Consider the following 70,228-nt stretch of genomic DNA (forward strand, 5'->3'; position numbering starts at 1 on the left):
CCTACTGGAAGCCATAGCAATAAGACCAGAAAAAGAAATAAAAGACATATGGATTGGAAAGGAAGAAATAAAGCTGCCTTATTTCTCAGACAATTTGATCATCTGTGTATAAAGTTCTGAAGAATTTATAAAAAATAAATTAGAAGTAATGAATGGGCATAACAAGCCACAGGACATGATGTGAATGTACAGGGAGAGCATATGAGGAAACTATACTGGGAAGCTCAGAAGTCAAAGCAATAGCAGACAATTTAGATAAAAAGAAACCAAGACCATACAGTCATGGCAAGTATCCCACACCCTGGTTTCATGAGAATTGTGTGCACTTGGTTTTGCACGTGGTCTGTTTTCATAGGCTTGCCTTGAAAGGAAAAATTTAAGTTTTTTAAATGAGCAAATATATCCATGAGATAAGCTAGTTTGCAATGTTAGTCTCAATCATGCACATGACCTTAGAGAGTGATGGGTTCCTTCTGGAAGTCCTGAACTTCTTCTTGCAACTTGAATACACAAGAGAGGGCTTCTTCTTGTGAAAGCTACTGAATTTCAGTATGAAATGAATGTTGCTCACGGTCATCACTGATCTGAGAAAAAAAAACAAGAATCCATTATAATGTGATTGACACTTTTAATGGGTTTGTTAAATCTTCATGCCGTTCTCCAGTGGGAAAGACTTGCCTGTGTTAACATCAGTAAGCAAATTTTCCTATTGCTACTATAGATTATATATGAGAAATAAGTCTTCTTATTGATTTTGCAAATAACTGAAAGTTTATGGAACAAAGACTTCAGTATTTTGCTGAAAAGAATACAAGAACTCATTATATGAGAAGCCATATATGTGATCTATGTCATCTCTAACATCAGTAGCTTTATATAACAGAAGATTCAGTTACTGGAATTTAGAAACATCCATATACTTTCCTAAGCATATCCTGTGTTTTATGAGTTCTAAGATAGATTTTCACGGTGCTAATTTAACCCTGTCCTATGGAAAAACCTGTTTTGAAATAGAATTAATTATATTTTCTAATACACATTTAACTAAGACAACTGTTAAAATAAGAACGTCTTCCCACTTGTCACTTAAGATGATCAGACACAGTGGTATGCATACCAACTTGAGAAATACTCTTATGGTGGGAAAAGCACTATAATTGGAGCCAGGATACTTAAATTCAAGTCATGGTTCTGCCCCTTAGCAGTTATTTAACCTCGAGAAATTACTTAATATCTGAGCTTCAGTTTCATTTTCAAAAGGAAGACATAAAAAAAAAGGTATTTTTGGGGATCATCATATCATCGTATAACCAAATACTGCCACATACGTCAAGACCTGCATTTGCATTTGCGTCACGTGGAGTCCAATGCAATTAGAGTGACTAAAACCTTGCTGGTAGTTCAAACAGAGAAAAATGGGGCAAGAACTGAGTCACAGGGCACAGGCATCCTGAACTCAAAATACCTCCACTTTAGGCATCAGCACTCCACTTTGGGAGTTTTACTTCTTTGAAAACATGACTAATGTCTCATGCTGAGAGAAGACTAGATGATATTGCAGCATGAATTATCATCACAGAAAAAAAGTTTAGTCCTTAAATTATTAGAAGAATTCAGGGGTGCCTGGCTGGCTCAACAAGTAGACCAAGCGACTCTTGATCTTGAGGTCATGAGTTTGAGCCCCACATTGGGTACATAGAGATTACTTAAAAAAATACTATTAGAAGAATTTAACATGGGAGCAGCAACGCTCATGGGTCAATTATTGTTCGAACATTAGAACATATCAGACTTTACTGCAATAGTGTTGTCACTTAGAGGATCACTGGGTGACAATACAATCATCAACACAAATGTAGCTGTGAACCCAGTTCTAGAATACCCTTATGTCTGACTTCTAAAATACTTTCAAAATAAAAATACATGATTAAAAAATTAGGATGGAAAGATATAAATATCAGATTTTTCCTTATTATGACATCAGACAATCATAATGTCAGATTTACCCTCATCTCACCTTTACATCTACACCATTTATAGGATGTTTTGATGAGATGTTTATGCATGAGTACATGTGGTTGATAAAGTCACTAGCAGAGGGAAGAAGTGGGCTAATTATGTGACCAAGAAAAAGAAAATTAATGTAGATAATCACAATTAGATATCAAATTTTTCAAGACAGCATTCATTAAAAGTAGATAATCTTCTTTATTTTGGTAGGGGTTTGCTGATTCACTCTTGGCCCTTGAAAGATAACACATGATTATAGCCCAAGAATGAGAAGCATCTCCCATTCATGCAGCAATGACTAATAAAGCTCTAGGCTTATTTACCTAAGCCTTGTGCAGACCCATTCTGGGAGTTAGCAACAGGAACAGAACATCCTCATGTATTCTGGCTTTAACAAAAAGGACTTGTACTTTGCCCTATAATAAGGGGTTCAGAAGTTGGAAAGTTCTATGTATGAGTCACCAAGCTCCAACTCCTCCTCTCTAGAATCTTCCTGGTAGTAAGATGGCCACAACAGTTCTAAACATGGTACTCAAACACAACATTCACAGATAGAAAAGGGATTGTCTCTCCTGGTGTGTCCTCTATAGGAGAGAGAATAAATTTTCCCAGAAAAATCTTACTAGTGCCCACCACATTCCATTGGCCAGAACTGTGCCACAGGCTCACCCCTAAATAAGTAATTGGCAATGGACATGTGACTAATCTGAGTGGCTTAAACCAACCAAGACTGAATCCTGAGCAGGGAATAGGGTTACCTTCTGACAAGTCACTTGGGTAAGAGATGGATCACTGTGGGAAAAAGGGAAAGAAATGGGTACTAAATGGGCATAAATATGTAAACAAATAAACCATGTCTTCTATTCACCAAAATGCCTGAACTGGACATGAAGAGAATAGTTGGCCAGTTCAGCTCTAGAGATATAACTAGATTGTTTTTCACACCTGGGGAGGTTGTCTACTTTCTAATAATTATTATTTATTGACTATTTTTATAATTCCATTTAATCTCCACTTTGGGTTTATTAGTAAATAATGATATTATTTACTAATACCCAACCCCTGTGCTGGGTTGAATAGTGTCCCCCCGAAATTCATGTTCACTGGAACATCAGAATGTGACCTTACTTGGAGATAAGGTCTTTGCAGCTCGAGTTCAAGTAAGGTCTTACCGGGTAAGGATGGGTCTTAATCCAATGACTGGTGTCCTTGTAAGAAGAGAAAGCAGAGACACACAGACACAGGAGAACACCAAATGAGGCAGGCAGGGACTGAAGTGATATGTCTACAAACCAAGGATGCCATGAGTGCCAGCAACCACCAGAAGCTAGAAAGAGGCAAGAATGGAGTTTGCCCTAAAATTTTCAGTCACTTTGGCCTTGCTGACACCTTGAATTTAGACTTCTAGTCTTTAGAACCGTGAGAGAATAATTTTGGCTGTTTTAAGCCATTTAGTTTGTTATAGTTTGTTATGGTAGCCCTAGCAAACTAAAACATTAGCTATATACCTCTTAATCTTATTTTTAGGGGGTTGTTTTAGAGTTTACAATATTTTTAATTCATCATCCTTTACTTCTGAATATTATACAATCTCAGGTATAACTTAAGAAACAACACTATATTTCAATTTCCCCCCATCCTTTCTGCATCCTTTATGCTATTCTACTTATGTTATAAACCTCAGAATACATTGGTTTTTTAAAAAGTTTTTGCTTTAAACAATTACATTTAAACATATTTTAAATTAGAAAAACTCTCATATATATGTATATATATATCTACATATTTATCATTTCTTGATTTCTTATTTCCTCCTTGTATATCTGCCTTTCCATCTGGTATTATTTTTCTTCAGCCTGAAGAGCTTCCTTCAGCATTTATTTTAATGTAGGTCTGCTGGTGACAACTTTTCCCAGCCTCTGATTCTCTAAAGATATCTTGATTTTGCCTTCATCTTCGAAGAATATTTTTGCCAGATATAGAATTGTAGGTTGATAGGCTCTTCTTTTTAAAATTTCAGCATTTTGAGGCACATCTGGGTGATTCAGTTAGTTAAGCGTTGACTCTTGGTTTCAGCTCTAGTCATGATCTCATGGGTCCTGGGATCAAGCCTTGTAATGGACTCCATGATCAGCAGGAAGCCTGCTTGAGAGTCTCTCTCTCCCTCTCCCTCTGCCCTACTCCCTGCTCTCTCTCTCTCTGTGTCTCTGGAAAAATAAATAAATATTTAAAAATAAATAAATAAATGTCAGCACTTGAAAGAGTGCATTCCATTGTCTCCTGCCTTGCATTGTTTCCGATAAAGAGTCAAGAAATTCTTATTTTTGCATTGCTATATATAATGTGCCTATTTTTTTTTTCTTCTGGTTGTTGCTAAGATTTTCTCCTTCCTATGGGTTTCCAGCAATTTAATTATTACGTTCCTTTGCATGGTTTTTGTGTGTGGTGTGTGCGTATTTTACTTGTGATTCATTTAGTTCCTTAGATAATTAGGTTTGTCATTTTTATCAAAATGGAAATTTTTCAGTTCCTGCATTTTTGCAGTATTTTTCTTCTCTTCCCTATGACTCCAACTACACATACATTATGTCACTTGGAACTGTCCCACAGGTCACTACAGTTACTTGTGTTTTTTCCCAACTTTTCCCCCTCTGAGGTTCAATTTAGATTGTTCCTGTTACTGTCTTCAAGTTTACAGATCTTTTTTCTATAATTTCTATTCAGTGAATGTATTTTTCAGTTCTAGAGAGTCCACTGGATTCTTTGGTCTTTCATTTTTCTTCTTATATTCAGATTTTACATTAAACTTTTTTTAAGATTTTACATTTTTAAATTTTTAGAAAGATTTATTTATTTACTTTTTGACACAGAGAGAGAGATAGAGAGCAAAAGAGGGAACACAAGCAGGGAGAGTGGGAGGGGGAGAAGGCTCCCCGCTGAGCAGGGAGCCTGATGTGGAGCTTGATCCCAGGACCCTGGTATCATGACCCAAGCCGAAGGCAGTGCTTAAGAGCTGAGTCACCCAGGTGCCCCAGGATTTTACTTTTAAATAAACTCTACACCCAAAATGGGACTCACATTCACAACCCCAAGATCAAGAGTCACCTTTACCGACTAAGCCAGCCAGGTGCCCCCATAGTAAACCTTCTTAAGGTTTGCTTCATTTGTTTGTTTGTTGTCTGGGATAATCTATGGGTTTTTTTTTCCCCCAATAAATAGTGAACATGTTTTTTTTTTTTTTAAGATTTCTTTACTTTTAAGTAATCTCTACATCCAATGTGGGGCTCAAACTCATAGCCCCAAAGTCCAGAACTGCTCCATTGACCAAGCCAGCCAGACACCCTTACTTTTTTTTTTTAAAGCAACTTTAATTTTGTGTTCAGACACAGTTATTTCCAGAATACCTTGAATCTTGTGAGAACTGTTTTTAAGCTTTTTTTAGGGTAGGCTTTGTATAGGTTTTACTCAGTGGTATTGAGAGGTTTTTACCTCTGACACCAACCAATTCTGACATAAACTGGATGTCCCATGATACTATTCAATTCTGTCGCTGACTAGCTGGAGATGGTGTCAGACTCCACAGGTTTCAGGGCTCAGTCCCACCAGAATGTCCTTGCTTCAGGTGCCAACTCTAAGTATTGGGTCCTGAGTTTACCCACCCTTCTATTCAACTTGGCTCTAAAGTTAGAGGTCCCCACACTCTCCCCCTTCAGGTTCCATAATTTGCTTGAATGACACAAAACTTGGGAAAGCACCTTACTCACTATTACTGGTTTATTATAAAGATGTAAGTCAGGAACAGCCAAATGGTAGACATGTAGAGAGAAAGGTGCAGGGGCCCATGAGGGAGAGAGGCGTACCACCCTCCCAGCACATTGATAAGTTCACCAACATGGAAGCTCTTCAAACTTCATTGTTTAGGGTTTTTTATGGAAGTTTCATTATGCAGGCACAGTTGATTAAATCATTGGTCATTGGTGACTTAACTTATTACCAGTCCACTTCCCTTTCCCAGAGGTTGGGCAGTGAGACTACAAGTCCTAAACTTCCAATCAAGGCTTGCTCTTTCTGGCAACCAGCCCTCATCCTGAAGCTGTCTAGGGGCCTGTCAATAGTCACCTCATCAGAACAAAAGACGCTCTATTGCCCTTATCACTCAGGAAATTCCAAGGGTTTTAAGAGCTCTGGGCTAGGAACCAGGGACAAAGACCAAGTATCTTCCTACATACCACTGGCATGCTGGCAACTGTTTAACAACTAACGCTCTTGGGGAAAATAAAACCCCGATTTGTAGTGTATGTCATGAATGCGGATTTCCTCGGTGTAAATATCCCATAATGACAGATGTCCGGCCTTCCACACAATGTCCCTGACAGTGCAGTCCGGAAGAGACATGCACCATTGGCTCTCACAAACCAGCGTGAGCCAGCTCCAACACACCCCTGCCTTTACTCTGGTCTCAGGTAGCCCTAAAATGGAAGCATAACAATCTTGGATCTCTACTGAATGCATGAGTGTTGGAAGAGACCTTCCACTCTGAACGGTGAGAAGTTGAACATCTGCCCATCCCATGTGAGCTCTGAGAATTGCTCATCATATCTTTCCAGTCACTGCTCCTTCTCTCAGAATTTTATTTGCGTAGGTTCCATGGAGTTTTATCCTACACATGTACAGCTTCGTGTTCAGCAAGGTTTCAAGAGGGAACCTTAAGATTTCTGAATCTTTCTCTTTTAATCTCCCTTCTCTCCAGTGCTCTGCTTTGCATATCCACATCACCTTCACCCACCGGAACTCTGTCTCCTCAGCTCGGTGAGACTGCGGGCATCTTCTTGGGTTTCCCACCTCTGTACCACATTCTAGAAAGGGCCTCCAGGCAGGAAACTGTGTTAATAATTGTAGAACTCACCTGGTCCAGGCAGGAAATGGTGTTAAAAATTGTAGGGCTCCCCTTGCTTGCTTCCTTTCCCTCAGGGATCACAGTTCTATGCCGCCTAGGGTGCCATGTCCACAGCAGTTGTTTCTTACATTTTGTCCAATTTTCGGGGTTCTGTCCAGGGGGAGTGCAAGTCTCCCTTGCTGCCAGGAGAGGGCGTCAGTCATCCTCCTGTCCCCACTTAAGTAGGGCAGGTTCCTTTCTTACAGGGAGATCCCCCGTTTCAGATTTCGGATTTCGGATTTCATGTTTTCCTTTTACAGAAAAGGAGCTTCCCTGAGTTCTGCTTTGACGGAACCCATCAGTCTGCCACTCCTGCTTTACCAACTGGATTGCCCGCCCACCCTGGAATGAGTCTTAAGAAGCCAGCATCCTGGAAGAGGCACCATTCCTCTGGGTTGTCCTAAAAGAGCACAACTACCTCAGCAGCAGACTAAATTGCTATCCTCAGGCACCCCCGGTTGTTATCGGACATTGTCCATAACGGTGTCAGGGGGAGGGCTTTACCTCAGGAGATTCCGAAACCAGCACGAGGACTAATTCCGAGTAACAGAGCTCACCTTGGCAAATGAGAGGGAAGGACAATTTGTTACAATTAGTTAGGCATAAAAGAATAATTACTCAACATTTTGACTTTCTTTATATTAACGTCAACATTTTCCTTGTAAGAAAAGTGGAAAAATCATTAGGCAAGTATGTCTCAGAGGCTTGCGTCTGTTCTGGAACAATCTCAATTTCCCTTATTTATTCATTTTTAAAAATTTATTTATTTGTTTGTTTATTTTTGAGAGCACGAGAGCATGAGCAGGGGGAGGGGCAGAGAGAGAGGGGGAGAGAGAGAAACTTCAGCGGGGTAAGCTCAGCGCAGAGCCTGACAGGGGGCTTGATTTTAGGACCCTGAGATCAAAACCTGAGCTGAGCTCGAGAATCGGACGCTTAACCGACTGAGTCAGCCGGGTGCTCCCCACGTTCCCTTTTTTAGCGGCACTGTCTAGCTTGGCTGACCCTCTTCTGAGTGTCCCAGGCTGTCCTTGCTGTATGCAAGTCTGAGCCGGACACCTCTCTGTCAGCGCCTTTCCTGTCAGAGGCACAGCTCTCTTTCAGCCTCTGTCTCAAACTGCTCGCTTCTACTTTGCATGTCAGGGTCACTCACAACCAAAACAGCGAGGATATTTTTTTCTTCCAACAGGCTCTGCCAAATGCCCCCCAGTGGTTACCTGTCATCATGCAACAGCCTGTTTTCTTACTGGTGTGGTGTCTTACTGTGCTGTGGCTGGTGTAACAAATCACCCCCAAACTTGGTGGCTTAGCACAACAGGAATTTAGTGCCTCACAGCTCTGGAGACCAGATGTCCGAACTCAGTTTCACGGGACCGCTTCAAGGTGTTGAGAAGGCTGCACTCCCTCCAGGGGCTCTAGGGAAGACTCTGTTCCCTGTCTCCTTCAATTTTCAGCAGATGCTGGCATTCCCTGCCTTGCTCTGATTTTTGAAGCCATCCACTTTCAGTCTCCCTTGGCTCCTTCTTTCACTTCTCTTTCTCCTTTGCGTGTATCAACTCTTCCTCTTGCCTCTCTCCTATAAGGACATTTGAGGCATGTGGGGCCCACCTAGATAATCCAGGATAATCTCCTCGTCTCAAGATCCTTAAAAACATTTCAAAGGCTCTTTTCCCAAATAAGGTAATACTTCCAGGGTTTAAGACATAAAGGGGGAGGGACATCTCCAGCCTACCCCCTGGGGAGTTCATGTCTGTGTATATTCCTTTGTTACTGCTGAATTCTGTGAGCCTAGGCTTCTGGCTGTGGCATTTTGGGGACAACATCTAAAGAAAGAGAATCCTAGAAAAAAATGAACTGAGGAGCAATATGGCTGCCATGGGCCCCTGTGTAATATTATTAAATTAAATACACTTTCTGTCTGCAGCAATTAAAGATTTTCCTTTCATCCACTTTGGATTCACTCTAGTCAAGGTTACCCTATGGCTATAAGAAGTCCAGTGACATACACAGAGAGTGTCCAGGGGGCACTACCATCTCCATTTGTTACATGATCTTCATATATGCTAGAACAGCACAGTCTCTTAGCCTCAAGAGAACCTAGTCTCAGCTTCCCTATGACCCTGCAATTGCACTACTGGGTATTTACCCCAAAGATACAGATGTAGTGAAAAGAAGGGCCATCTGTACCCCGATGTTTATAGCAGCAATGGCCACGGTCGCCAAACTGTGGAAAGAACCAAGATGCCCTTCAACAGACAAATGGATAAGGAAGATGTGGTCCATATACACGATGGAGTATTATGCCTCCATCAGAAAGGATGAATACCCAACTTTTGTAGCAACATGGATGGGACTGGAAGAGATTATGCTGAGTGAAATAAGTCAAGCAGAGAAAGTCAATTATCATATGGTTTCACTTATTTGTGGAGCATAACAAATAGCATGGAGGACAAGGGGAGATAGAGAGGAGAAGGGAGTTGAGGGAAATTGGAAGGGGAGGTGAACCATGAGAGACTATGGACTCTGAAAAACAACCTGAGGGTCTTGAAGGGGCGGGGGGGTGGGAGGTTGGGGGAACCAGGTGGTGAGTATTAGAGAGGGCACGGATTGCATGGAGCACTGGGTGTGGTGCAAAAACAATGAATACTGTTACGCTGAAAAGAAATTTAAAAAAAGAGAACCTAGTCTCACAAGGCAATGCTCACAGCTACCTTTAGTCATCTGAGAGTTAAGTGGGGAGGAAAAGATAGAAAATGCAAAAAAAACCATTCTGGGTCACAGACTGAAAGAGAGGAAAGCATAATAAAGAAGGGAAAATAAAGGGGAAAAAATAGCCTCACTTGAAGAAAGAGTCAACCAACGAATCAGCAAGCATTTAATGAACAACCAAAATACACAAAATGTACAAGCCCTGTTGAAGGAAAGAAAACAAGTATGACATCATCCATGCCAGCAGAGGGTCTCCCACCTCAGAAAACCAAGATGAACTTACAAGCCCTCAAGACACAGTGATGAGAAGGGGCAAGATACATGAAATCAGCACAAATCAGACTGACAGACCTCGGTGGCAGATGGGTTGTGGGAGCAGAGAGAGAAGAAAGCATTGTCGATGACGGATGACTTTGTCAATGATCAATGACCATGATGTTCGCAGCCTGGTCCCAGGGGAGTAGGGGGAGGAGGAGCAGCTGGCTTGGCGATGGAGACCAGAAATTGCTGGGTTTGAAGAGGGACAGCAGACAGCAGGTGTCACTCTACTCCAGGCTGAACAACACAAAGCACTCACTGAGCTACCAAAGGACCATAGAAAACTGTGACCTTTTATAGCCACTTCCTGGCCTGGGATCCTGTCCTGACTTTGTCTCCTGCAGGGCTGGTACAGATCCCAGCAAGCATTAGAGACTCACACTGTGTACAGACATCCGCGCTGCTGGCGGCTCCCGGGAGCTCTCCAATCTGAAATTCTACCACTGAGGATTTTGATCTTGGGAAGGCTAAGGCCTTAAACCAGGGGTCACAGGCTCATATGCCTTGGAGTTAGCAAGGATGGTATCCGGTGGAGAAGTGGGGTCCGTGCAAACCAGATTGTGCGCCTTCCCTAAAGACATTCAAATTCAGAAACTAACAAGCAATCACTGTCTGGCCGAACTGAATACATCTTGGGCAACCACCTTGCAACATGTGACTTAGGCCGTTCTCTCAAGGGATATGTTGACAGATACCTGACTCAGGAGACAAGGGTGGGGGGAGGCGGAGTAGATATTAGAATATGTAGACCAAGTAACGCTTCTGTATTCATAATTTGTTTCTTTTCCGCATTCAAAGGCCTCCAAATGCCCAAGAGTTGGAGACACTGTGCCAGATGTTCAGGAAGGCCACGGTCCTGTTCTGTCCGCATGGAACCGAGGGACATGGGAATATACTAACTGATTCAGGCCCCGCCTTACCTCGGACATTCATGAAGGTGCCCACCTTCCTGTTTTTGCCACATCACTTAGACCGACTTAACCCTTTTCTTTAAATAGATCTTAAATTAATTCACTTTTTAATTTAAACTCTTCCTTTAGACTTTTCCGAAGAAAGGCTGAATGCAGTTTGGTGTTTCAGGGTCCTGACTTTGAATAAATATGCCCCGAGTTCCAATCTAGACTGTGACCTTCCTCTGATCATCTCCACTGTCTGAGTCTCTGTTTTCATCTCTGCCATACAGAGAGCCACACGTGCCTCCCAGCAATGCCTTGAGAATTCGTGACAGTAACATCTAAATCACCGGAGAAGTGGTGTTGCCGTGAACGCTGCCCTCTCTGCTTGGCTTGTCCCCGACCCAGAGGGAGCTGCTGGGAGGTCTAGAGCTGGGACCCGCGGCCCGGGCCAGGAGGCATGCTCGCAGGGACTGACCCACTGCTGCCCAGACCGGCCAGCCTCTCCTGCCAGCAAGCCCTGGGGCAGCCCCGAGTCTCGTCCTTCAAGGGGCATGTGTTGGCTGTGCAACCACCATGGTATAATTTGAGGGCAGCCTGATGCACAGGCGTTGAGGAAAATGTCATGAAACGCACCGAGGGTCTATCCCACTCACCTACATATTCAACCCTTTCCTGAGTGACGCACGGCCTCATGGAGACACACAAAACAACTATTTTCTCCGCGTGGTGACATTCAAGACAGCTGCATTTCTGAACACACTAGAGAAGGACCAACAAATCAAGCTGCTTGGACAGAGGAGTCCAGAATGTTTGGGCTGCAAGAGGCCACCCTGGAAATTACAGAGTCCAACCAATTCTCTCGGCAAATGGACAAAATTGAGGCCCAGGACTTCTAGAGAGGCCACAGGAGGAGTGGCAGGGTTAGGACTGAGTGCCACTTCTCCCGATGGGACTTCTCACTGCCACAGCCAATTGCCTTCCCTTAGTTGTGTCCCTTGGCCTGCACGTGGCCAGAGAGCCTTGAGTACAGAATTCCAGAAGGAGAGGTTTCGTGTGGGTGAGAAGCTGAAGTTGGGTTTTAAAGGTTAAATGTTGTTGGAGGATGTGTGTTGGTTGTGATGAACGGCGTGACCTTGGAGACAGACCTGAGATGGAAGCTACCTCGATACTCACTAGTCGTGCGCTCTTGTCCTTGAGCAGGTCAGGCGATCTCCCGACCTCCCATCCCTCCCTTGCCCCCCTGGGGGTAACACCACCCACAGCGCAGGATAGTTGTGAGGACGACATGAGATTTTTGCGCCAGGCTATAGTTGGTGCTCCAACCATCCTGAACCCCAGGGGGACACATGTTTACACTGCATGGTCCGCCTGGAGTTATGCAAAGGCAGCCTGTCGCTGGACACGTGATTCTAGGTCCAAAGGAAGTGATGCTCAGACACTGAAAATCTCTTGTGAAGGAATGAAAAACGTGAACGGTTTGGAAGCCACACTAAGCACTGAGATGACAGCTCTGAGGGGCTTTCTTCTTGCAAGAAGAATGGGAGGTGGGCGCCTGGGGGCTCAGTCGGTTAAGCATCTGCCCTTGGCTCAGGTCATGATCCTGGGGTCCTAGGATCGAGTCCCTCATCGGACTCCCTGCTCAGCAGGGGGTCTGTTTCTTCCTCTCCCACTCCCCCTGCTTGTGCTGCTTGCGCTCTCTCTGTCAAATAAATAAATCTTCGAAGAAGAAGGAGGAGGAGGAAGAGGAGGAGGAGGAGAAGAAGAATGTGAGGAAAACAGGGTGCTATCAATGGGATGAAGAATGACCAGGAATGGTGGATGGAGGAGGGGGTAGGGGAGCTTCAAGGTTAATTGAAACAAGCTTGAATTGGGTTTTCTTCTTTTCTTTTTTCTTTTCTTTTGTCTTCTTTTCTTTTTGAGAGAGAGAGAGAGAGAAAAAAAAAAAAAACGTGAGCACGGTTGCGGCAGAGGGAGAAGGAGAAAGAGAATTTCAAGCAGACTCTACACTCAGCACAGAGCCCAATGTGGGGCTCGATTCCACGACCCTGATATCATGACCTGAGTTGAAGTCAGGAGTCAGATGCTTAACCGACTGAGCCACCCAGGCACCCCAAATTGGGTTTTCAAATGGAAGAAAGCATTTTTTTAGAGGAAGTAGAAGAAAATCACAGGAGTAGGAACTCCGTAGTGATGCTGCTCTGTCCCAGCCGCATTACTGCTATCTTAGGTGTCTCTCCTTGGATGGGAGGGTTGGCTCTCAGAGCACAGAGCTGGGTTTCCTCCTGCCTGGAGTGAGGCGTCCCTTGGCTTTTCCTGCGGGACTCCGCATCAGGCCAGGGATGCCTGTGACTGCCTCGCTCTGCTCACTTCCTAGTTCCGGGCTCTGCTGTAGGTCCCCTGCACAAAGCCCTCCTGGACCCACCTACACCCTCCCCCCAGCCCCATCCAAGGGCAGCTGCAGCCTCCAGATGTACCCGGGCCGCCCTGCCAACAGCGGCAAGGGGGCTGGCCGCCGCCTCCAGGGCCCCATGTCCAAGGACACCACAGGAATTGCTCAAGTGTTAGAAAGTTACCTGTTTAAGCCTTAGTCCCTGGAACAAAGCAATCCCCCCAAAAGGGAAAACTTGCTTACCGAAGTTACTATCACCAGACGGAAGGAGCAGAGATTCAAAAATGATAGTTTCTCAGGTAAGGAAATTGAGGCAGAGAGTTTCTATGAAATTCACATGGTGAACCAGAAACGGGAACGGTAATCTCCCAACATTTAATACACGATGACCATGTGCTCAGTCAGTCAACATTTAAAACGCTCCTGTTTGTGAGTGTGGCAAGCAATGGGTCAGGCGTTTTTGTATGTATCTCTAATCTCCACAACAACCTAGTGATATTAGAAAAGTAAGGTTTAGAAGAGAAAAGCTTGCTCAGGGTCACCCACCGGATAGGTGGCAGAATTAGTATGAACCCAGGTCTGTGTTTCTGCAACCTCTACAAAGCTCAGGCTAGAGTCACCTATCCTGTTCCCAAGTAAACCTTCACCTTTGGATCTGTGTCTGGGTTTCCTCTTGATACTGAATCGGAGACCTTTATTAAGGCACCTGGGATCTTTACATTCCTCGTGATTTTTAGCATTGGAATTGGGGGGTGAGTTCATTCCTGTAAGGGTAAAGAAAGGAATGTTGCTGAGCACATAGAAAATGGAGGATGGTATCTAGATGACTCTCATGTCAGAAGGAAGAGACCATAGAGGGGAAACGACTTGCGCTAGGTCACTAGTAAGTATGAAAAGGCCACATTTCATAGCCCATCTGTCAGACCCCAAAGCCCAGACTCCCCATGGCCCCAGGCTGCCTGACAAGGCTAGAATTAAATGCTCTTCATGCACCCCAGAGAAGGGAAGGAAGCGTCCCGAAGAGTACAGGAATGGACTGACCATTATCAGTGGCTATCCTACCACAAGAAGTATCTACAATGAGCTCAGAGCCACAGGTGACCACTTAACCTGGTGCCCAGGGTGGGAAGTCCCTTCTGGACTAGTTTCATGCCAAACTGGAAAAGATACCTCCTGGGGATGTGGGCACACAGGAAAGTTGCCAGTGATATTCCTAGATACTAATTTGGATTCTCTCGTTCTCTCTCTTTGAGGCAAGATAATTTGGATTGTCTCTTATAAGGAAATATTTTTGCTTTTCTATAAGATGATGAATTTACATTAAATAAGTGATTCTTTGGAGGTCAAGGGGAGACAGAGAGAGAGCCAGCCAGCCATGGGCAAGAATGAAATGGATACACTTTGACTTGTCCTCCCAAGGACCTGCTCCTCTTCCCACTTTGTTTCTACAAAGTGACCTGCCCCCCTCCACACTCACCTTGTGATTAGCTCAGGGTTAGGCACCTGATTCATGGTGGGTGAGATCCCCTTTCTTGGGCATTTGGAGTTGGCCCCGAGAAGGAGAAAGTCTTACCCTCTCTTCAAATACCTGTGGCCTGGACACCTTCTGTCTATCAGATGGACCCTAGTGACACCGAAGCCTTGGGTTCTGTAAGATACCCCTAGACCTTTATAATCAGTCTCCTTCCCCCACCCCGTCCTTCACTTTGTAACTTACAACTGAGGATTTTTATCAACATCCCCACCCTTCTGCACCCTCAGATCCAGAAAGTCACCCAGGCGCCCGAAGCAGAACTGTTACAGGGACATCAGGCGTCTGTGAGAGGCAGGACAGGTGTGTGAATGCTCGGAGAAGGCGCACTGTAGCATAGCACCTTGTCTGTGTGAGAACCGCTCTGTTCGTGAGCCTGGAGAACCAGGAAGGAGAGCAAGGGAGGGGAGAGAGGACAGGGACAGGGGAGACAGAGAGGAAGGAAGGGGATATCATGGTGGGTAGGAATCCAGGGGCTGTCTGTAGTGTTCCTGAATTGTCCCTACTGGGGGTGTGCCCGCATGATTCTCGGGGGCAGGGGTCCATCCACGGGGACTCTGATGGGAACAGTATCTCCTGGCGTTGGGCCATGGAGCAGCGCTGGGAAATCCTGTGGGAAGGCAAAGGGCCCTTGCCCATCCATCCCTCTCTGGGTCATCACAAGTCACAGAAGACAGGGGTGCTCCCCTCCGAGTCAGAGCAATGACCCATCGAGCATGGGCCCCGGGGAGGTCTGCCGACAGAGACCAGTGCCTACTGCCATCCTGTCTGCCTTCTCCTCTTCATGCCTCGGCTGTTCATCTCAGGGATGACGGCCCTCTCCTCCTGGCCCGAACCCTCTCATGGCTTCTCACGGCCTACAAGACACACTCCCATCTCTCCTGCAGTGAAGAAAAATGTTTGTCTTTCCTAAAATCTCTTGAGGTGGAAAAAGCTCTTTTGTGTGCTTCCTGGGGATCGCACATTTATAATCTTCAGAACAGGCGCTCCCAAAGGCCAAGGTCTTGTCTTCTTCGCCTTCGTGTGTCCCGCAGTCCCGCAGAGCACCTGCCTCCTAACCCGTGTTCCATAATGAGTTAAATGGAATTAACGAAGAGAGAAACTGCCGAAGATCAAAGTCAAAATAAGAAGCCGAGCAGGCAGCAAAGTGGGGTGAACGGAGGAAAAAAGACTTCATTTTCAGCCGAGCATTCCATCATCCCTTCCCAGCATTTTATGGCAGTTGCCTGGCAAGGCTCCCACGCTGCAGCGAGCCAGGGAAGGGGGGTAGAACGATGTTGCCCGTGGGAGTTTGCCTCGCTCTTTGATGCTGCTGCCGTGGGGCAGGTGCATTGGGTAAATTACTCACTGAGGTGGCGGGTCGTTTACAGCCGCCCCAGCCCCACCTGGCAGAGGAAGCCTCGGTCTTCTACGGGCGGGCAATTCAGAGCAAAGCCGAGAGCCTCCCAGATAAACTGGAAAACAGATGCTCTTGCCAGAAGCAAACTGGGCTGGGGAGGCCTGGTGGATGCAGCGACCGAGGGATCCCCAGCACTGTACCTGGCTGGAAAAGGTCCTGGGGCTCAGGCGGCTCAAGGGGCACATTCCAGGCTTTCCAAGACCCCGTCCTCTGAACATTTGTACGGGAAGCATGTCCATCTTTGAGCCTGCCTTCTCACTTGCAGAAGGGGGTGACAATAGCCACCTCAGGGGTATCCTGAACATTGAATCATGCCTGGTGCCTGGTGAACACTGTAGAGAGTAGCGGTCATACATTGTCTCAAGGCCTCAGTGACTTCATCTGTTAAACGGGGAAAGCAATACCTATTTTGCACTAATATGCTAAGGTTCAAGGATGTAAGGAACTTTTCGTGCGATAGCTTGGAGGTTCTAAAGCCACACCCAGCTCTCCACAGGATCTTCAAATCAGGTGAGCAGTCCAGCAGGTGGGAGGAGTGCCACGGGCAGCGTACCTGGGTTTCTGAAAGGCAGGTGATAAAAGTCTCTCGAGAAATGCTTATAGACATGCTGAAGACATGGAGGGGCTAGGCGCCGACATCTCTGACTGCCTCAACGAGCACACACTGAAAGGGTTAATACTTTTCCTATTCTGGGCCTAGCGCTCTAGAACCTAGCCCTGTTGGAATGAATATGACTTATTAAAATTAATGATTTGAATTAAGACAGAAACCATGCTTACTTAATTTGGAAAACTTGGACAAGGGCAAAAGCAGCAAGATTTCAACAAGATGAGAAGATGGGCCGGAAGTATCATAATAATCAGAGGGAAAAAATGTAAAAGCCTGTACTTGGATTTAAAAAAAGAAAAAGAGGAAGAATATAGCTGGAAAGCACAGGATGGAGGAAACCAGCTTAAATTCATATTTTTTTAAAAAAAGGAAAAAACTACATTAAAATAATAAATTAATGTGAATCATTGGTGCAATGTAACTGCCAAAAAAGCAAAGTCAATCTTGGGCTACATTAATAAAATAACAGTGGTTGGAAAAAGAGAAAAAATGGTTTCAATATGCCCTAACATCTACTCAAAACTGGGGCCTCTCTAGAGAAAAAATAACCAGAAAAATGGTAGGTTTCAAAGACCATGTGGTCTGAGAAATAGGTGAGTAAAATAGAGACAGAAGGTGACCATGGGTGTAATTAGCTCAAAAAAAAAAAAAGAGATTTAATTTTTTAAAAGATTTTATTTATTTATTCATTTGACAGAGAGAGAGAGTGTGTGTGTGTGTGTGTGTGTGTGTGCGCGCGCAAGCTGGAAGAGTGGCAGGCAGAGGGACAGGGGGAAGCAGACTCCCCACTGAGCATAAAGCCCAACAAGGGGCTCCATTCCAGGATCCTGAGATCCTGGGCTGAAGCAGACATTTAACTGACTGAGCCACCCGGCATCCAGAGAAAGAGGGGATTTAGAAGGTACTTGGTTTCTATCTTTAAGTGAAAGAAAAACTCTCTTGCTAGAAAGATCTTAGACATGTTCTGGGTAGGACCATAGGACTGAGCTTTAAATATTAAAAAAAAATACATATTTTTTTGTTACTTATTTGAGAGAGAGCGCACAAGCAGGAGGAAGGGGCAGAGGCAGGGGGAGAAGCAGGCTCCCCGATGAGCAGGGAGACCAATGCTAGGGCTCTATCCCACGACCTTGGGATCACGATCCGAACTGGAGGCAGACGCTTAACGAACTGAACCACCTAGGTGCTCTAGGGCTGAGCTTTAAAACAAAACTTTAAAACAAATCTTTAAAAGGAGATCTATTTCAATTCAATAGGAGAAGGGCTTCATGGTCGTGGTCATGGTGCCACGGCTCCAGGCAACATGACCACAATCAAACACAGGAAATGGGGGCACCAGAAAGCTCCTCTCTCTTATTTGTTTCCTTTATCAGGAGGCAAACTATCTTTTCTAGACTCTGCAGATTTATTTTATTCTATTGGCCAGAACTGAATCACATGGCCACCCCTAGCTGTAAGAGAGAGACTGGAGACTTGGAACGTCTGGTAGAAGAGAACGGCAAATGGGTAAGCTAGGCTGGCTTCGACCACTTATGATGGAGTAAAAAAGCTAAAACCCTAAGAATAGTAGATGGGAAAATGGAAAGAGCTTGGGTCCTTGATGACATCACTGAGCTGCTGAACTAAATTTAAAACAGCCAACTTCCAGTCTTCTTAGAGTGAGAGAAAAATAAATTCACACTTGATTAAGCCATTGTTGAGTTTCTGTTCCTTGCAGTCAAACGCACACTGGTGGATACAAAGATGGTCTTTATGAAAGTAACTGGGATATATCCAGCCGGACCCCGTGTAGCTCCCATTCATCCAGCCAGCTTGCTGGAGCATCTCCTTGGTTCCAGGCATGGGCTAACCTCTGGAAACGTAACAGCGACCAGAACCAGACAAAAGCGCAGCCCTCGCTGACGTTACATACCAGTGGAGAAGACAGGTACGGCTGAAGCCACCCACAAAGGAGAAGAAAGATGGAATTCCCATAAAAAGGGTACAAGGTACCACGGCAGCATACAGCAGGAGAATCGCCCTGGTACTGGAGTTGGGAGGGCTTCCCTGAGACGAGCCGGCCAGTCCGAGATCTGAACAGCCCCTCTCAGGCTGCTGTTTCCGCCCGCAGTGGCCTCTCTTTATTGCCTACCTGCTGTTGTTGGCCTACCATCTGCTCTGTTGAAGCCTTCCCGCTGTCCCGGACGCCTCCACAGTCAGTCTCCCATGCAGTCCTGACCTTCCCGCTAGAAAGGACCCCTACCTCCTCGAACGCTGTTAGGAAATGCTCTCACCTCAACTTAAAATTTGAGCCCTGGCTCTGCCTAGCTCCCCACTCCCATCCCACTCCTGGAAAACAGGGACATGCTTATCTTCCCATTAAATACCTAGCAACCTCGCTCGTTTTCTTGCACTTAGCCAACATTCGACACTTACTTCAACTGAATTTGGAAAACTATATTTTATAGCTTTTTACTCCCGTCTAGTTTCAGAAACGATTGGATAGTTGCCATAGAGTACTTTGCGGATGTATGTATGTGTTTGTATGAGAGATGTTTCCACCAGCCCAGACAACCAGAACCTTGGATTTTTGTTCAAGAACTGAGATTAAAAAAAAAAAAAAACGATTAAAGCATATTAATAAAGACTATCATTATACGTGAGTCCATGATCATCGTTTCCATGAGCTGAAGTCTGCTTAGTTTATCACTGATTATTACAACGCTCATGCCTTAGTGTGAGAGGCAAGGTGTTCGTATCTCCCCAGATTCATAACACTTTTCCCATCTTTGAAGGGGTCTGGCTCTGTTCAGTATTTTCTGCGTGACAGTTGTCCCGGAAGGCACAGTGCCTTTCCTTGGATCCACACATTATTAATCTCTACAGTAGGTACATAAAAGGGACACAGACTAAGGGACACGGTAACATAATCGCACACCATTGAAAGTGGACGCCCTCTCGGGGATCATCTAGTGACCCGTCCCGAAGCAGGAAGACAATAAGAGCGGGTCTCTGGGACAGTCACGGATTCTCGGGCAGAAGCTGCGCCCACGCGGACCCGCAGAGCCTCAGAGACTCCCAGCCTCGGTCCTCGTACTTAAGAGTCACACCGGTCGGGACACACTCGGGCAGGGAGTTCGCCAGCCGTCCTCTGGGGGGAGGTATGGCCAGACAGAGCCGCAGCGGCCTGCCCGCGAGCTACCAGTGGCGCTAAGTTCAAAGCGGCCGAGCCGAGTCCGGGAAAGGAGCCGCGGAGAGCCGAGCTCCTTCTCCCCCCGGGGGCAATAAAAAGAGCGCGCCGAGGAGAGGGGCGCGGGCCCGCAGCGAGCGCCGGGTGCCCGCCTCCAACTCGGGGCGCGCGGCTCCCGCCAGAACCGCACAGGGACCCCCAGCGCTGGGGCGAAGTTCGGGGGGGAGGGGGTGCCCGGAGGCCGCCGGGGGAACCAGCGGGACCCGGCCCGGCAGGCCGCCAGCACAATGGAGGCCCCGCCCCTGCCCCGCCCCTCCTCCTCCCTCGCTTCTTCCCTCCCTCCCTCGCTCCCTCCCTCCCTCCGCGCCGCCCCGCCCCCGCCCCCCCAGCGCCGCGCGCGCCCGGCCCCCCGCCTGCCACCTGAGCCTTCGGGCCGACGCCGCGCTCGCTCCCGGGGCCGCAGCCCCCGCCCCCCTGCACCGCCCCCCAGCCCGGGCCGCGCCCCCGTCCCGCGCCCGGCTCTCGACCAGGGCCGCACAGTCGCGGCGGCTCGCGCCGGGGAGGACATGAGCCGGGGCCCGGGGGCGCACCCTCCCGCCGCGCTCAGCCGCGCCCAGCGTCAGCAGGCGCCCTGAGCCGCTACTCCCGGGCCGCGCCGCCCTCGCGCCTCAGTGCCGGCCCGCAGCCCCAGCCCGCCGCTCTCCCACGGGCGCAGCCCCTCTGCCCGCGTCCCTCATGGCCAAGCCTCTGCTGCTGGTCGTCTGCGGCGCTCTGGTGGCGGCCGGGTTCCAGTGGGGGCCCAGCGCGCCCCCCGCCGGGACGAGCGAGCCCCCGGACGCGCCGACGGTGGCGCCCACGGAGGACGAGACGCTGCAGAACGAGGCGGACAACCAGGAGAACGTGTTGTCGCAGGTAGCCTGGCCACCCCCACGCCCCAGGCCCGGGGCCGCTGCGCCCCGATTCCGGAGGCGATTCCTCAGCGGAGGGACGGGGTCCTCCTCCCGGCGTCATGGGGTCTTTCAAGGTTACCGAATCGGGAGAAAGGAGAGAAGGAAGGCAAGACTCCACACAGCTCCCTGAAAAAGAGGGTTAAAAAAAAAAAAGATCCTAACCCAAACCTCTAGTTCCAGGGCTATGAAAGCGTGGCGGTCTCTTGCCTGTGTGGCTGTTCGTGGGAAAGGGAACGTGACAACAGGCGGGCGTGTGGGACGGGAGGCCGACGGCTCTCCCCCGGGGTGGCACTTGACAGCCCAGAGTGGCACGCACACCAGGGAGGAGGGGGTGAACACAGAACAGCGGCAGGTGTGATGCCCCCCCAGGTGGCCCCGCACAGGGGGACCAGGACAAGAGCCGGCATACTGGAGAGGCAGGGGGAAATGCAGATCTGCTCTCCTCTGGCGGATAATCGGATAATCGGATAATCGGTGGGGGGTGAGTGACAGACAGCTGATTGCGTCGGGCTTTGTAAAGTGTCCCTTTGCAAAGTACTGGGCTTGACCCAACTTCAAACACCCTGGTTCCTGTTCTATTAGCAAAGGACCTGTGGAACAGTAAGACTTGGAATGGCAGGAGTGCTGGGTGGGTAGAGCAGGGTCTTCTGACGGTCTGCAGCCCAGGTGCCTGCAAGGGACAGCTCTCGACCTGCACGCGCTCCAGAGCTGGATACAGTGTGGTGGGTGTTGCCATCACCCTAAGGATGGGGGCTGGCCGAGGGAGGGGGTCTGTTGTGCTGCCTGCATCTTGCTAAGTCCTTGGGCTGGGTGTTGTCTCCTTTCCGGAGGAAGATCACTTCACTATGGTGTTATCAAACGCTCCTGTCCTCACCCTTTTCCTTCAGAAGTTACGCTGCTTGATGCCCCATAGCCCGATAGCCTCACACTGGCTCCTAAATTGAAAGGACATAAAAATCCGTCACAGCGGGGCTCTGGAGGACCCTGCAAGAAAGTGTTCCTGAAACCCGAGTCTAGGAGAGGAAGGAATCCACCCAAGGTCCCAGAGTGGGCTTTGCAGGAATCCAGGCAGAGTTTCAGTGAGCAGACAGCCACGATTTACGGTCTGTCAGCCCATAAAGAGCAGCCGCTTCGGTCACCCTGCGCTGTGACTCCTGCGTCCACTGATCCATTCTGTATTTGACAACAGCTCTAAAACAAATATTAGTGTTAGAAGAAACGCAGCCTTTGCAAGAAAAACATTACAAGCCTTCTTCCCCTAGACGGCATCCCAGGAACATTCCCACCCCAGCAAGGGCTCTGCCTGCCTGCCAGGGTCCTTAGTCAAAAGAAGGGAACCCTTCTCTGTGCCCGGAAAGGGAGAGCTCCGTGGCTCTGGGGCTGCAGGCTCTGTGGCTGGGGAGCTGGGGAGGAGCCTTTTCCCCCCAGAAAGCCTGCTTCCATGGTGTGCTTTCCTGCCTGGGGAGGCTGGCAGGGGCGAGAGCTCGGAAGGAAATGTCTAGCATTGTAGAAGCAGCAGGTGCAGCCAGGTTGCTCTCCTGGCTATGGCCTAGGGCTTGGGTTCAGAAGCTGTTGTAGGAGTGAAAGGAATCCTTAGGCTGAGTAGACCTTACTGAGTTCCGGGCCTGTCTCTTTTCTCCCAGGTCCCATCCTTCAGGGACGCCTGGGTGGCTCAGTCGGTGAAGCATCTGCCTTTGGCTCAGGTCATGATCCCAGGCTCCTGGGATCGAGTCCTGCACCGGGCTCTCTGCCCAGTGGGGATCCTGCTTTTCCCTCTGCCTGCAGCTCCCCCTGCTTGTACTATCTCTCTTTCTGTCTCTGACAAATAAATTTAAAAGATCATTAAAAAAGAAAGCATCCTTCGAAGGTCAGATCAAGTACCACTTCCTCCAAGAAGTCTTCTCTGGCGCTTGGCTGGGGCCTCTCTGGCCAGTTTGAGCCCGGCTGTACTGCACCACATCAGGACACTCGGCCCTCTCTGCTTGGCATGGCTGTGATCTGTGTGGGTGTTGCACCGCGAGCTCCTGCGAGTGGGCTCTCTGGCCTGTCCACTTCCCTCTCTTAGCCCCTGGCACCGTCCCGAGTGGGCACCCTATGAGTGGTCCGTGAGGAATGAGGCTAGAAGCAAAGCAGCCTTCAAATTGGCATCTCAGCCTTGCCATCCTCCCTTCAGCCCCTGTCCTTTCCTTTTTAAATCTCAACCTGGGCTCTAGTGAAGGCAAGGGCTCATCTGTTTTTCCCTTGAAATGACGAAAGCCTAAGGCCCCCTGAGAAATGCACAGCTTTCCAAGACAAATGAAGAGAGCTGAACTCCTAAGCGCCTTCAAGGAAATTTCAGTGTCAGCAAATCGTGTTCCGATGACTTCTTCTCCCGACTGTTCAGAGTCGTCTGAGGTCTCCGGCTAGTGCAGGATGTTTGACACAATGAAGGCAGACCCTTCCTGGGAGCCGGGCCGATACCTCTGTTTGCACACTCAACCCCTTCTCTCTGTCTCTGTGTCTAGTTGCTAGGAGACTATGACAAGGTCAAGGCTGTGTCTGAGGGCTCGGACTGTCAGTGCAAGTGTGTGGTGAGACCCCTGGGCCGAGATGCCTGCCAGAGGGTCAATGAGGGAACCTCCAGGAAGGAGGACTTCTACACCGTGGAAACCATCACCTCAGGCTCGTCCTGCAAGTGTGCGTGTGTGGCACCGCCGTCGGCCCTCAACCCCTGCGAGGGAGACTTCAGGCTCCAGAAGCTGCGGGCAGCGGACAGCCGGGACTTGAAGGTAGGACCGGGGCGGGGCGATGCCACGAGTGGGAGGGTGCCCTAAGGCCTTTGGGTAAATGGGGCCTGGCTCAGCCTGTTAAAGCTCACGTCGCAGCATCTAGTGTGCTGAGTGCGTGTCGGAGGCCAGTCATCTGCAAGCCGGTCGGCCACAATCCCAACGTCTGAAGGGGATGCCGAGAGCAAAGTGTGCCGGCCTCTCCCTGTGGAGCCAGGGAGGCTGGGCCTGGGAGCAGCTGTTGTGCCCAGGGGCCAGAAGAACTCCGTGTTCTTCTCCGGGAGAGTTATTGCCACGACTTGCTGTCGGCCCAGCACGCACCCCAGAGGCTAGAGACACAGGAGCGAGCCTGGCAGTCCTCAGCACCGGGGCTGGGGTGACCCAGGGCAGCAGAAGCCTGGGGCCTGCCGTAGGTCGGGATCAAATGGAGATCCCGGTCCCCAGGGTAGGGAAGCTCAGGCTTGCCTGAGGCCACTGCACAGCTGGGCGGAGGGCTGGGCCCGATCTTGGCAGCGTGGGCTAGCGGCCTGCAGTCAGGCTGACTTGGGTACAGATCTTTGCTCTGCCGCTGACTGTGATCCTACTCACGGCGCCTCAGTCACTTGCCTGACCTCCGTCTCGTTGCACAGAAAGTGGGGACTACAGCATCTCTCTTGTGGGGGAGCTGAGATGGCATAACTTAGCAGGATGCCTGATACACAGTCAGGGTCAGGAGCCACTGGTCTCGCTCGTGAATGACCATGCAGAGGGCCACCATGGGGCCTGGCACCTGCCACACACCCTGTGACCAGTGGTCATTGATTCCCTTCAAGCAGAGTGGGGTTCCGCAGCAGGGTGCTTTAACAACCCGTCCCGGGACCCCGCCAGCCTCACAGAGCTGCAGCCCTGCCCCGGAACTACTTTTGGGACCGCCCTGTTATGGGATTGTCTGGGCCCTGAGAACTTCTGGAATAATCGTCTATTAGGAGTCAGAAGACCTTCACAGATTCCATCCTGTGGCTCTCTTCCACGATCGAGCTGCCTTCCTCTGGTGGGAACCACGAGTGTCTCGTACATGGAATTCTTCACCCAGTAGCGAGGCTGGGAGACAAGTGTGTCAGGCAGGCCCTTCGGGGACTGGTCCTTGGCTGGCCGGCTCAGCTTAGGCATCTCTCATCGGCCCCTTTGCCTGCACTCGGCTTGCCCTGGATGCCCCCAGAGCCTCAGCCACCCTCCTCCCAGGCCGCCGGCAGAAAGGCTGGTGCACCTGACAGCTCTTGCCACCTCAGAGCAGGGTCGCTGGGCCTCCTTCACCCCAGGGTCAGGTTAGCTTTCAGTGCCGAGGGGAAAGCGCTGGTAGGTTCCAGGCCTTCAGGAGACGATGAAGGCAAGTGTTCCAGAAGCACAGAAGAAGTTCCTAAGCCTTTTGTTGAGTATTTGGCTCACTTACTGTGGGCCAGATGCTGTGCTGGGTAGCTTGGGGAGACTCCTTTCAGCTGAGAGAATAGGAGGTCTGGACAGTTTGGCGAAGGTTTTGGTGACCAACAGCTTCACTTGTCCTTACAGGATTCTTCCATTTGTCTCATCCGTGTGTTCTAGTTGGCTGACTTGTCTCCCATCCCTGCTTATGTGCCCCCCACACACAAACGCCAGTTTCCAAGGCCACCTCCCTGTGGAGCCTCTAGCGTGGAGCTCTGACAGGAAACATCTCGTCCCGGGTCTGTAGCACCCCAGCCCTTGACTAACCCCCACTCCTGTTTCCTAGCTTTCCACCATCATAGACATGCTGGAAGGAGCTTTCTATGGCCTGGATCTCCTGAAGCTGCATTCCGTCACTACCAAACTGGTGGGGCGGGTGGATAAGCTGGAGGAGGTAAGGTTTTGCCTATGTTTTTTTTTCTTTTTAGCTTTTATTTCTTTATTTCAGAGAGAGAGAGAGCGTGGGTGGGGGGAGGGGCAGAGGGAGAGACAGAATCCTCGAGCAGACTCCATGCTGACGGCAGAGCCCAACACGGGGCATGATCCCAAGACCCTGAGATCATGATGTGAGACGAAATCAAGTGTTGGAAGCTTTGCCGACTGAGCCACCCAGACCGCCCCGCTGTATATTTGTCTGATCAGGTCCAAAAGTTTGTATCAAACTCCCCACAGTAGTTTTTCAGAAAGCAGGTATCCTGACCAGTCTTAACCCATCTTCTTCTTGGAAAGACAAAATAGTAAAAAACTCACCCAAAATCATGCCAAATTGTTGATGACAAAGAGGATCCGTGACATATAAATGTAAACACCTTTTTTCATAGACAAGAACCATACACCCGACATATTTCTGTTTTTACCTTGACTTCCAGGGAACTCAGAGCTAAATGAAATATCAGAGTACAGTGAGCATTTTACTTCCGGTTTTGAGGTGGTGGCATCTCCCTTCTGGGAGTAGGGTTGTTCATCTCTTCTTCTGGTTTTGTTTCGTTATTTCAACTGTCCTGCTGTCCGTCTCCATACGTGTGTGTGTGTGTTTGCGTGGTGATCCATCTCAAATCCGCTTTAGAGAAAGAAGACGTAAAAATGATTACTAATAAATAACATTCCCCAGTGGAAAGCATTCCAGCTCCTCTCCCACTGGAAGGACGGACCGGTGGTGTAATTTTCCCAGACAGACATCACGTGGTTCTGACGGGGCTCCCGGGACGTGCACGTTTGGCTCCATGGTTTTCAGTGGGCGGTGCGGGGGTCTGGTGTGAATAGAAGTCACTCACACAATAATAATGTTGATGCCGTTTTGTTGCTGCCCTGCTTCAAAACAGAGATAAGTCATTTGGTCACCAGGAAGGGAAGGACGGCCATGTAGCCTCATTGGTAGCCTCATGGAGCTTACGGGTGTGTGTCGTCTACTGGCGCCCCGTTCTTCAACTGATACTTGAAACGGTGACTCAAAAAATTGGGTCTGTTTAAATTTTAGACTGTGACTGTCAGCACTCTCCTTACGCTTCAGAAAATGTTCCCGGAAAGTGAACACCACTTCCTCGTCCACCCGTCCTTGGGCCCGACTCCCCCAGTGCTATGATGAGTGCTTTCTGAACGTGGCCGTCAGCTCTGGGAGGCTGGGTGGGTCCACAGTCACTTGAGTTCCCAGGTCTGGTGAGAAGGGTCAGGGCCCTGGAACCCGAGCTTTCTAGACAATTCGAGGTGGCCAATAGGACCATGTCAGCCCACTCTTCCTGAGGGGCCTTTGCAAGAGAATTAGGCCTAATCTTCACTCTCTCTTTAACGTCGACGGATGGAGTGAGGAGATTGGGAATGGTCAGCACCGTCCTGCTACCAAAGGCCTTCATCCAGGCCCGGGATTCGTTCTCCCATTTACAACTACTTTCTGGTTCCTTCAGATGGGTTCAGAAGGGATCAAGCTTGGATTCATGTCGACCTTGGAAATTGGGAAGTTCTTCTTTTTCCCTTGGCCCCCAGAGCCATGCACATGTGAGATGCTCCCTTTAAAAAGAGCGTAACATTTTATAGGAAAGGGGCTGACAGCCACCTCTGCTGCTTTCACCGGACCTTGGCGGCCACTTGGCTTTCATTCTGTCTCAAGAGCACAGACCGGGAAAGATGGCTCCTGGGTAGAGCCCAGTGCTCAGGAGGCCACAGTCAGGTGCTCAGCCTCTGAGAGCTCTGCTCAACTCCGTAGTCAGGCAGCGAGCCCTTCCTGCTGACAGAGGGTAGGCCTGCATTTAGTGGGCAAATTTGGCATGGTGGCACTGCCCCGGGAGGATGGTGTCCTCTGTGTAGGCACAAAGTGACTGGGTTTTTGCCAAAACCCATCTGAGGTCTATCGATGAGAGCGATCTCTTTTTCCAAAACCATGGTATGTTGAGTAGCAAAAACTGGCCCTTTATATTAACATCAACAGCCCCATATACTCACATAGCAGTTGCGGCTTTAAACCATCCCATAGACACTGAGCGCTTTTGCTGCCGCGAGCTGGGTAGGACGTGAGTGAGGCCTGTGGTAGGTTCTAGGGAAGTGGAGGCAGCAGCTCAGGCCTTCTGGCTCCTGGGCCAAGGCTCTTTCTAATCAACCCTGTAAGCTGCTTTGAGTCATTGCTCTCTGCCCCGGGATACATCACTTTTTCCTAAGCAGAGCTTCAAGCAACAGCTCTTCCAAGGGCATTTTTAGGCCGAGCTGTGGCTGCAGCCCGTGAAGTCCTGTTGAACAAGATTAGAGTGGAACAGGAGGTTCCCCCAAGCAGACTGTCCAGGGCTACCAGGCGCAGTGGTGTGGCCGATGGCACAGATGGGTCCAGGCTCCGGGCCCACAGAACAGAGCACTGTCTCCTCGTGTGACATTCAGCCTCTGTCTCCTGGCCCAGGCTGGCTGACTCAGTCTGCAGTCTGCAGTCACTGGAAAGGCACAGTGTTGGGTAAATGGAAAAAACAGTCCTCCAGCCGGGCTCTGCAGGAGGAATGGACGTGAAATTCCGCTTCTGGTCTTTGGATATTCTGGAATCCCGAGGGGGGTGCTTTGGAGGTCAGACCAGACAAAGGGGTCAGATTGGAGGGGCATTTTGCCCAGAATAGGATCAGTGCTTGGCAGTAGAAGCGGGCACACGTGTGAACACCACCCCCCCACCCCCCATGTGTATGTAGAAATGGAAATTCCATTTAGAGATGAAAGAGGAAGGAAGGAGAGAGAAATAGAATCTAAATGGTTTGAGTCTTGCCTTTTCGTAAAATCAGCTCTAAGAGCTCTGGTTAGTGGGGAGATCTCGGTTAACCTTTTGTTTTAACTTAAGGAAAATAACACACACATAAAAAAGAACATAAGCAACAAATGTACAGCTTAATTACTACAAAACAAATACCCATGTAACTATCACCCAGCTCAGGAAAGCTCAGCACCCCCCACATGCCTCCCCTCCCCCAAAGGAACCTCTATCCCGACTTTTATGTTAATCATCTTCTTTGCTTTTTTTTTTTTTTTTTTTTAACATTCTCATTACCTAAGGCTGCATCCCTAAATATAACAGTTTTGTCAGTTTTTGAGCTCTAGGTATATAGAGTCCTACAGAATTGTGTGTGTGAATGTGTGTGTACCCGTGTATGTGTGTTGGGTTTCTTTTACTCAGTTTCGTTTCTTCGGTTTGTTTGTTTTGTTTTGTTTTTTAAAGTAATCTATGAGACCAGGTGGGACTTGAACTCATAACTCTGAGATCAGGAGTTGTATGCTGTACTCACTCAGCCCGCCAGGAGCCCCTCGATTTTGTTTTTATTTATTTAGTTATTTATTTTTAAAGATTTAGTTATTTGAGAGAGAGAGAGCATGAGCATGCGAGAGCAGAAGGGGCGGAGAGAGAGGGAGAAGCAGGCTCCCCGCTGAGCAGGCAGCCCAACATGGGGCTCGATCCCAGGACCCCGAGATCATGACCTGAGCCGAAGGCAGAGGCTTACCCCACTGAGCCACCCGGGTGCCCCTTTTCAATTTTGTTTTTAACAGTCACTTACGTTGTTTCGTATCCCGTGGTTCATTTATTTTTACTGCTGTGCCGTATTCTCTTGTGTGACTACAGCGTAATTTATCCAACTGTCCTACTGAGGAGGGATTTGGGGTGTGTTTTCAGTTTTTTAATTCATAATAGCCCTGGGAGCTTCCCTGTACACGTTCAGCCCCACGTGTGCTCCCTGGCCCAGGCCTGCGGGCACTTCTCCGTGCTGTGTAAGTGGGAACGGAGCTACCGGGACGTGAGTTAGGCTAACCTTCAGTTGTAGGGGCGATTGCAGAACTGTTCTTCCAAGTGCTAGTACAAGTTTACGTTCCCTCCAGCAGGGTATGGAAGTGCCATACACATCCTCACCAACAGCGGGTACTGTCAGATTTTCCAGTTCTTGTCAGCTTGGAGAGTGTAAGAGAGTCGGGCCATGTGACTGTATTCCAGAAACGTAACCCCCAAAACATCTCTTCTGTTTGCCTGGTGGAGGCCTGAAACCCCATGGGCATTCCTCTAGACCTGGCCCCAGTAAAAGTAACATCCGAAGTGGTCAGCAGGCCAAAAAGTTATTTTTTTTTTTTTTAAGATTTATTTATTTGACCGAGAGAGCACATAAGCCGGGGAAGGGGCAGAGGGAGAGGAAAAAACAGATCCACCGCTGAGCAGGGAGCCCAATGTGAGCCTGCCTGATGCCAGGACCCCGGGATCATGACCTGAGCCAAAGGCAGACGCTTTACCGACTGAGCCCCCTAGGCACCCCCAAGCCAAGAACCTCTAATGTGGTAGACTAAGGCTGGCCGTTGGGAGAGGCTGGGAAGGGGAAGGAGATAAGAGAGGTATGAGGGTACATTGAAATTGGAGGTGAGTACACAGAACAGGAGGCAGCAGAGATGAGAATCAGAAGTGTAGAAGGAAAATCTGCAGCTTCCAAAGGTGAGGGCAAACCCTGGTCATGGCACTGATTCAGCTAAGAAGAATTTACCCCGAGCTCTGAGGGCACCCAGAGACCCAGAGCTGTGTGGGCTGCCCGAGCCTCGGCATGGGGACGTAGGCGCGGGCTACAACCCAGAATCCATCTGCTGCTTCCAGGAGGTTTATTAGCAAAGTGGAGCAAAGGACGGAGGGACAGATCGCTAAAATAATCTCTTGTAGCATCACAGTCTTAGTAGGATTAAGTCATTCCCTAAAGAGGGCAAATCTTTGGGAAGAAGTGCCCCACCCCCACTCAGCTGTGGGATGCACCTGTCCATGTTCGTAAGGACTTGGAAATGGGTATGACCATGTACACACGTGCCTTTGTAGACGTGTGCGTGCGTGTCCCCTGCTCTTGACATGGGCGCCTGCCTGCAGCTCCCCAGAGTGCGATTTCTGTTGCTGAAGCCCGGCCCTGGCTGCCGGGTGTGACTCTTCTCTTTTTCTTGTCCTTCCCTGCCGGGCTTTGCGAAACGTGTCCATGAGCACAGGGCATGGTCACCGTGGAACCTTGTGTGTCATCCGAAGGCTTTTCTCCTAATGGCATTGTGTCCAAGTAAGATCTCACATCTGTGATGTGTTTACCAGGCTCAGAACTGGCCTGGTCCCCAGAATGTGCTAGCACAGACATTGCTACGGCTTCTCCTTCAGCCCTGACGATGTGGTGGCCTTTGGATTTCTGGTCTGAAAGGCAAGATCAAAGAGCATTACCGACTCTGGGGGGATATATGTTTTCACCAACTAATAGGAAAATGTCATGTGCATCTGTGCAGGCCTGGCCGTGAGTTAGGTCTCTTTCCAGGCCTCCCCTCTCTGCCTGCCCTCTGTGCCCATCGAGACACCCTGAGTGTTCACTCTCCTTCCCGAGCAAATCTGCATTTGCGGTCAGGCATTTCATGCCTCTGCCACTCCAGTGCAGCCTTGGAGAGGAGTCTCGCCCACCCTGTCCGACCCCAATGTTGTCACCTTGGAAAGGGAAAGGCTCCAAGAGAGTATTTTTAAGCTACATTTCAGCTTTAATGTTCTTTAATTGAGTTACATCTGAATATGAGTTCTCCTGGGGTTGTATATACTTCAAATCTAATTTGTCACTGTGGAATGAAAGGTTTTCTTTTCGGCTAAGCAGACTGAAGGTGTGAGAGGCAGCCCTCCACCTGCTGTCCTAGGAACAGCTTCCAGCTGCCAGGACTTGAAGGGGACGTTGCACTATATAGATGGGTGAGGTTACCCCGATCCAGGAATTCAGCATAAGAGACCCGGGACTTCTTGTTCTCAACTTGTCTGACTGTCCTTCCAGGCTCTGGACTGCTTGAGGGCGACCTGAGCCTGAATCATCTCTATGGCAGCGTCCTGGCCCCCCACCCGAGGTGGACTAGACACTCAGCAGCTGTTTGGTTGGGGGAGTGATTGAAGGGGCAGCTGGTGGCCCCTGCCCCTGGGCCAGCCTGCCCAGCTCTGTCAGCTGTGGTCCGGGATTGCGCCAAGTCCTGCCTATCCGCTTAGCTGGGACACCGGCTGTTTCTAGCCACTCTCACCCTCCAGCACTCTCCCAGGGGCTGGAGACAGCTGTTGGCTGGGGTGGCTGTCCCAGGCCACCGGGTCCTACCTGTGTCCAGGAGGGCTCAGAGTGGGGGAAGGGCAGGCGAGCTGCTGGGAGCTCGGAGCCCCCAGGATCAGGTCGCCCACACACTCACTTCACCCCCTCAAGGAAGGCCGTTCCCTGCACCCTCTGGCTTGCCATCTGCATCGGGCCCTGGGCACATCCAGCCAGCGAGTGATAGGAGTCAGGTGGCCTCCTCGGATGTGGGGGCACATGCCTGCTGCAGGACTTGGGGGGAGCAGCCTCTCCGGGGGACGAGGGTTCTCACCTTCCCTCTTGCCCGAGCTGCCAAACCTTAGCTCACTTCCCCTTTGCCGCCTGCATATCCACTCCAGATGGCGAGGGCCAGCCCTGCTCCAGCTTCACCTGGGGGCATCACGTCAGCCTTGTGCCTGGCAGCGCATGCCCAGCGCCTCATCCCTTCTCCAGGCCAAGCCTGGCAAGTGGGATTCCTTATTCCTTCTTTCTCCAGCTGGGACCTGGAGGGGTCCCTTCCCTTGCCTTGTGGTGGGGTGCACTGGTGCCCAGAGCCAGCCCCTTCTCTCACTGCACCCCTGTCCCTGGTTCGGGGCGGGGCGGGGGGAACAAGAGCACAGAAGCCTTCCAGAGCTCTCCACCGTGCTCACTCCTGTCACCCCCAACGCTTTCTGCTTACGTTGTCACCATCTCACCCAGTCACCCCTGTCCTTGTCCAACAGCCAGACAAGGTCAGGACACAGTCTGTACCCATGAAACAGCTTCCCCACATCCATTCCACTGGGCTGCACACCGTCCATGGCCTGACACTCGCGTGCCGGCTGTGCCCCCAGTTCCACCAACTTCCAGTCCCCTGTGCCCAGGAACCCCTCCAGGTTTGCACACTTCCTCCCCTGTGGTACGCATGCCTCTGGCTATATCAATGCAAGACGTGTGTCCCCTTCTGACAGTCGGGGCTTGCTCTCAGCGGGCATCTCCTGGGCCCCGGACCCAACCCCGAGTCCCTCCAGTCCATGGCACATGCTCTGTGAACCCCGCTCAGGTCCTTGCCTCTGCTCAGATCTTTATATGCCATGGCTGGCTGTGTCCAGCCTCCTGCACCAGCCCTGTCTACAGGCCCTTCCCTCCTCCTCCCCGTCCTCCTCTTCCTCATACCAGCATCCTTTGGGGGGGGCCAGATAGGCCCCATGCCTGTGTCCTCCACCGCATTGCTGGCACCGCCCATGGGCCAAGCTGCATACACCATCACCGGCAAGGCTGCAGCTGTCCTGAGGGGAAGAGCCTGAGGCCTGAGGTCATGGGCTTCACTGTTCGGCCAGAGCAGATTCAAGAGTGCCCTGCGTGGACAGTGTCCCCCGTGCTTCCCGAGAAGTGGCCCATGAAAGGCCTTGGTGTTGAGGGAAGCAAGAATCTCCGGGGACGGTGGGGGGGCCCTGCAAGGCCAAGGCCAGCGCCCCCCCGGGGTGGAGGCGGCCGAGTTGGGGGGTGGCCGGGGGAGTGGCCAAGGGGGTGGCCGCTGCCCTGGGGGACGCCCGCTGGCCCAGCCTGGCAGGCCAACGGGGTGATGCCCCTGCCTGCTGGCTGTTTACTCGGTGGCTGGCCGGCTTTTCTGTTCCAGGGCGAGTGGGGGGTCATTGCGGAAGGAGCCATATGGCTCCTGTGGGTTCTCAAGGCCAGACTGTACCAGACCCTCCTTTGTGGAAACCCCAGATAATGGCTCCTCGCTCAAATCAGAAAGGGTATTGGGGATTTATAAGTCAGGGAGAAGAAGGCCCCTCCAGGGACCTAGAAACCCCAAGATCTGGAGAACGGGAGCCGAGCCTGTGGGGCTGCCCCTTTGCCTCGCAGCGAGTGCAGAGGCTGGTGCCGACTCTTGCAAGGTGTTCAGTAACCTGGTGGGATCTTGTTTGTAGCAAGGCTCTGCAGGGCCGGGCATGGGGCCCGCCCAGCAGGGAGTCCTGGGGCCACACCGCAGCCCCCATCCTAGAGACTGTGTCATTGACCTTGCTGACCTCTCAGGAGATGCAAGTGTCACCCGCCCTGACTTTGACTTTTCAGTGGTTGGTGCTTTCCTGGTCATTGCTTTCACCCCCTTATAGAGGGTGGTCTTCATCAGAGCCGGATCCTGCTGGGTGTGGCTTACACTTGACCCCTGAGGCCCAGCATGGAGCACATGAATGCATTAATGTGGAAGTAACACCCGGAACCCCTGAGCCTGCTGGGCTGTGTCGTATGTCTTAGGACGTTGAGTGGTAACAGGGGGAGGTGCCCAGACCTGACTCAGCAGGTGCTTGGGGATGCACAGAAATGCGTGAATCCTAGGTGCCTGGCTGGCTCCGTCTTGATCTCAGGGTCATGAGTTAGAGCCCCATGTTGGGTGTAGACGTGACTTAAAAATCAAATCTTTAAGAACAAAAAAAGAAATGTGTGAATCCCACGAAGCCACCTGGCACCTTTCTTGTTGTCCCCAGAAAAATCTGGGTCCTATAAAACCGCCTCTTTCGAACATTTGGGCCCCTCTTTTCCGGCAGGTGTACCCCAGGCTTCCTACCTTTAAGGCAGCACTTCTCAAACTTGAATGTGTCTGCAGATTGCCTGGGGGTCTGGTTAAAAAGCACATTCTGATTCAGCAGGTCTGGGCAGGGCCCCAGACTGTCTTCCTAACAGCTCCTGAAGGTGCTCCCCGCTGCTGGTCCGTCCCACTTTGCGGGTCCACCGCATCGCACGTCTCTGCACATGCACACGCGCAGTCTCTCAGAGACCCCGAGACCACACTGCAGTATTCACAGGCACCTCTAATGGGCTCTCCATATTTCCAGAGCTGGCTGAGCACCAGGACCCTCCCGCAGGGGTCTTAGTGGTCCCGTGAGTGAATCTCAGAGACAAGGACCAGGAGGCTGGGTGCTGGGCTCAGCTCTGCCACTTTTATTTTTATCATCCTGGGCAAATCCCATCATTCCTCTGGGCCTCGGTTTCCCCATCTGAGACATGTTTGAGTTCTGGGATCCTCCAGGGGCCTAGAAACCCCAACTGTAATATCCTATGAAATATAATAACCACTTTGTGTGTCCCAGGCGCTTCCTCATATATTAACTTATTTACTCATAGGAATTCATCGGGAAAGTGCTAGTATTGCCCCATTTTACCCCTGGGGAAACAAGCACAGCGAGTCTGATGAGCCCAAGATCAAAGAAGTAGCAATAACACCAACATGTGAGCCAGACCGTTTCCTCCAGCATCTGTGCTCTTAACCATTGCCCTCGACTGCCCCTGGTAACACCTGTCAAGAGTGACTGTTCACCCAGCAAGACTGCTCAATCCGGCTGTTCCTGAAAGGAGCCTTCTTTCCCAGGGGCTTTATCTCTTCCAGTGAACTCTGTGCAATTTAGAGAGGCGAGCTTGGCCTGAGCCCCACAGAAGCACAGCAAGCCCTTCCAGGGCTCCAAATCTGCCATGAAATGAAATGCCAGAAAAACGGCATGGCCAGGGGTCCTGGGGTCTGGTTAGCTTTAACAAGCACTCAGCGCATTCTTTGGGGCAGCCCCTGTAGGAGCCACCAGAGCCACAGTGTCTGGGGGTTACTATCTGCCTAGCTACTTAGATACCCACTCTGAGCTAGAGGGCCTTTCCTCTGGGACTTTGAAATATCTTGCCAGGTGGCAGGGGTCTGACCCTTTACACTCCCCATATCTATCTGCTAAAGACGGAAAGCAAATGCATCCTCTGTTTTACGTGTTTGCTTCCTCTACCCCCATAAACAGGGCTTAAAGAGCACATCCCGTCTGAAAACTCAGATGCAGGGCGCCTGGGTGGCTCAGTTCATTAAGCGTCTGTCCTTGGCTCTAGTCGTGATCTCAGGGTCCTGAGATCCAGCCCTGCGTCAGGCTCCCTGCCCAGTGGGAAGCCTGCTTCTCTCTCTCCCTCCGCACCACCTCCACGTCCTTTCTCTCTCAGATAAATAATCTTTTGTAAAAAATAAATAAAAAATAAAACAAAAACTCTAACGCTTATGGAAACTTTAGAATGCTGGCCAGAGTTGGACAATGTTGGATCTCAGGCCAGTAAACGTCTCTCAAAATAACCTGAGGAGAAAGGGCATCTCTGAGCCTGCTGGTAACTGTCCCTGGTTCAGATCCCGTGCAGCGTCCCCTCCTAGGACACTGTCTCTCCCCTGTCCCCTCCCTCCTCTGAACTCCGTCAGTTCACACTTGCCACTTGCTGAATCCAGTGTGCTGGGTCCTCTTCCTCCCGCCATGTGGGCCTTTCTCCCAGCTACAGTCGGCATCTCCCCAGCACCCAGGACAAAGCCCCAGCAGTATTTGAGCCTTTTTTTGGTACCACACTCTACCTTAGACACACGGGAGATGCTCACCATTGTGGGTTGGCTGAAGTACACCTTTGGTCCCTTCTGGTATGAACTAGACCAGGAACACAGGTCATTTGCCAAGTGGGAGTCATTTAGGGAAACTTTCTATGGGTTAGTAGGAAAGTTTGAAACCTGCCCGTGGGTTTTCTATGTAATCAATGCCTTTAAAAAGTGCCAGGGAATAGTTTGTGTTCACTAGAAAAGCAGACTAAATAGATATCTTTGCCCACTTCTTCTCAAATTGCTTTTCTAAAGACTCTTCTTTCATTAATCGAGCTCCTGGTTCACATGTTTCGGGTCTAAGTGAGTGGAATTTTTTGTCGTGTTCGTATATCACGGGATAAGGGGGCATGCGCCATGTACCAGTGACGAAAAAGAAGCCAGGTGTCCTGGTGACCCAGAAACACGACAGCGTCAGGGTTAGGAAAGCCATGGGGGCTTGGGGGGTATCTCCTGCTGCAGGACATGCCGGAGCCGTGCTGCCCCCGCAGGACTGCCCGGGGCCTGGCCCGCAGTGCAGGGGTAGACGCTCTCTAGGACTCTGCTCACTCCCTGGCCGCTTTCTCCATCCATTTCCATGCGTCTGGCTCTGAGACAGGAGAAGGGCTAGCTGCCTCCTGCGCAGCGTCAGAGCTCTTCCGTGGGTCTTTGTGTGACATTTTTTTTTCCTCTTCTCAGGAAGTTTCTAAAAACCTCACCAAGGAAAATGAGCAAATCAAAGAAGACGTGGAAGAAATTCGGACGGAGATGAGCAAGCTAGGGAAAGAGAACTGCTCCGGCGGCGTCCTAGATGGCATGCCCGATGTGCGCTCTGCTCTGCAGAGGGACGCGGCTGCAGCCTACGCCCACCCAGAGGTGCGGCCCTGGCCCCGAGGCAGCTGGGGGTGGGGGGTTGGGGGACTTGGGGGGTGCACAGCCCCGGGAAGCACACAGCCAGGCTTGCCCCTGCGCCGAGCTCTGTGAATTTGGATTCCTTCACAGCTAATGGTCACATTTCTTCTAGACGGCCCTTCTGTAGGTGTGATGGGGCAGGGGACAGGTCCGCGGTACCTAATGGTGAAGCCCACAGGGGCTCCGAGAGGAAGCGGTGAAGACCTGGCCCCACCCCGCCACCCAAGTGAGGAGTGAGGAGGAGCAGGCGTGCTCCTGGTTGTCTGGGCCCGTCGTGGTTCACTCCAGCCGTCCTGGCATCATTATTGACAGAACCTTCTTTGGCTCTCAGAAGCTCCCCAGTTAGAAACAGGAAGTTGTGGCCCTCCCTGTTCACACAGGGCTTGTGGTGCACTCCGGCCTTCCATCGCTATCCCGGGTGGTTTTCCCCCGGTTCCGGCAGGCCGGGCGGAGATCGGGATCCTCACTTTCCAGAGGAGGGGACACATCCCGGGACGCTCGTGGGGTGCCTCACTCGGCCAGGAAGCGGTGGCAGGGCTTCTCAAACCTCTGTCTCCTCCCACCCAGTGGCATCCCATCATGAGGCCCCCGCTGCCCGTGCGTAAACGGGAACGTTGTCTGATGGGGTCTGGAGTGATGCCACAGCACCTGCTTATCAAAAATGCCCCCACGTGGTGCTGGTTCCTTTTGACCCCAGTTAGTAAGTTATGCTCATGTGCATTTCTGTGGCTCTGAGTATTGCCATTTAATGTGGTGGTTATGTCCTAAGCTGGTGCCCAAGAAACAGTATCCATTTGGGAGCTAACCCCGAAGAGCGGAAGAGGAGGAAACAGTTTTGGTGGCAGGACTTGAAGAGTGCGAGATGCAGTGTGTGAGCAGGTCTGGGTCAAGTGTCAGAAGAGGGCCCTTGGCAACAGGGGACAATAGCAGTTCAGAGAGGCCCTGCTGGCGTTAACTGGGCCAAGGGTCGGTGGTGGACGGCAGAGCCTGGATTCCAGATGGACCCTCCTGGGGCGGCAGGCGGGGTGGAGGGGAGCAGGGCCGGGACCGCCAGAGTCACTGAGCTGTGCCGTGTGCCAGGGCATGGAGAAGGGCTAAGCATTGCTACCTCGGACTCTGCCGGGGTCAGTAGGACCTGGGGCGGGAGAGGAAGTCAGCCTGGGCTTGGAACTCTTGGAAACGCATCACCGTGGTGCCAGGCGGGCAGCGGCTGTGGGTTAGGAGGGCGCCCCGGGCACATGTGTTCCCAAAGTAGGACGGCAGGCGGATTAGGACTTCGGAGGCAAGAAGCCCCAAAGACAGTGTGGCACTCGCACCCCGCCCAGCGCGTAACGCAAAATAAAACCAGTTCCAAACCAGAAAATAAGGATAAGGAAGGCCAGTAATTTTCTGGCTTTACCCATGATGACTACTTTGATGCTTTTTTGGACGTATTATATTTCTTCAACGATTATTTTTATTCTCGTTTTTAGTTGTCCCCCAACAGGCTAGCTACTGAGCACGTGTTTAGTCTGCTTGGTGGGTCATCCTTGAACAGATCTGAGCTTATAAACCAAAAAGCCAAGGACATTTGGGCTGGAAGGGACCTTGGCGGTAGCCTCTCCCCTCACCCGGGGCCCAGCGGCTCCTATCTCAGCCCATCTGGCATGTTCCGCTGGCCCCGTGCCCCGTGGTGTCCGGCATTCCCCGTCCTCTCTGGCTTCCAGCTTCCCGCTCGGCTGAGCTGGAGAATTCGGCTGTTGTCTTGATGATACATTATGTGGTATGTTCAGCAACCCAGCTCGTATTTCCTGAGGGCAAACAGTAAACCAAATCAAACACACCAAACTCTTTTTCTCTTTGCTCAGCAAAGCCCTTTCCCCTCCTGAAATTCCCATTCATCACTCTGCTGAAGTTAGCACAGTCCACCCAAACAGGTTGTTGGGTGTAGGTAGAGCCAGGGCCAGGGAGGGGTGGGAAAGTGGGAAGCAGGGATGAAGGCCCAAGGCTAGGATCTTCCTCCCCTTCTTTATCTTTCTGTGTCTTGGTGAGCACCGTGCTAGAAAGGAGGCAAGTGGAGGCGAGGTTTGGTGGTTATTTTCAGGGTTCTCCATTGATACTGGGGCTTCTCGGAGTGGTGAGTGGCAATATGTCAGAGGCCTCTCTCCAAGAAGGTCTTGCCTGGAGGGTTGGCAAGGGGCTCTGGGGGCTGGGTTGGGAGTGGCGAGGGCAGGGTGGGAGCTGGGACATAGGGACGCCAGGAGGTGAAGTCATACAACAGGCTCTCGGCTTAGCAGAGAGAGGAAAGCAGAGCGTGGTGGGGGCAGCTGCCGCCCAGCTCAGCCTGTCGCCAGTGAATCCAAGGAAATTATATGTTCTCTGGCAGAGGCTGCCATGGTCTTGCTCCATCTCCTTGGCTGGGAGAAGGAACTGCAGTTCCCGCCTGTCCCGGAGAGCCTGGAATTAAAGACAGTTCCTGGGGTTTACCATGAAGAAATGGCAACCTGCTTTCTCAATGCACAGGAGACCAGGGTCCAGCAATTAGCCGGCCCACAGCGTCTGAGTCAAACATGGGGCCTTTATCTGCCTCCCAGCCTCCTTCCCCAGTGGGAAAGGAGGGATCCCTACGTCTGCTGGGCACTGGCCAGACCAGGGCCCTATGCACTTGAGGATGTAGACGAGTTTTTGGATAGCAGACAAGTTAGTCCCGTGGTCACTGGTGTGGGCAGCGTGGCTTCATGGCAGGAAGGGGGGTAGGCTCTGAACACAGCAGCCCCGCCCCTGCCTGGTAGGTGCCCCCCTCTGCCCTTCAGCGACTAACCAGCAACCAACTCGCTAGATGACCCCGAGCCCCCTTTTCCTGGCTTGCAAAGTGTGGGTAGTGCTGTCTGCCTTGCCCCGTTGTTGTAAGGGCCAAACACCATGAAGGTCAAGGTGGGTGCTCCCTGAAACCCAGCACCACGGGCCCTGCATCCCTATATCTCTCGTCCACACCACCGCGGCAGCAAGAAATGGGAATTGAGGACAGGCTGGTGGCAGGTGTGGGGGCTCCCCAGGACCCCTCCCTGGGCGGCTCTCGGACCCCCACCATGGGGGCTGGCAGAAGGGTGCTCCTGGCTTGCAGGAGTCTTCTCCACAGTGTGCTAGGGCGTGAGGAGCTGCCGCGTCAGCTCTGTCACCTTGATCAACTCTTTTGTCACAGGAAAGCCAGTAACCTACTGTAAAGGGTCATTTGACAAAATCCCAGTGCCCGTCATAAATGTAGCCCGTTCCCTGGGATTTGTAATGGGTGAAAAACTCACTGTCACCAGGGTGCCTCAGTCAGAACATGCAACTCTTTGATTTCAGGGTCGTGAGTTCGAGCCCCATGTTGGGCATAGAGATTACTTCAAAAAAAAAAAAAAAAAAAGGTGTCAGTGTAATAGGTCCGAAGGAGCACCCACTCAGGGGACTCACGGATGCGCAAGAGGTGGCTATTCTTGCAGCTCCTTCAAGTCTGCCGAGGCAAAATCCTTCCATAATGCCCGTGGAAGGCAGGTGGGGAGAGGGGCTGTGACAGAAGGTGTGGACTTGGTCCGTTGGAAGTTGTGTTCAGCTTTGAGGAGAAGCCCCCAGCACGGTGCCTTGCACAGTAGGGGGGCTGCTGTTCTTTCACGAAGAAGGAGCCTCGGAGCCAGGCCGACCTGGCCGCTGTGCTTAGCTGCCCGAAGCCATCAGCGAGGCCCGTCCTCAGAATCCCCTCGTGGTCACAACATGGGTGCCCAGCGGAAGCTACCCTGTGCACATTGCAGGCCACACCGACCAGGAAGAGTGCGGAAGATGCCTTCCAGCTGACAGCCCCCTTCTAAGGAACTTCTCCAACAGCTCTTTCCACCAACTTGTCCTTGTACCCCACTGGCCGGAAGTTTGTCCCGCGGCCGCTCCCACAGAGCCAGTTTCCCACTGGAAAGGAACAGGAGACGGGATTTGCATTAAGTCAGTCAGAAGTCTCTGCCACAACGTGCAAAGTGAGGACTGAGAAAGAACGATCCATTACGAACGAGAAGGTCTGGGAGTATTTTCTTAAGGACCTGAGATGTTAGCCAGGCCTTGAGAAATGGGGAGGTTATGGTAAGTGGCTCTGGATGGGAGAAGGAAATGGGCTTCCAGACAGAAAGAGCAGTCAGAGCCAAGAGCCCGTAGCTCTGGAGAGCCAAGGCCGAGAGGTCAGCCAAATGCCTGAAGGACTGGGGCTCGGGGCTCGGGGGGCAGAACTAGAGAGAAGAATGCTGAGCTGGGTCAAGGTCCATTTTTAAGAGGGGTGTAAATGCCAGGCCAGGGACCTTGGACTTTCTTCTGGATGCATCAGGGTGGGTTGGGGTCATTCCTTGTGGCGGTGGAAGTAAGAGCTTCCCCCAGAGGTGGGCATCTTGGGCCTCAGGCCTCATGTCCCGGCCCGGGCACCGTTGTCCACACAGGGATCTCCCTGGAAACACCTGATTCCAGATCTAAATCACACAGCAGCCCTAGCCCAGGCTGAGAGGAGGACTGCACCCTCTGGGAAGTACAGCGTGGAGGTCAGAGACATATGCTGGAGCCAGGGTACCAGGGTTCAAATCCTGCCTCCAACACTTCCCAGCTGTGGGACCTGGGGCAACCTCTCTGTGCCTCAGGTTCCTAACGTGTAAATGCGAATGGTAAAGAGTTCCTACCCCAGAAGACAGTGCCTTGCCTGCAGCTTTGCCTCCTCCCGACCCCTGCCTATCTGACCAGTGACCCAGCCTTCCCTTGTGTCCCCTCCGAGGAGCAGTATGAGGAGCGGTTTCTGCAGGAAGAGACCGTGTCCCAGCACATCAACTCCGTCGAGCTCCTGCATACACGGCCCCTGGCCCCGCCCGAGGTGGCGAGGCCCCAGCGGCCCCTGCAGAGGCAGGTGCACCTGCGGGGCCGGCCAGCCTCCAAGCCCACCGTCATCCGGGGCATCACCTACTACAAGGCCAAGGTCCCCGAGGAGGAGAATGACATCGAAGAGCAGCGTGAGTTGGGGTCAGCAGGCTGCTGCGGAGGCAGGGCAGGGAGGGAGTCGCCATTTGGACCCTCCCTCAGTCTAATGACCGCTAAGGCCTCGCAGAGCCAGCAGGGTCATGGGGGAATTGCCCGCTGAGATAAAAGACCGGAGTTCCTGCTGCATTTCCTCACAATTTGCTGCGCTGCCTCCAGCGGGTCACTTGAGGTCTCTGGGCTTGCGAAGATCACGTAGCAAAGCTATAGGGGACTTTAGTGCCCTCCAGTCCTGTTTTGAGGACACTGAGGCTTGTGGGGAGAGGGGTGCTGTGCTCAGGATAGCACCTGCTGTCCCTGCCTCCAGGGGACCCGGGCTTCTCCCCGCTCCCAGTTTGTGCTCACCTAGATGTTGACATAATCAGTTTGCCCACTTTAACCTTGTCTGTTCTCTTTTTTAATTATTGATTTGTGGGAATTTTTTTTTTTTTAATTCTGGAACAAGCCCATTGTCAGTGGTAACTGCCGCACACGTTTTTGCCCTGCCCGTGGACTGCAGCTTCAGTTCCTTAATGGTGGTTTTGACAAACAGAAGAAACGCAATTTGCTCTTTATTTCATTTGTGGTTAGACCTCTTTGTGTCCTAACAGAGCTTTGCTTCCTCATATGCCTTCTCTGCTCAAAACCCTGCCCCCTCCCGCATTTCATTCAGAATAAGAGCTGAAGGCCAAACACAGCACCCAAACCCCAGGTGACCCAGTTCCCGTGCCCTCCCCACCATCATGGGTTACTCTCCCCGCACACCCTCTGCCTTGTCCACACTGGACCCACCGCAGGCACGTTCTGGCCTCAGGGCCTTTGCACTGCTGCTCCTTACCCCAGAATACTCTTCCTCAGATGGCTGCTTGGCCAGCTCCCTTAGCTCCTTCAGGCCTCTCTCATCTCCATCCTGACCACTTGATTCATTACTTCAAGTCTGCCCCCACCCCCTGCCAGCTCTCCGGACACACCTCACCCTACTCGAATTTTCTCCTCAGCACCGTCAAGTGTGCTGTCTGTTCTTTAGTGTCTGTGCCACTAGACAGAAGCCCCATGAGGGCAAGATGTTTGTTTTGTTCACGGCTGTTGAGTGTGCGCCATAAGCGTGCTGGGTGAATGGACAGGGTGACTGGCTTCCTCTGGGCTCCGTGGCCGTGGGGGCGGGTCCTCCCCGTGTCCCCGAGCCTGGGTGGAGCTGAGAGGCAGTCCAGTCGGAGATGCTCCGGGGGACGCAGTGCCCTCCCATCCCTGCAACTTCTCATCCTCTTCTGGAATCCCAGCCGGGCTCCATCTCTGAACCAGGGCGTCGTGTTGTGGAAAGGAACCCTTTCATTATTTTTTTCTAAAGATTTTGTTTATTTGAGAGAGAGAGAGGGAGGGAGAGCACAAGTGGAAGGAGAGGGAGAAGGAGGCTTCCTCTGTTGAGCAGGGAGCCTGACTTGGGGCTCGATCCCGGGCCCCTGGGATCATGACCTGAGCGGAAGGCAGATACTTAACCAGCTGGGCCCCCCAGGCGCCCCAGGAACTGTCTTCTTAATCTTCAAAGTGTCACATGTTCTTGCTGCTCTGACAGTGTTCCTCCCCCTGAGTCACAGATGACCTTGTGTTTGTTTCCCAGAAGATGAGTTTTTCAGTGGTGAAAATGGAGTGGATTTGCTGATTGAAGACCAGCTTCTGAGACACAATGACCTGCTGACCAGTGCCACACGGAGGCCAGTGGTCACCCGTCAGGGCACCACTGGGATGAGTGACACGCAGACCTCAGCCCTGGCCGTGCCCTCTGAGCCTGGCACCCCAGACCCCACCCTGTCTGCCTCAGTGGAACAGTTCTCAGCACCACTCCAGACCTCCTCCGTGTTTCCAGGTCCCACAGCAGAGGCAAGCCTGGAACCTTCCACTCAGGTACCAGCCACCACCGTGGCCCACCCAGCCACCCAGCAACCTCTGACCTCGGCTTCCCCACCAGCAGCCTCTGGGAACCCATTTACTGAGGCTCCACACATGGCCCTGGTGCCTCCCACCACAGTCCGGACGGACTCGCTGGGGAGAGATGCTACCACGGGGCAGGGCGCAGCCCCCGCCAGCCTCACCCTGAGCCCAGAAGAGGAGGATGACATCCGGAATGTCATAGGTGAGTTCCGTCCCCCTGGCCACCGTGTTCTGCTCAGCTCTGGTAACGGGCTCAGCCCGGGGGTAGGAGAGAGAGGAGCCAGAAGGCCGGAAGGTCCTTCCTTTTCTGGAAGGAAAAGCAGGTGGAGTTACGCCTTCAGCCAGTGATCAGTGTTAATAACACCTGGGGGGCTGTTGTTGCTGCCGTGGTTTTTAGAGAGAAAGAAAGTGCGTGCACATGCATATGAGCCGCGGTGGGAGAGGGGCAGAAGGAGAGAGAGAATCTCAAGCAGACTCCCTGCTGGGCATGAAGCCCAGCTCGGGGCTCGACCTCACGACCCTGAGATCATGAACTGAGCCAAAACAAGAGTCAGTTTCTTAACTGACTGAGCCACCCAGGTGCCCCAACATCTAGGGTTTATGTATTCGAAATGAGCCAGTGGTGCCGGTGGGAAGCTCCTCTCTGAGGTATACATAAGTCAGTGGAGAGAGGGCCATACCTCATTGGTCAGTTTTGTAAACATTTGTTGAGCGCCTTCTGTGTCCTAGGCTTTGTGATGGGGGTTGGGTATCTGGCAATGACTAGGTTTTTTGCACTAGGTTTACCAGGCTGTGAAGTAACAAGGGACTTTTAGTCGTGGAGGTCCCAGAATAACAGAGAAGAGGGAGCGCGGTACCACTAGTACAGTGGGCCCCAGGGCCTGATCCCCTGAGCGGCGGCCTTGGAGAGCGTGGAGCACTGTGGCTTCGTGTGATAGATGCTGTAGCGGCAGAGGGAGGGAGAGACCGAGGGAGCACCAGCGTAGCCTGGATGCTAAGCAGGCTGGGAGACTGTTCTAAGGAGGTGTCGTTTGAGCTGGGTTTTGAAGGATGAACAGGAGTTTTCTAAACAGAGAAGGGAAGCCTTCTGACTGTTAGATCTAAAGGAGCAAAGCATGTTCCAGAAGTGTGGCAAGTGCAGTCTGTTCCGTAAGCTCCAGAGCCACATGGTGACCCTGAGAACCGTGGTTGGAACACGTGTTGGGGAAAGACAGCTAGAGAAGGACATGGGAGCAGGCTGCAGGGGTCTCTCCCAAAGAGAGCGCAGCCAGACATCCACTGAGGCACCACCGAGACCGACTATTGAATAAGAGTTTCATCAAAGTGCTTGTTGAAAAACGTACGTGCTTTGACAGAAGACACGGTTTGCCTTATACCTTTTCCTTCTTCCCACTTTCAGCTCCCTTGGCTGCCTTGTCTCCATTCTCTGCTCAGAACAAGGTGCTAGCTACTGTCAGACAAGGTTGGGGAAGGAGCATCTGCCAGGAGCAGACACCTGGGTCAGAGCTGGGTCTCAGCCTCTGACAGCCGTGTGACCTTGGCCGAATCCCTCCTCTTACAATGGGGCTCCGATGTAATTAGATATTTGCTAAAGCCTTTCCTCCACGAAATCCTGTGGTTTCTTGCAGTAGGTTTACCAGGTGGTGATACAGCAAGGGAAATTCCAAGAATAATGGCACCATGGGAGCAGGGAAATAACCACTAGAAATAGACCCCAGGGCAAAAGCTCATGAACCTCCAGAAGAAGCCCATGCTTGGGCCACAGAGGGAGCAGGAGAGGATGGTCTTTTTCATTTTCTTCCCCTTCCATGGTGGAAGCAAGCTGACAGTGGCAGAGAAGGCAGTCGCTCTGCATGGATGGTGAATTCTGAAGCTGTAGGTCCTGCTTGATTTCCACAGACTGCCCTGGGGCCTGAGCCCGAGGTTTCCATTTCCTCCCTGGCTCTGGGTAGCCTGACCACGCTCCTGGGGCCATAGGCCCTGAGCCCCACATCATACCCCCCACTCTGCCACCGCTTCATCCGTGAGCGGGAGGGTCAGTTCCCCCAAAAATGTTGCTGAGCCCCTCCACGGCTGGCTTGGATGGGGACAGTGAAGACAGGTAGGCCTGCATACCTTTGTGCCCCCAACGATGCTGTCCCTCAGCCTTGGAGCCGCCTCCCTGGGTGACTTCCTCACCAGGAGTGGAGTGCTCTGCTGTGTCTGCCTCCCCTGGGGGCCTTCGGCAGTGTAGCTGCCAACGGGCACCTTTCTGGGCCCCTCAGGAACCCCCCTCCTCTAGGAGCCTGAGATGCTGATGCAGGAAGGAGACACCCGCATCCTAGTGGCCATTCGCCTGGTGGGAGCCGGAGCGGGGAGAATGTTTCCTCTTGCTGCTCCGCTGTTTAGCCAGGACGACAGCAGCGCGTGGAGGATGGGAGGTTCTGCTTCCAGACTGGCCCGTAGGGTTTTGTCTCGGGTCCACCAGCGAGAAAACACAGGGACGTGAACATGCATGTGGGGTTTTCTTCAAACGCATATGGGTGAAAAGATGGGGTGGCTCGGAGAAGGGACAGGGCTGCGTGGACTCCTGACTGGCTTGTTTTGGGGAATCATCTTTTTTTAAAGATTTGTTTGAGAGCGAGAAAGCACACGTGTGCTCATGTGCATGCCTGAGCACGAGCAGGAGGGGCAGAGGGAGAGGGAGAGAATCTCAAGCAGACTCCACCCCCACCCGCCCCACTGAGCAGGGAGCCCGACGCAGGGCTCCATCTCACGACCCTGAGATCATGACCCCACGAGATCACAGGCTGAGCTGAAACCAGGAGTCATATGCTCAAACCAACGGCACCACCCAGGCGCCCCTTGGGGAATCATTTTTAATTGCTTATCGCTGTCAGGTGCCTCCCTGAAGCTGTTTTGAGTGTGGGTGAGATTTCCTTTCTGGATCCTTCTCTGCAGACCCCTGATTATCTGTGCCTGGTGAGTAAGACCGGGTTGTGCTCCGTGTCCTGGTTGCAGGTAAATGAAAACCATTTGGCTGAAACTGACACAGGCCATGGGTCTGCCACCCCTGAAGGTTGTTTGCTCCTTAATGAGGCCGGCCGTGTTGATTTTGAGCTATTTGAGGTGTGGTCTTAAACGGGGCTGCTTTTAAGAGGAACATCCTATCCCATGCTTTCCACATCTGATTTTGTGATGTCCTAAAATGCCTAACCATGATCCTTAGGGGAATTATAAACCTTTCAGAAAAACTCCAAAAACAAGTAAGTTAGAGTTAACTTTTGGTTATGGAAACAAGCATTTGGCTGAAGTGTAGCCACTGTGGGACTGGGAAGGGAAAAATACTGTCAGTGATGGCAGCTGGCTCTCCAAGGGAGGGGTCAGCCACCATGCTGGGGCCTGGGGAGGGGTCAGCCACCATGCTGGGGCCCGGGGAGGGGTCAGCCACTGTCCTGGGGCCCAGGGAGGGGTCAGCCACTGTCCTGGGGCCCGGGGAGGGGTCAGCCACCATGCTGGGGCCTGGGGAGGGGTCAGCCACCATGCTGGGGCCTGGGGAGGGGCCAGCCACTGTCCTGGGGCCTGAAGAGGGCTGCTCAGTTTCTGCAGAGCAGGGAAAGGCTGTGCCACGTGGGCCAGGCCCCGCAGAGCCCCAGACTTGAATGGCTGCAGCTCCTGATGCGAGTTTTTCCACGGGGCTGGTTTGGGGTGGGGAGGGAGAGGGGAGGAGCAGACAAGAGGACTGTCAGGATGGCGACAGCGCCAGCGACAGCCTGTCCCTGTTGAATCCAGGAAACTTGATCTGGGAAGATGAGGCTCCCAGACTAGCCTGAGACCTTAACAGTCCCTGAGGTCCGCTGGCCCTCCAGCTGTGGGCAGGGAGGGGACTGGAGAGGGGGAAGGTGGCCAGGCCTGCCTGCCACGTGTCAGCGAGGCTGGCCCGGGCTGCCCGAGAAAGGTGGTGCTGGCAGGGCAAGAGGGCAGGACCCATGAGGTCCCGGCCTCTGCAGTGACCAGACCAGATGCTGACAAGACCGGTCCCTGCCCCGGACTCCACGGGCTCTCTGGTCCAGCCGCTCCATCCAGCCCCCTAACCAGCTCCCTAGCCAGCCCCCTGCAGCCACAGGGATCTTCAGTCATAACCAGGGGCTCTGGTCACGGAAACGAGAATGGAAAGTAGAGACCTTGCGTGGAAGTGGGTGAGGAATAAAGTCTTCCCCTCTGCCAGGAAAAGGTTCCTCCAGCACCACTCTTCGCCACCCTGACAGGGGGTGAGAGGGCTCACTTCCTGAGAGGATCGCTGGTAGAGGGCGGCAGGTGACCAACGGGGCACGAGGGAAGCCTGGCAGACAGGATGCTCTTGGTCCAGCCGAGGTCATGGACTCTGACGGCAAACCCCCATCTCCTGGCGTGGTGCCAGCATGTGTGTCCCCGGGGGAGAGGACGCCCACACAGGCAGAGCACCGTGGGGGGCCGTGAAGGGAGCCCTGAGCAGGGGCACATACTGGGGGCCAGGGACGGGGCTCTGGGATAGGGAGCCAGGGGCCTGATGAAGGGGAGCGCGGCCTTAACGCTGGAAGTGGTAGAGAGAGTCGGAAGCCCAGCTGCCCTCAGTCAGAGCTGCGGGGGGAGGTTCTCAGGCAGGCCCCTGGAAGGTGACCCCCCCCAGGTGATGGCGCCTCAGAGAGAGGCAGGGCAGCAACCCCCTCGCTTATGTTTCAGACATGAGAACATCCTTCCAGCTGTGGGGATGCATCGGGTGTTTGGGGTCCGAGGGACTCTCTCCTGGAAAGAGATGCTGACCTGGCCGTCTTGAAGGACTGGGAAGGACTGGCCGGGCTGCGAAGGGTGGTGGTGCCCCAGTGAGGAGGAGCAGGGCCGTGGGAGCAGCAAGCCAGGTGGCTGGGGCCGGGGGTTCCTGGCCCCGATGAGCACGTGGGGGCTGCGCCAGAGAAGGTCGTCAGTAGAAAGCTTCTCCCTTCCTTCTGGGGTGACTCACTCTCTCTCGCTCTCTCATTAGGCTGGTTTTTTTTTCTTTTTCTTGGCTATTTCATGCCATTCTAAGTGAAGAAATATTAAAAATTCCCAGAATTAGCATGAGTTTTACCATTCATCTTTATACCATGAATGTCAGGTTTTTTAACTGCAAATATAAGGTCACTTGACTCCGGTGTGGCAGTCACCAAAATGACACGATGCCTGTGTCATAGCTCCTTCATACGTATGCATTTTGTTCTTGGCGGAGCGGGGGAGACGTTGCACAAAGCCAGCTCAGCTGTTCTGTTTCCCTCGCTGGCGTGTGCTATGTTAGCAGCCCTCCCTCTCTCTGGCCCACTGAGGAGGGAAAGACTGACAAGAAAGAGACTGTGAGTCACCCAGTCTCTCCGTCTTATCATTTTTAGCCCAAGTTGTTGGCTAATACAAGGAAGTAACACAAGTAAGAAATAATACGGAGCTCTTTACTCGGTTTTTCGTGTTTCTTAAAGCACCGCCGTCTTCATTCAAAGCCAGCTCTGGCCCGATGGAAGGTGTGGTCTCGGGGGCCGTCGGGCCCCCCTTACTCAGTTGTGGGGGCAGCACGCTCCCCTGAGTCTGGTTGAACTCCCACATGCACTGGGTCCGCCTGGAGCTCGGTGCTCGTCAGGGGTAGCAAACACTGCGTGCAGATGGGTGGCAGGAAGGCACACACAGTCAGGGTGCCCGCTCCCAGGCACACACACACTCTCCACTGTCCTGTTAGACTTCGCTTCTAGAACAGGAGGTCACAGGTAAAATGATGAAGAATGTCAGGATGGGGACAGCAGGGCGTTACCGCAGGGTGCCTCTTTCTGAGCAAGGCACAGGTGATGTGGCAGGAGGGCCCCTGGGAAGACCATCAGCGGGGGACCGGCCAGGGAGGTCAGGCTGGCAGCCCGAGGGCTGTGCTCGTCCCGAGGCTGCTTTTAGTCCGGAGCTCTCCATCGGGTCAGTGGCTCTCCTGCCCCACTGCAGCCTCTGCGTCTGCCCACTGGCCCGCACCCCCCGCTGCACCCCTTCAGTCCCTGCCTGGGCTTCCAAGCCATCTGAGTTCGAGAACTCTGAAGCAGGGGATGGCAGGAGCAAACGTGGACAGGATCAGGGTGCCTGGGCTCCCCACCGCGGCGGGTGATGGCTGTTAAGGGTTTACACAACACAGCTCGTGACTGTGGGGCGGGACAGGCAGGAGGGGCAGAGAGGATCCAGAGGGGACAGCGGGGTAGCCAGAATGAACCCGGAAAGACATGGTGAGGTCCGAACTGAGCCACAGAGGTGAAAAGGAAGGGCAGGGACAGGGAGGAGACGGCGACCTGTGGGTGTGGGGGCAGGAGGAGACCGCAGAGAGGCCCTGGACTCCTGGGGTGGCTCCTGGCTGGTGTGCTGGGCCGGGCTCTAGGACAGCAGCAGGCTATCCACTGAGGCATACAGATTCTGCTTTTCATCCAGTAAGTCTGAGGAACCGGGAGGACACACAGGAGAAACTTGTGGGGGACTGTTGGAGGCGCTCAGGGAGGGTGGAGTCTGCCCAGGGGATGCAGGACGAGCCAGAGGAGGCTCCAGGGCCAGGTGTGGAGATGACAGGGAAAGGTGGCAGAGGGAAGGCTGCTAGGGAAGCAGGACCCGGTGTGGGGAGGGGGGTCAGGAGAGAGCAGAGGGAAAGCCAAGCCAGCAGGGAGGGGCCTGGCCCCTGCAGTGGGTGGATGGGCGTCAGGGTGCTGGGGGTAATGGGATGATGCCCCAATGTCCCTGTGGCCAGGCCTCCCTGCAAAGGGCCACAGCTGAGAGCCCAGGTGGCAGGGGAACCTCTCTGGCAGATTTCCCTTTTAAGATGGCGAGGTGTGGGCAGGTTTAAATGCTGAGGGGAAGAGCACCTTCTTTTCAGACCCTGGGACCCTGTGTTGTGAGCCCCGGCTCCCGGGACCACCGGCGATGAGAGGGGCCAATGCCTAGAGCGCGCTTTGTACTCGGTCACTGTCACCGAGTGTGGGGACACTTCCAGGGTGAGTCACAGATAGCACTGTCTTCTCTGTGGCTCCTGTCAACCGCCCCCCACCTTCTCTCCTCGTCCCTGAAGAGCGTTACCACGCAGTGTCTTCTCTCCGTGGCTGACGGTTGGCTTCCAAGGGCAGGTGCGTCTGAACGGCTCTGACCCTTGGACCGTGGTGATGGGTCTGGGCCTCATGGCTTACTGACCTTGAACCTATGTACAAGGGCTCTGAAACCACATGTGTCTGCCTGTGTGTGGGTCAGCACCGCTCTGTCTCTGGGCCTGTAGAGATGTGCCCCCAGGTCTTGGGTGCCCACCAGCTGGGACTCTCCCCAACCCGAGAAATAAGGACGCCCGACTCCAGAGCTCACGGACTCCATCTGTCCCAGTGTCCTTGGCCTCCTGTAACAAATTGCCACAAACTTAGTGGCTTAAACAACAGGAATGGATTCTCTGATGGGTCTAGAGGTGAGAAGTCTGAAATAAGTCTTAGAGGGGCTAAAATCAAGGTGTCAGAGGGCTGACTCCTCCCGAGGCTCCAAGAGAGGATCCTTATCTTGTCTTTTTCAGTTTTCAGCAGCCGCCGGCGCTCCTTGGCTTGTGGCCACACCTCCCTCTGCCTCCCTGGCAGGAGGGTACTTGCCAGAGCACTGAGGACTCACCTGAATAATCCAGGATCTCCCCCCCCATCTCCAGATCGCCCACTTTAATCATATAAGCATGGTCCCTTTTGCCATATTAGGTCACATCCACAGGTTCCAGGGGTTAGGACCTGGAAACCTCTGGATCCATGACTTGGCCTGCCCTTCTGTCCTCAGAGTGGATTCTCCAAGCCCTCATGAAGTAGGTGGGGCATATCGTAATGCTCGTTTTCCCGCAGCAGAAGGTAAAGCTCTGACATTTTGGAGGCAATACAGACTTCGGAGTTGGTAGCAGGGCCAAGACCCAGGCCAGGCCTCTGGCTCCAAACCCAGGACAGATTCTGGAACCCCCCTCAAGCAGGACCCTGCTACTACAGAGCCTCAGGGCTGAGACAGGACTGTGTAGGGATTTAGGGGGCTTCCCAGGGCACCCCAGTACTTCAAAACTCAGATGAGTCCTGGCTTGCAGGAGCTCACCTGTGGTTTCTGAGTCTGGTCCGGGAGGTGGCATAGTCGTGGCAGCCCCCGATGGAAACCCCTTGCCTCCCATCTGTAGGGCTCTGGGGTGTGGGTGTGGGAGACAGGGAGTCCGTTCCCTCGCTGGGCTGTGCCAGGGGCAGGAGGCACGTGGAAATGCTCCTCCCTGGGGATGGCACACTAGGGCTTACCTCCAGGCACAGGAAGCATGGCCCCCACTCAGCGCCAGGGAAGGAGTGATTTTCCAGCCGACCGTTGCTGCGTGGGCCAGCTAGAGCTTTCTCTTTTATTGTCTTGAACAGATGAGCTCAGTTGTGGGGGAATGAGGTTTTGGCTGCTCAGCTCTGTTGTTTGTCTTGCGGAGACTGGATCCCTCCCTCCCCAGTCCGTCAGATCAGGACCTAATGAACCCCACACAGAGCTGCCCGAACCTGCCAACTGCACCCCACTGCGGGGGCTGCCTGGGAAACAGTGTACACCCAACCTCCAGCCGCCCGCTGCCCCAGGCCCGGCGCCAAGGGCACGGTGCCTGCCCTGTCCTGCCAGCTTGAGCTCCTTCCTCAGACCATGAATGGTGCAGTAGGATGGATGGAACAGACTGGAACAGTTGGGAAATGAGGGTGGCCTGGAATTGAGAGAGCCCTGAATCCGAACTGGAGGCCTTTGTGTTTTGTCCATGTGAACATCAGGGACCAGTTATTCTTGCCACTATCACCCATCTGGCTGCCAGTTTGATGGCAGGTGGGGGGTGATCTGCTGGTGAGAGCACACTGTCGGGGCAATGTGAGGGCGGGGTTCACCTTCCCGCCGCCTCTGTAACCCACAGTGCCGCGACAGAAAGAGCACGTGTTCTTGGCGGTCACACACAATTTCAGTATCTGTGAGGGCCGTACTCAAGAGTAACACTGTGTATTAGGCATTCTAGGCTTTCTACTTGGTCTAGAACTCAGCAGAGTGTTGGTGGCTTTTGAGGGTCCCTTCTGGGCACTAGATCACCCCAAAGAGCCCCTGAGGAGTGTATGACTGAGCTCCTGTCCCATGAAGGCAGACTGGGCTGAGAAGGGGCTCGTACACCCAGAGCAAGCTGCTTACATGGAGCTTGGCCCCCTGCTCCTCCTGGTCCCCAGAAGGGGACCCTGGCACCTTGCCCACAGTAGTGACAGGAGCACAGGCTTGAGGACAGCTCTCTAGGACCCAGCAGGTGGCAGCTCAGCGGCTGGTGGAGTTCCGTGTTCCTGGGTCACGTGTGGCCCAGGCCCTCAGCTCTGCTCGTGCTTCCCGTGCTGGCATGCATTTGTCCGGATGCTGTTTCCCCAGGATGGAGGACAAAGAGGAAAGTCCCAGCCCCGCTCCCTCTGTGCTTGGGTGAGGGTGGCCATGGGGGCGGGGAAGGGGGCAGAGCATCCTTGAGCAGGTAGAGGACATCCTGGGAGAAACTCATTCACAGCACTAGGGAACAGATGAACACAAAGACTGGTTTTTCAGAGGGTGTGGTGTCAGGAAAGAACATTGGAGCTTAGATCCTGGAGGGATGAGTCTGTAGGATTGAGAAGTCAGAGGACGGTGGCAGCAGGTGGCTTTGTAGGAGTGGCATGTAGGACTGATGGTGGGGCCGTGGCAAGTGGATGATTCTGAGGTGTCCAGGCTTGGGTCAGAAGCCCCCCAGGGGCCACAGACCCCAGCGGGGTGGGGGAAGGCAGGGCACAGGTTTTGGGACTTCAGGTCTTCCTTCATCCCAACCCTGCCTCCCCCTCTCTGTCAGGAAGGTGCAAAGATACCCTGTCCACAATCACGGGGCCGACCACCCAGAACACATACGGGCGGAATGAGGGGGCCTGGATGAAGGACCCCCTGGCCAAGGATGAGCGGATCTACGTCACCAACTATTACTACGGCAACACCCTGGTAGAGTTCCGGAACCTGGAGAACTTCAAACAAGGTAGGCGCCGTCGGCCCCCCTCGGGGTTTCCTCCCGTCCCTGCGGCCTCTGTCCTCACCACAGTCAGATCACTTTGGGGGGCGCCTGCGGTCCAGAAGCGGGAATGCTGTCTTCTGATGGTGAAAGGACCATCCTGGTGGCGGAGGTCCCCCTTCCATGCCCCACATTATCTGCACTTGGCTCCTGGGGTCCAGGGCTGGGGGTGGGGGCGTAGCCTAGTGAGATAGCCCCCTTCCTAGAGCCGGGCCCCAGGGGGTGAGCGCCTGGGCGTGGGAACAGTTCCTCCGGGTGCGGGATGAGCGTGCGGAGGCTTAGCAGTGTGAAGCTGCTTGCAGCACAAAACTAGAAACAGGGCTCGCTAAGAGAGCCCCAGGGCTGTGCCCCCTGGGCCACCGGCTGCCCCGCCCCCATCCTGAAGCCCCGCCCTCGCGCGCAGGCCGCTGGAGCAATTCCTACAAGCTCCCATACAGCTGGATCGGCACCGGCCACGTGGTGTACAACGGGGCCTTCTACTACAACCGCGCCTTCACCCGCAACATCATCAAGTACGACCTGAAGCAGCGCTTCGTGGCCGCCTGGGCCATGCTCCATGACGTGGCCTACGAGGAGGCCACCCCCTGGCGGTGGCAGGGCCACTCAGACGTGGACTTTGCCGTGGACGAGAACGGCCTGTGGCTCATCTACCCGGCCCTGGACGACGAGGGCTTCAGCCAGGAGGTGATCGTGCTGAGCAAGCTCAACGCCGTGGACCTGAGCACGCAGAAGGAGACCACGTGGCGCACGGGGCTGCGGCGCAACTTCTACGGCAACTGCTTCGTCATCTGCGGGGTGCTGTACGCCGTGGACAGCTACAACCAGCGCAACGCCAACATCTCCTACGCCTTCGACACCCACACCAACACGCAGATCGTCCCGCGGCTGCTGTTCGAGAACGAGTACTCCTACACCACCCAGATAGACTACAACCCCAAGGACCGCCTGCTCTACGCCTGGGACAATGGCCACCAGGTCACCTACCACGTCATCTTCGCCTACTGACACCCTGGCCCCACGTGCAGAAGTGCAGAGGGCCTCCCGGCACCTTGTGTGCGTGCGTGAGTGTGTGTGTGGATGCGTATGTGTTGTTTAAAAAATATATATTATTTTGTATAATATTACAACTGTAAAAGGACAGTTTGGGTCTATTTTTTTTAAGTGGATTGTAGATCAATCCATACATGTATGTGCTGGTCTCATCCTCCACGGTTTATATTTTTGTGCAAATGGACTTCTCCTTTTGACCGGTAACCACCTTCCTTCAAGTCCTCAACCTCTTCCGCTCCCAGATCTTAGCAGTGGAAAAGAGTTCTCCATCTGGGGCTTGCAGGCAACCAGGAGCAGGAGTGAAGGAGGCAAGAACGAAGTGTTAAGGGGCGGGAAAATTTTCATGTTTTGGGTGAAGTTTTAAAAACCCAGAAAAATGCTTTTTTTTTTTTTTTTTAAATAAAGAAAAATGTAAAACCACCCCCGAATGTGTTTTTGTTCAGCATGGTTGTGTGGGGCAGGGCTGATCCTGCTCCCCAACCCCCCAGGAGTCTCCGCCACCTGGAGCCCACTCCTCTGCTGGGGGGGGGGGCCTGCACCCCGCTGACCCTGTGTGTGCTTCTGCGCATTTCTCTTCCACCTGCACACCAGCTTCCTTTCTCTGCTCTCTTTCTGGTCATTTTGTCCAATAGGTGGAAAGCTGTTCATTCCTTAGCCATTGCATGGGGGATGGTAGACGCTCTTGAAAGGAGGCTCAGGGCACCGGGGTGGCTCAGTCTGTGAAGCTTCTGCCTTTGGCTCAGGTCATGGTCTCCTGGTCCTTGGGATGGAGCCCCACTTCAGGCTTCCTGCTCAAAGGGGAGTCTGCTTCTCCATCTGCCCCTACCCCTCCTCCCTACTCATGCTCTCTCTCACACTTTCTCTCAAATAAATAAAATCTTTAAAAGCAAAACAAAACAGGATGCTGAGTGAGGGTGACGAGCACTGCTGAAGAAGTTCAGGGTCAGTTTGTCTCCCTCCTCATCCTTGTCATGAACATTCCCCAGGCTTCCCTGCCCACCTTCCTCTCCAGCAGAGGGGCCTGGCTCTGAAACCAGCACGGAGGGAGGTGTGGTGGGGTGAGGCCTTCACCCCTCCCCAAGCATGGCTGAGCCCATGGGCCTCCCCTTTCCTACAGAGGACATGGACCAGGAGACAGAAAATCGGGAAAAGCCTGAACAGGTGACTCCCGAGTTTTTGGGAGGAGGGCCGACTCCCAGGATGAAGTAGGAAGGCCAGTGCATCAGCATGTCACTGCGCTCCCCGCCCCCCTGTTGTTTAAGGAGCACCTGCCGGGGGATTCCTTCTGCACAGACCTCGGGCGCCCCCTCTACATACAAACACGCGCCCGCACGCACACATACACACGTGCTCCCGTGTCTACCCTATGCTGCTTACAACCTCCCTGCAAGGCGGGGACGTCCCACCCCTTCCCAGCTCTTCGCGTCCACCACTTAGGTCTCAGATAAGAAATACCCAAACGACCTCACTCCATCCGGGGCTGTTGGGTCACATTTTCTGCAGGAAGTGCAAGTGCTCGTCAGGTTTGGCGGAAGCGGGAGCGTTGGAGGGAGAGAGGTGTGTGTCCAGGGCTCAGAAGGATGGCAGGCGGTGCCTGTGCCCTGAGGCCCCGCTCGGCCAGAGGAGGGAACAGGTTGGAAACCGTGGCCAAGACTCAAGTCCACCAGGGCCTCTGTGAGGGCAGGGGGCGAGCCCCGAGGGAGTCGCCGGTGGGAACGTGGGTCTTCTGGAAATGTTCACGGACCTCCCTCTGCCTGTGGAATGTGAATACAGCTGCCAGCCTCGCGGACCAGGACTTGTCCCACCACCGGCTCCTGGTGACCTCGCGGCCAGGGGCCCCGGAGGCCAGCGCCAGCGGTCTGCCCGCTGCCGCCTGTGCCAGGGCCTCCCAGACTGCTTACTCTGGAGGTCTCTGGGCTAACCCGAGAGCTGGCTTCCCCGCAGCGTCCAGAAAGGCCTCCGACTTCCGGCTTCCGGTTCAGGGAGGCCATCGCGGACCGGCCTCGAGCAAGCCGTCAGGGGCAGCCGGAAGTGCGGCAGCCGGGCCCAGGGCCCCGCTGTGAGGCGGGAGGACCAGTTCCGAGAGGTCCGGGCCCAGCTTGCACGGATGCCGGGACACAGCCGGGCGTCCCCGGAAAGCCAGGAGCCGGCCTGAGAAGCCTCAAGGTGGGGGCGGCAGAGGCGGGCCCGGCCGCGGTTCCGCCAGAGCCCAGGATCAGCCGCCCCGACGGCCGGTGTCTGGAGCCTGGGCCCCGGATGGAGGCGAAGCCCGGGGAGCAGGCGCCCCGACGGAGGGACGGGAGCCGGGGCCCAGGATGCGGGCGCTCAGCCGTCGGAAGGGCAGCTCCTCACCCGGTCGGTGACTCTGGGGTCGGGCTCCTACCTGGAAACCGGCTTGGCCGCGCACCTGGGCGTCCGTTCTCCCGCTGTAGGCTTCCCGGCGCCCTCTCCCGCCCGCCCTCCCGCGAGGGCCAGCCACCTGCCGCTCCAGTGAGCCAGCGAACTGCCCACCCCGGGCAGGTGAGGAGCCGCCCCCGCGTGGCTCTCTTGCGCTGGAAGGAGGAAGCGGAGGAAGGGGTGGCCGCGCCGGCCGGGGCGGTGACCGCAGGCCTGAAGCCGGGTGGTGGGAAGAGGCTTCCCCGAGCACAGGCGGGCCGTCCCAGGAATCCCACGGTGAGTTTCTCAGATGGCTGCAGAGGCGCCGTGGCAGCCCGGTAAGTTCGGCCTTCCCGGGTCCTCGCCTTCTCCGGTAAACGCAGGGATCTTAGAGCTTTCAGGCTTGTCTTAGTCTCTCCTGGACTCTGCCACCCTCCCCTGACCTCGGGCATTGGAAGTGCTCCCGGGTAAGTGCTCCAGGGATGGGAAGATAGACTTCCAGCCCGGGGCTCAGGGACGCCAACCGCTATGAGGGTTTTTGGTTTTGTTTTTGTTTAGATTTTTCTATTTATTCATTTGAGAGATGGAGAAAGCCAGTGAGAGCACAAGTAGGGGGAGGGGCAGAGGGAGAGGGAGAAGCAGGCTCCCCGCTGAACAGAGCCCGATGTGGGACTCCATCCAGCACTCTGAGATCACGACCTGAACCAAAGGCAGGCACTTAACCGACTGAGCCTCCCCGGTGCCTGAGAATCCTTGCGTAACTTTTGACTCCCCCCAAAACTTAGCTGTTATTAACCTGCCTTTGACCAGAAACCTTACTGATGACACGGTTAATTAACACATACTTGGTATGCTGTATGTGTTATAGCCTATATTCTTACCATAAAGTATGCTAGAGAACAGGATATGGTGAGGAAATTGTAAGGATACGTTAACGGCCCCGTATCTATTGAAAAACAATACACACGAAGTGCACCTGCTCAGTTCAGACCCGTGTTGTCAAGCATCAGGTATACTTTTTTTCTTTCTCCTTCTATAGTATTTCCCAACAGCTTAATTTTCAGAAGTAGAGAAAAGAAATGACTAACCTCCTTCTTTTTACATTCGTTTACTCGTGTGTGCGTTTATTCATTGAACAAATATTCATGGAGCCTCCCCTGGGGATCCTGAGTGACCAGGGCTAAGTCCTGACCTCACGGGGCTTAGATTGTAGAGCAGGAGGAGAAAGAAATGCATTTATGCATAATGTGACAGGTGGGAATATTAGAAAGCAGGAAAAAGGTATGGAGAAAAACAGGATGGCTTATGTGGGCAGCTCAGAGAAAGTCTGTGTGATGAGGGCACATTTGGGCAGAAGCAGAAGACAGCGAGGGGCTCAACCTGAAGACCTCCAGAGGCCGACAGCAAAGGATAGGAACTGAGGTGGCCTTGCCCACCTGAGTTGGCCCAGGTACCCTGGGCACTTGGGGAGGCTGGTGGAAGCACCTGCAACCAACCCAGCAGTGTTCGGAGGCGCTCTAGCTGCTGCCGCCTCTTACGCCAGCACGCACCTGGACACAACTGGGTGATGCGTGTATGCCTTCTTCCCACCTGCTACCCCCCAGGGAAGCCGGGTGTCTGCTGGAGGAAACGGTCTCCAGGGCCTGGAATGAGTCCTGGCTCCCCCACTTTTCGTTCACATGACTTGGATCAGCCTCTCTGCATCTGACTGTCCTCTACAAAAAGGAGCACACTCTGGGGTACCTGGGTGGGGCAGTCTGGGTGGTCTGTTAAGCATTGGACTCTTGGTTTTAGCTCAGGTTGTGAATTCAGGGTCGTGAAATCGAGCCCCGTGGTGGGCTCTGCGCTCAGTTCAGAGTCTGCTTGAGATTCTGTATCTCCTTCTGCCCCTCCCCACTGTGCTCTGTCTGTATCTCTCTCTCTCTAAAAAATAAAATAAATATATCTTTAAAAAGCACATGCTGCCTACAAAATGAGCAGGTTCACAGGAGGTTCAAGGAAGGCAATGCAAGGAAAAGTGAGAAATACAGCTGTTAATTGCTGTCCAAAGCCAAAGTCCTTATCTTGACTCCTCTGCCCAGCTCCTCTTTTGGACTTCCCTTGATGGTCCCCTTGTCCCCTGGTCCCCTGGTATATAGCTTGAGCGCCATCCCCCGCCCCCCACTGAGATACTATCCTTCTGCAAAGCAGTATGATGGGAGGTGGGTGCTTGTGGACACCCCCTGGGTCAGCCCTGTTCTGGCTGTGCAATCTTGCACAAAACACTGAACTCCAAGACCTCGGTAATGGATCTGTCTTATATGGATGTTTGGGGGCTTAACGAAATAATATCTAAAGCACAAGTTAAATCATAGGGACTCAGTTTTTATGTGCAAACTTGCACTCATAAGAAAAATAGAAAAGTGTACAAAACCCCTATCACCAAGATATAATAATCATCTATATTGCATTATATTTGCTTCAATGAATTTTTTGATATACATTTTTTATTAACATATAATGTATTATTTGCCCCAGGGGTACAGGTCCATGAATCATCAGGCTTACACATTCCACATCACTCACCATAGCACATACCCTCCCCAATGTCCATAACCCAGCCACCCTATTCCACCACTGCCCCTGCCAGCAAGCCTCAGTTTGTTTTGTGAGATCGAGAGTCTCTTATGCTTTGTCTTCCTCCCGATCCAATCTTGTTTCATTTTTTTCCCTGCCTACCCCTCAGGGTCCCCTGCCCTGCCTCTAAAATTCCTCATATCAGAGAGATCATAGGATATTTTTCTTTCTCTGATTGAGTTATTTCGCTTAGCATAATACCCTCTAGTTCCATCCATGTCATTGCAAATGGCAAGATTTCAGTTTTTGATGGCTGCATAGTATTCCATTTTATATATATATATATATATATATATACACACACACACACACACACACACACACATACCACATCTTCTTTATCCGTTTGTCGATGGACATTTGGGCTCTTTCCATAGTTTGGCTGTTGTGGACATTGTTGCTATAAACATTTGTGTGCATGTGCCCCTTTGGATCATTACATTTGTATCTTTAGGGTAAATACACAGTAGTGCAATTACTGGGTCATAGGGTAGCTCTATTTTCAACTTTTTGAAGAACCTTCATACTGTTTGAGTGGTCGCACCAGCTTGCACTCCCACCAACAGTGTCAGAGGGTTCCCCTTTCTCCACATCCTCGCCAACATCTGTCATTTCCTGACTTGTTAATTTTAGCCATTCTGACTGGTGTGAGGTGGGATCTTATTGTGGTTTTGATTTGTATTTCCCTGACGCCAAGTGATATGGAACACTTTTTCATGTGTCTGTTGGCCATTTGGATGTCCTCTTTGCAGAAATGTCTGTTCATGTCTTCTGCCCATTTCTTGATTGGATTATTTGTTCTTTGGGTGTTGAGTTTGATAAGTTCTTTATGGATTTTGGATACTAGCCCTTTATCTGATATGTCATTTGTGAATATCTTCTCCCATTCTGTCAGTTGTCCTTTGGTTTTGTTGACTGTTTCCTTTGCTGTGCAAAAGCTTTTGATCTTGATGAAGTCCCAATACTTCATTTTTGCCCTTGCTTCCCTTGCCTTTGGTGATGTTTCTAGGAAGAAGTTGCTGCCTGTGTTCTGCTCAAGGATTTTGATGGATTCCTGTCTCACACTGAGGTCTTTGATCCATTTTGAGTCTATTTTTGTGTGTGGTATAAGGAAATGGTTCAGTTTCATTCTTCTACATGTGGCTGTCCAATTTTCCCAACACCATTTGTTGAAGAGACTGTCTTTTTTCCATTGGATATTCTTACCTCCTTTGCCGAAGATTAGTTGACCATGGAGTTGAGGGTCTATTTCTGGGCTCTCTATTCTGTTCCATTGATCTATGTGTCTGTTTTTGTGCCAATACCATACTGTCTTAATGATTACAGCTTTGTAATAGAGTTTGAAGTCTGGAATTGTGATGCCACCAACTTTGGTTTTCTTTTTCAACATTCCTCTGACTATTCAGGGTCTTTTCTGTTCCATATGAATTTTAGGATTATTTGTTCCATTTCCTTGAAAAAAAAAAGGATGGTATTTTGATAGAGATTGCATCAAATGTGTAGCATAGACATTTTCACAATATTTGTTCTTCCAATCCATGAGCATGGAATGTTTTTCCATTTCTTTGTGTCTTCCTTGATTTCTTTCATGAGCACTTTATAGTTTTCTGAGTACATATTCTTTGCCTTTTTGGTTAGGTTTATTCCTAGGTATCTTATGGTTTTGGGTGCAATTGTAAATGGGACTGACTCCTTAATTTCTCTTTCTTCTGTCTTGCTGTTGGTATATAGAAATGCAACTGATTTCTGTGCATTGATTTGAAATCCTGACACTTTACTGAATTTCTGTATGAGTTCTAGCAGTTTTGGAATGGAGTCCTTTGTGTTTTCCACATAAAGTATCATATCATCTGCAAAGAGTGAGAGTTTGACTTCTTCTTTGCGGATTCAGATGCCTTTTATTTCTTTTTGTTGTCTGATTGCTGAGGCTAGGACTTCTAGTACTATCCTGATTAGCAGTGGTTGTAGTGGACATCCCTGCCATGTTCCTGACCTTAGGGGAAAAGCTCTCAGTTTTTCCCCATTGAGAATGATATTCACTGTGGGTTTTTCATAGATGGCTTTCATGATATTGAGGTATGTACCCTCTGTGCCTACACTGTGAAGAGTTTTGATCAAGAAAGGATGCTGTACTTTGTCAAGTGCTTTTTCAGCATCTATTGAGAGGATCATATGGTTCTTATTCTTTCTGTTATTAATGTATCACACTGATTTGCAGATGTTGAACCAACCTTGCAGCCCAGGAATAAATCCCACTTGGTCATGGTGAATAATCCTTTTAATGTACTGTTGGATCCTATTGGCTAGTATTTTGGGGAGAATTTTCACATCTGTGTTCATCAGGAATATTGGTCTGTAATTCTCCTTTTTGATGGGGTTGCCGTCTTGTTTTGGGATCAAGGTAATACTGGCTTCATAAAATGAGTTTGGAAGTTTTCCTTCCATTTCTATTTTTTGGAACAGTTTCAGGAGAATAGGTATTAATTCTTCTTTAAATGTTTGGTAGAATTCCCTTGGGAAGCCATCTGGCCCTGGGCTCTTGTTTGTTGGGAGATTTTTGAAGACTGCTTCAATCTTCTTACTGGTTATGGGTCTGTTCAGGTTTTCTGTTTCTTCCTGGTTCAGTTTTGATAGTTTATATGTCTCTAGGAATGCATCCATTTCTTCCAGATTGTCAAATGTTCTGGCGTATAGTTGCTCATGATATGATCTCATAATTGTTTGTATTTCCTTGGTGTTAATTGTGACCTCTCCTCTTTCATTCATGATTTTATTAATTTGGGTCCTTTCTCTTTTCTTTTTGATAAGTCTGGCCAGGGGTTTATCAGTTTTATTAATTCTTTCAAAGAACCAGCTCCTAGTTTTGTGGATCTGTTCTACTGTTCTTTTGGCTTCTGTTTCGTTGATTTCTGCTCTGATCTTTATTATTTCTCTTCTCCTGCTGGGTTTAGGCTTTCTTTGCTGTTCTTTCTCCAGCTCCTTTAGGTGTAGGGTTAGGCTGTGTACTTGAGACCTTTCTTGTTTCTTGAGAAAGTCTTGTATTGCTATAAACTGTCCCCTCAGGACCATCTTTGCTGTATCCCAAAGATTTTGAACACTTGTGTTTTCATTTTCACGTGTTTCTAGGCATTTTTTAAATTCTTCTTTAATTTCCTGGTCGACCCATTCATTCTTTTGTAGGGTGCTCTTTAGCCTCCATGTATTTGAGTTCTTTCCAACTTTCCTCTTGTGATTTAGTTCTAGTTTCAAAGCATTGTGGTATGAAAATATGCAGGGAATGATTCCAATCTTTTGATACTGGTTGAGACCTGGTATGTGACTCAGGATGTGATCTGTTGTGGAAAATGTTCCATGTGTGCTCGAGAAGAATATGTATTCTGTTGCTTTGGGATGGAATGTTGTGAATATATCTGTGATGTCCATCTGGTCCAGTGTGTCATTTAAAGCCTTTATTTCCTTGTCAATCTTTTGCTTAGATGATCTGTCCATTTCAGTGAGGGGGGGCGTTAAAGTCCCCTACTTTTATTGTATTATTGTTGATGTGTTTCTTTGATTTTGTTATTAATTGTTTTATATAATTGGTTGCTCTCATGTTGGGAGCATAGATATTTAAAATTCTTAGATCTCTTGTTGGACAGACCCTTTAAGTATGATATAGTGTCCTTCCTCATCTCTTATTATAGTCTTTGGTTAAAATCTAATTTATCTGATATAAGGATTGCTACCCCAGCTTTCTTTTGATGTCCATTAGCATGACAAATTATTTTCCGCCCCCTCACTTTAAATCTGGAGGTGTCTTTGGGTCTAAAATGAGTTTCTTGTAGACAGTATATCGATGGGTCTTGTTTTTTATCCATTCTGATACCCTGTATCTTTTGATTGGGGCATTTAGCCCATTTACATTCAGGATAACTATTGAAAGATATGAATTTATTGGAAGATATGCCATTATATTGCCTGTAAGGTGACTGTTACTGTATATTGTCTCTGTGTCTTTCTGGTCTTTTACTTTTAAGGCTCTCTCTTTGCTTAGAGGACTCCTTTCAATATTTCCTGGAGAGCTGGTTTGGTGTTTTCAAATTCTTTTAGTTTTTGTTTGTCCTGGAAGCTTTTTATCTCTCCTTCTATTTTCAGTGATAGCCTAGCTGGATATAGTATTCTTGGCTGCATATTTTTCTCATTTAGTGCTCTGAATATATCATGCCAGTTCTTTCTGGCCTTCCAGGTCTCAGTGGATAGGTCTGCTGCCAATCTAATATTTCTACTGTTGTATGTTACAGATCTCATGTCCTGAGCTTCTTTCAGGATTTTTCTCTTTGTCACTGAGACGAGTTTTACTATTAGATGATGAGGTGTGGACCTATTTGTATTGATTTTGAGGGGGGTTCTCTTTGCCTCCTGGAGTTTAATGCCTGTTCCTTTTGCCAAATTAGGGAAAATCTCTGCTATAATTTGCTCCAGTATACCTTCTGCCCCTGTCTCTCTTTCTTCTTCTTCTGGAATCCCATTTATTCTAATATTGTATTGTCTTATGGTACCACTTATCTCTCAAATTTTCCCCTTGTGGTTCAGTAGTTGTTTGTCTCTCTTGCTCAGCTTCTTTATTCTCCATCATTTTTTCTTCGATATCACTAATTCTCTCTTCTGCCTCATTTATCCTAGCAGTCAGAGCCTCCATTTTTTATTGTACCTCATTAATAGATTTTTTTATTTCAACTTGGCTAGATTGTAGTTCTTTTATTTCTCCAGAAAGGGATTTTATTTCCCCCAGAAAGGGATTCTCTAGTATCTTTCATAGTTTTTTCAAGCCCAGCTAGCACCTTCATAATTGTCATTCTGAACTCTAGTTCTAACATATTAGTAAAGTCCATATTGATTAGGTCCCTACCTGTCAGTACTGCCTCTTGTTCTTTTTTTTGTAGTGAGTTTTTCCATCTTGTCATTTTATCCAGATAAGAATAGGTGAATGAAAGAACAAAATATTAGAAGGGTAGCAATGACCCCAGAAAAATACACACTAACCAAATCAGAAGAGACCTTCTGGAAAGCAGTCGATTGCTGTTCCTGGAATTGCTGCTCTTCTTTTCTTCTATGTCCTGTTAAGTTTGTAGGTGTTCAGAATGGTTTGATAACTATCTAGCTGAATTCTTGGGAGCTGATGATATTTAGGTCTCCTACTCTGCCATGTTGCTCCTCCTTCTCCCAGAATAGACTTTTGTTAGCTTAGGCTAGAAAGATTTTATTGGAAAGAATCTGGGAAGTTTGTAGACTCAAGGAAAATCTGGAAAATCAAGACATGGGAAGAACAGAACTAGGTCAGGCCTGGGGCCCCAGGTAGCCCAATGTCGTGAGGTGAGTTGTCTTCTGCGTAGCCTCACAACAGACTCTGCTTTAACTACCTGCGGTCCCAAGGTGTCTCCATTCAGGATGCAGATTTCCAAGAGAGGGTCTGATGCGTACGATTGGCTCTAAAGCCTATCACCCTAATGAGGCTGGGATTCTGTGACAACCCACCCCGATCACAGGAGGCTAGGAAGGGCCACTTCCCCCAAAGAAGGGCTGCTGAGCAGACAAAAAACAAAACCAAAAAATGAAACTAGAAGTCTGCTATGAAGGTTTTCTTTAATAGTAATGCCACTAAGGTATTTGAAATGTGATTCAGTTTCTCAGTGTTCAGTTTATACATGATACTTTGGGTAACCAATCAGATTTCTCTGTTTGTGCAGCTGCTGGAGAGTTTATGGTGCATTGTGTCTCACCCATTGCGAGTCTGTCTGTTTGATGGTGTCCATGCTGATTTTACCTCTCTCCTGGTTCTATTTTATGTTTCTATATTTTTTATTGTTTCATTTTATTTTATTTTCTTTCTTTTCAGTGTTCCAAAATTCATTGCTTATGAGCCACACCCAATGCCCCATGCAATGCGTACCCTCCATAATACCCACCACCAGGCTCACCCAACCTCCCTATTTTATATATTTTTAATTATTTTATTATTTTATTTTTTTCAAGATTTTATTTATTTATTTGACAGAGATCACAAGCAGGCAAAGAGGCAGGCAGAGAGAGAGAGAGGGGGAAGCAGACTCTTTGCTGAGCAGAAAGCCCGATGTGGGGCTCGATCCCAGGACCCTGAGATCATGACCTGAGCTGAAGGCAGGGCTTAATCCATTGAGCCACCCAGGCGCCCCATAATTAATTTTTTTATTTTCATTTCACTATAGTTAACAGTGTTACGTTAGTTTCAGGTGTACGGTATTGGTGTACATCACCTGCTCCTCATCGTGATGAGTGAGCTCTGAATCCCTTCGCCGTTTTCCCCCATCCACCCCACCATCAGTTTGTTCTCTTTAGATAAGAGTCTGTTCCTTTGTTTTGTTTCTTAAACTCCATATATGAAATCATATGGTGTTTCTCTTTCTCCGACTGATCATTTCCATTAGCATTGTACACTTTAGCTCCATCCATGTCGACGCAAATGGCACAATTTCACTCTTTTTGATGTCGGAGTACCTGGCTATTGTATGTATGCACCACAGCATTTATCCGTTCGTCAGTTGATGGACATTTGGGCTCCTTCCATAATTTGGCTACTGTAGATAATGCTGCTATAAACATGACAGTGCCTGTGTCTCTTTGATTTAGTATTTTTGTACTCTTTAGATAAATACCTAGTAGTGTAATTGCTGGGTCTTAAGGTAGCTCTGTTTTTTCAGAGCTACTGTTTTCCAGAGGGGCTGCACCAGTTTGCATTCCCACCAGCAGTGTAAGAGGGACTCCCCTCTCTCCACATCCTCACGGACACCTATTGTTTCTTGTGTTGCTGGTTTTAGGCATTCTGAGAGGTGTGAGGTGCTGTCTCATTGGTGTTTTGATTTGCATTACCCTGATCCCAAGTAATGTTGAGCATCTTTTTGTATTTTATATTTTTAAAGTTCTTTTTTCTAATTTGCCATCTTCATGTTTGCTGTGCTTTTGTGTTTTGTTTTCCTGGAATAAGGCAGAGTAGAAATGAGTAGATTATCTGTGACTCTTCAGGAATGTGTTATGGTGTAAAGCAAGGTTCATCTGTCCTGAGAGCTTTCCCCCTGGAAGGGCTTGTAGTTTGGAAGCCAGCGGTTACAGGAACCTTGTGGCAGGGTGTCCCGGGAGTTCTCTACTTTTTAAGTGTTCCCAGAGTCATTAGATGCAAACAAGTTGTCTCAAACGTTTACTGCATGGCACTCCTGTGTCTAGGGGCGTGCAGTGTGACCTGTGGGGGTGCAGGCCGGTTTCTTCTGTGTGTGTGTGAGAGAGAGAGAGAGACAGAGAGAGAGAGAGACAGAGAGAGAGAGAGAACAAAGGGAAGTCAGCTGAAACAGCTTGGAGCAGGGCTCTGCTCCGGGGTTATTTTCCATGTGACCTCAGCTGAGCTCTCTCTCTAGAGGAGATTGCCTGGCCTGGGAGCACCAAGGAAAATCTGGCAGTGCCTTGGGGAGTTAAAGTGCAGCCAATAGCAGCAGGTGCCAGGAACGGGCGGAAAACTCTGGTGAACTTCCCAGAGTCACACAGCCGCCTCATTTCAGGGTTGGAGAGGCAAAGCGAGGGCTGGCCAGAAAGTTGGAAAGTCCGCCCGCTGCCCTCAGAAGTATCCCAGCTCCACCCGCCACAAGACGTTGGCTTCCCCCCCGCCCGAACCTGGAGACCTGGTGGAGGGAAGGGGGTGTCACCAGGGATGTCTAGGTGTTAGGCTCTCTCGGGTCCCTCCTCCAGGCTGGCTCAGATGGAGGGCAACTTGTGGCAAGGACACAGCATGTGTCCCACAGAGATTTGGGGAGGTACCGCAGTCCTCTCAGGATCATGACAGAGAATTCAGGAAATGTCCATCCTCTCCTCCCTGTGGGGCCTGAGCTCCTGCTTCCCACTGCTCACTCATCTAGTCCATGGTCCCCCGTGGCGGCAGCTTTGCCGAGGTCCCTGAGCTTGAGGACTCGTGTGCGCACCAGCTTGTTCAAGCTCTCAGCTCCTCTGTTGCGCTGGGCATGGCGGCTGACCGCATTGACCCCTTGTCCACCAGCCATGGCTGGGAAGAAGGTCTCAGAGTAGGGCTTAGTCAAGGTTAACTCCACTGGCTTTTCCTCTTGCTAAAGGGCCACTGGGAGGATGCTTAAGACCTTTCAAGTCAAGAAGGGTTCTTGTCAAAAGTGCCATGGAAGGAATCCTTGGGCCCCAGGGCCACTGGGCCTAGTGACTCTGAGGACCGTGTGGCATGTCTGGTTGTTGGAGAACAGCAACTCTCTTAACTTCCGGTGAAACACGCTCACTTTCGGCAGGTTGATCCTTCTATCTTTCTTTCTAGGAAACTCCTCAGAGTATGACTTTGCTGAGATAGGGCCATCCAAGCTCCAGAAACAGTTTCGGGGCTGTTCAGAACCACTCTCAGCATCACAGTGGCGCTCTAAGAGTCAGGAAGTTATCTCCCAGCTGGGTTTGCCCCCCCTGGGCACAAAAGGCCCCCACACAAGAGGTTACACTGGCTGGAGCTCACCTTCTCTGCCTCAGCTCAGGCTGCTCCCCACCACCACCCCCCCGCAAGGCCCTGAGGGGTGACACTCCCCAGTCACTACCTGTGGGAATTCTTCCCACAAGTAAGGTCTTACCTCAAAGCCACCACCCTCATGAAGACCTCCCTGGCTTACCCAGGGCAGTGCCCATCCTCGCCTCCCTCTTCACCTGTGTCCTAGCGCACCCCACATCACCCAGGCCTGCACGCGTTTCCACCAGCCTGGTTGCTGCTAGAGGATGGCTCTGTGTCCCTGTCGGAGCCGGGCCAGGGCCTGGCTCAAAGGGGTGCACGGGTGTACTGATGTGTAGGCTGCCACCAGAGAGCCCCATTCTGGTCACACAGAAGGACCTATGACCTTTAGGCCATGGTTGCCCTTCGGTCACCCTGGCCCTTCCAGCCCACTGTGCTCTGTCAGCAGTGGAATAAAGACCTTGGCCCCATTCTGACATCTTTGTCTCACAATGGCTCTTCTGTTTCAGAGGGGCCATTGTCCTCCGTGTTGCATTTCTAGAAAAGACAGCCTTCACGGGGGCGCCGTTGGGGTCATGGCATTCCTGAAGGATAGACTGTACTGCCCACAGTGGCTCTGCAGGGGATGGGTTCCTGACCCTGGGGTCCCAAGAGGCTCCCCTTCTCCCCTTCTTTCCTCTCCCCTGAAACACAAGACCATTGGTGGGCTCCTGCTCTCCGGCTTTCTGCCCCTGCTGCCCACACCCCCACCCCCGAGGGGGGGCAATCTGTGGCCGGGGAAGGCCAATGCACTAATCCACTTCCTGCTCCTTGGCGAGGCCAGGCCGGCGGTCAGGGTGGACGGAGGCAGAGCCGGGAGAGGGAAGTCTTCAAGGAAGTGGAGAGCCGAGGCCCTGGCCGTGCTCCCACAGGAAACTGCCAACTGGAAGCTCTGAGGGTCTCAGAGGTGACTGTGGGGATCCCGGGCACCTCCAAGCAAGCTGGCAAGCCCCTCCGGGGGAGGGGATGGCTTGAGCCGAGGCACTGGGTGCACATAGCCTGGCATGGTGGGGCTGGTGCCCAGGGAGAAGGAACACTGACTAGTGGGGACCAGTCAGCATCTTGAAGCACTTAATGTTGAGATCAGTTTCCGTAACCCCAGACGGTTCCTGGAGCTCCAACAACCTCTCTCTTGAAACCCTCCGGAAGGCAGCCCCATGGGGGAGAGCGTGGATCCCCCCATGGAGCAGTGAGGTCTTCATGCCTGCGCCCCCCCCGCCCAACACCAGCTCGCTGGCGGAGACAGGACCTTCCTGCCCGCCTCCCGTGTGATTTGCAGGGGCCATGTCGTGCGGCTGTGTTTCCTCTGCGCATGCTCGTTGCATGCACGTGGGGTATGGTCACACCTGGGCTTGGGAAGTCTCCTGATTGTGCAAAGCAGGTGGAAAGCCTTTCACCCACGAATTTAAGAGCCTATGTAATTTTTCTCGGTTTAGTCTGCAAGGCTTTTTCTCTCTTTGACTTCATATTTTGGTGGCTTCCCTGGATGGAAGCCATTGGGGTGAGATCTAAGAATGAGGGGCTGGGGCCAGGCCTCAAGATAGGGGAACTGCACCCCAAGACAGGAGCCAGAGGCCTATGCCTGTCTGGGCTGTCTCTCAGCCTGAAGACTCCTGGGGGATGGATCTGGCTTCCTGTGAGGCCTGCAGAGCTGGGGGTGGGAGGAGGAGGGAGGGGAATCAGGTCATCTGCCA

At 51.6% G+C, this 70,228-nt stretch overlaps 1 protein-coding gene across 3 annotated transcripts; it reads left to right on the plus strand.

The window, feature by feature from the left end:
* Positions 1-20,540: 20,540 nt before the first annotated feature.
* Positions 20,541-55,378, plus strand: LOC111151181 (olfactomedin like 2B). 3 transcript variants are annotated; one of them, XM_022508981.1, is made up of 8 exons: positions 20,541-20,876; positions 23,419-23,682; positions 25,424-25,531; positions 36,727-36,903; positions 41,702-41,933; positions 43,556-44,068; positions 53,729-53,905; positions 54,342-55,378. In XM_022508981.1, the coding sequence occupies exons 1-8, from the start codon at positions 20,700-20,702 to the stop codon at positions 54,941-54,943; spliced, it is 2,250 nt and encodes a 749-aa protein (XP_022364689.1). In that variant the 5' UTR covers positions 20,541-20,699; the 3' UTR covers positions 54,944-55,378. The 3 variants fall into 3 exon arrangements, with proteins under 3 accessions (XP_022364689.1, XP_022364691.1, XP_022364690.1); XM_022508983.1 differs by having other exon boundaries at positions 41,705-41,933; XM_022508982.1 differs by having other exon boundaries at positions 41,708-41,933.
* Positions 55,379-70,228: the final 14,850 nt, after the last annotated feature.

This window comes from Enhydra lutris, unplaced genomic scaffold (assembly GCF_002288905.1).
Source record: "Enhydra lutris kenyoni isolate GAN:26980312 unplaced genomic scaffold, ASM228890v2 scaffoldscaffold25, whole genome shotgun sequence".
NCBI lineage: Eukaryota > Metazoa > Chordata > Mammalia > Carnivora > Mustelidae > Enhydra > Enhydra lutris.

Bases quoted from the DNA above. Each gene is read 5' to 3' on its own strand.
- LOC111151181 (XM_022508981.1), top strand. From the start codon at position 20,700: ATGGCCAAGCCTCTGCTGCTGGTCGTCTGCGGCGCTCTGGTGGCGGCC. The intron at 23,683-25,423 runs GTAGGACCGGGG...CCTGTTTCCTAG, and splicing joins CGGACAGCCGGGACTTGAAG to CTTTCCACCATCATAGACAT. The intron at 25,532-36,726 runs GTAAGGTTTTGC...TCCTCTTCTCAG, and splicing joins GGGTGGATAAGCTGGAGGAG to GAAGTTTCTAAAAACCTCAC.